Raw genomic sequence first — 64,123 nt, forward strand, 5'->3', positions numbered from 1 at the left:
GATCTGCACACAAGGTGCAGAGAGTAAAGTGAGTACTCCGACCCAGTGAGTAATAAAAGTAACTACAGTCCGAAGATAAGAAAACCCAGTAAATACACAAAGTAAGCTAAAATCCAAATATACAGCAACATATGGAACCGAGCAGCTAAACAACAGTATAGATACAAATACATGAATACAATGCAATGCATATGATGGTACATTCCAGTACCCATTGCGGCGTGCAGCCCGAGCCATCCATATTTATTTATCGTCGACGACGCTCACTGGGGGTGTGTACAGACTCCGGAGGGGCTCCTACAGCCCAAGCGCAATATCTTGGTCAGTCATTGTTACCTGACCGGTCAGCCATTGTTACCTGACCAATTTATATCATACAGTGCCATTGTGTCACGACCCAAACTGAAGGGTCATGACTAGCACCCGACCACACTTGCCGAGCACCAACGTACATTTCATCTAACCTTCATTATTATCTTTTAAGGCTAAAGAGATCAATATAAATGGTAGACCTAGATCATGGACAACCAGCAATAAAATATGATGGCATGAACATACATAGCAGGGGATGACCAGACAATCAAGAAACTACATATAAGGTATGAGCTACCACGCTACTATGAAAGACTATACAACAAAAACTAGCCGACAAGGCATACCAAACTATACATGAGCCGACACCTGTCTATGAGCCTCTAAAAGAACATAAGTGTTGCAACATAGCCGGAACAGGGCCCCGACATACCCATAATGTCTATAACAAAAATTGCATACCAAGACCAAGGCAAGTCCGGAGAAGGGATCTCGCCAATCACCGCTGAACTGGACAGTCTACTGTGGTGGGGGAGCTGCACCTGCCTGTCTATCAGGACCTGCAGCACGACATGCAGCGTCCACAAATAAAAGGACGTCAGTACGAATAAAGTACTGAGTATGTAAGGCAAGGAACCATAAATACGATCAGTAATGTAAGCAAGGATAGAGAATATACAACCTGTAACATCTTAGTACCTCTGAGGGATACTTACATGAAATGCATGATACATATGTATAAATACATAAACCTTTAAAGCATTCGCCTCTGTGGGCATCATCATCATCATATCGTACCCGGCCATAATAGGCTCGGTAGAATCGTACCCGACCACGTGGAGCTCGGTAAAACCCAACTGATCAGTGGTTGCACAATAGGTGTCGTACCCGGCCAACTATAGCGTGGCTCGGTAGAGTAAAATAGATACATATATATAATGCATGCTCGACTCATGGAATCACATTCTAAACCTTTCGGAGTGACGTAAGGTCGGTATCCTCTATACACGTTATTAGGACTAACTCTTCACTATGAACCTTATAAGATTTAGGAAGTACGAACAACATTGATAACATAAGAATAAGAGAAGTAACATTAACATCAATCGTTCCATAAGAGGGAAAACAATGTAAGTACTGCTAGCTTCTAAGAGTAGAGTATCTTGGAAGCTCGTTCATTACATTATGTACAATCGGAGTCGTGCAAAAGAAGGAAAGGGATAGCCTCACATACCTTGTATATACTGCCCCAATCTCAAGCTATGCAATTGTCAAAACTCCTTAGTCTACAATAAGAGAAACGATACTATCGTTATCATTTAAGCGTCATAACTATTATGTATCGACCACAACCTATTTTACGATGAAACGGACAGCACCTCCCCTATATATATGACCTCACACCATTCAAAACAGTCACCAAACAGCCCAAACAACATCAATAATAAACATATTGAGCCTCCCAAAATAGTCCACACACAGCCTAATCACTCCATACATACGACGACCACCGTAGTCGTGTCAAACAACCTGGAAATGTTACGAATAACTATCAGCCCATAACCCTACATATATATGGTGTTTCTCCACACCCTTCCTCCTCCAAAACTCCACAAGATAGTAGTAAAATACGCAGCCCAACAACAACGCAAAACAGTCCACAAAACAATAACATTACTTCCAAGCCTTTCGATATATATTTCACAAGTTCTAGCTTCAATGGCTTAGCTGCAACTTGGATAATCTTAAATACATATAGAGTAAGAGGTTCCTTACCTTTATACAGAAAGAACAACTCCAATTTGACCTTAAATTTCCATGAAATATCCCTCCAATGCTGCCACAACAACAAAAAAGCGAAACTAGCGATCAATTAGTGTTTTTCGGCACTAGAATCACTTTAGAAGGCTTGAAATCACCTAGGATTGATATTAAGAACATGAGGGAGTATTTACAGAACATAAACCCTTTAAAACAACCTCCCACACGAGCTGGAACGACACAAAAATGAGCAACAACAAGAAGAACAAGAGACTTACTAGCGCCACGGAATTCCCGACACTTGATTTGTGTTGTTTGCCCTTTTTTTGGGTCTTAAATCTTGAGAGAACCTTGATAGGATGTTCCTAGGGTTCTAAGGTCTGAAAATAGTGAAAAGAAATGACTTAAAACGGGTTGGAGGCATCCTATATAGGTCCAAATATCTTAAACCGACTTAGTGGGCCCCATAGAGAGGTGCTTGGCGCGGTCTTGCGAAAATGCGAATATCTCTCTACTCCGAGATCGTATCGATGAACGGTTTAATGATTTGGAAACTAGACTCATAGATCTTTAATTTGGTTGGTAGATCACCCCATAATTCCTTGTAAATTATGAGAAAAGATTAGAAACATTTGACCCAATGTTTAAGTAAAATTATGAACCTAAGTTGCGACAACTTTTGTCGACTTTTGTTTCATAACTCGTTTGACTTCAAGACTTATGATACGGATATTATATGATTAAAATACCTTAATAAATGACCTCTTGAGTGTATTAAGCACCGCTAGATTACCTGAAAATACGAGTTACAACATCCTTGATTCGTTTAACTTCTAATATTGGTTAATCACCCTTATACACTCTTGTATCACTTAAGACCAATAGGATTGACTTCTTATCATCTCAAAGATAATTCCTTCTTGGATTTATGTTAACTAATATATGGCATGAACTAACACATGTGGATATGGGTTGTAACACATTGTTACCACTGTTCAAGTATATCATCCAGTGTCATTGTTACCACTATTTCAAGTATATCACACAGTGTCATTGTTACCACTATTTCAAGTATATCACACAGTGTCATTGTTACCACTGTTTCAAGTCACTTTATAATCAGTCCAGAAAATAATATAATAAGCCCCTTGGGCATTTACAAAACAGAAGTTCCCAGCCCGGAATACATTTAAAAATATCATTTAAGTTTTCAACACTTAGAATTATGGCTGAGTTTGCAAAACAGCATTTAAAACCTTGGACTGAAATTAAATGATATGCAAATCATGCTAAGCAGTAATATCAATCCTCGAAGAATTTACAAATCGGCACAAGGCCCCAAACATGGCATCAAGCCCAGTAATATCAATGAAGTATGTGTACCAATCACCAGTATAGTATAAACATCACACGGGATGGACCAAGTCACAATCCCCAATAGTATCAGACCTCGCACTCGCCATGGAGTGCGTGTCACGCCTCAATATAGCGTTACGATGTGAAAGTCCGGGGTTTCAAACCCTCAGAACAACATTTACATCTATTACTCACCTCTAACCGGCCGTAGACTAGTCTGCAATGCCCTTTCCTCTTGAATCGACCTCTTCGCGCGTCGAATCTAGTCAAAATCACAACGAATACGTTACAATAGTCTAAGGGAATATAACCCAATCGAAAAGACTTGAAAAATGTCAAAAATTCCGAAATTAGCAAAACCCGAGCCCACGTCTCAAAATTCAGAAATTTTTACATCAATACGACCTTTATCTCGCCACGAGTCTATACATACCACATTCACAAAAATCAGAGTTCATTTGACTCCTCAAATCACCATTTAATTCTCTTAAGTTTCAAGCCCTAAACCACCATTTTTGTCCATAATTTACTTGAGTTTTCAGCTCTAATCCATGTATTTAACTTGGAAATAAGTAGAAACAACTCACCTTTGATGCTGGATGAAATCCCCCTTGAAATTCTCTCCAAAATAATCCAAGCCAAATGAAAGAAATGAAAGAAATAAGCCAAAACCGTGTTTAAAAGAATCTGCACGTGCTTCGTCGAGTTGTACCTTGCACTTGTGTTATACAAGTTGTACATCGTATTAAATATTTTCCTTGTCGGACACCTTCTGTTTAAACACCCATAACGTCTTGTATAAGTATCCAAATGACAAACGGATAGAATATTTAGAAACTATACTCGAAGATCTTTAATTTGATAGGTTGTACACTATATAACTCTTTATATATCCCGAGATATGAGCTTCTAAAGTAGGCTCCCCGAATCAGAAAATTCTGGAGAACGAGCTCCACCAGTCATATTCAATCGACTGTAACATTCTCTACAGATGTCCAAATTACGATTTCTTTAGCTTTCTGGAAACTAGACATAAAGGGATACAACCTTTGTTTTTAAACTATCTCAAAATTTCTTGTAGATCAAAAGATATAGGCCTCCGAAGTACGCTCCACGATTGCAGTACAAAGACCTTCTGCAGAAAATTGCAGCAGAAATTTCTGCAGCTTTTTCTTTTCTTTTTGGTCCGAATTTCATTCCGTTAACCTTCCGAAATCCACCCGAGGCCCTCGGGACCTTAACCAATTATATCAACATGTCCCACAATATCATTCAAACTTGTCCCAACCTTCGAAATACCCAAAATAACATCGAAACATCAAATCCTCATCGGATTCAAGCCTATGAATCTCAGGAACTTCCAAATTCCATTTTTGATCAAAAACCCAACCAAACCACGTCCGAATGATCTCAAATTTTGCAGACAAGTCCAAAATGACATAACGAAGCTACAACAACTCTCGGAATTCCATTCCGACCCTCTGATAAAAATCTCACCTATCAACCGGAATTCGCCAAAATACTAACTTTGTCAATTCAAGCTTAATTCTACACCGGTCATCACAAAAATATTCCGGACATACTCCTAAGTCCCAAATCACCTAACGAAGCTATCCGAACCATAAAATTCGTATTTCGAGCTCTCTAACACATAAATCAATATTCGGTTGACTTTTCTAACTTAAGCTTCCTTAAAAGAGACTAAGTGTCTCAAACCTTACCAAAATCATTCCGGAATGACTTCAAATTTTGCACACAAGTCACATTCGACATTACGGACTTGCCCCAACTTTCGGATTCGCATTCCGACTCCGATATCAAAATTTCCCCTTCCGGTCGAATTTTTCTCAAAAACCTTCAAATTTCTATACTTAGCCAAATGACTTCAAAATGACCTCCGGACATCCGAATTCACTTCCGATCGCGCTACCAATCCTTAAATCATCCCCCGAAACTAACCGAATTATCGGAAATAAATTCCGAGACCTCTAACCCACAAGTCAACTTCCGGTTGACTTTTCCAAACTAATTCTTCATTAAAAAGACTATTTGTCCCAATTTCTACCAAACTCGATCCGAATTGACTCAAATTCACCAAGTACACATATTGAAGCATGAATAAGCATAGAACGGGGAATACGGGACGGAATTACAGGAGACGACGGGTCGGGTCGTCACAATATATATATATTAGTTTTATTTTTAATTGTATGTCAACATAACTTTTTATGCAGTATAATAAAGGTATTAAATAGTTTATAAATTACAATGGTATTTTTGGTGTATTAATATACAGAGTATAGTGAATACTTCAGCCATTGTATGTATATATATTGTGTTTTAATGTAATAGTAGTAGATAATTAAATATATACATAGAATTGTTATAAATATATTATATTATGGATGTTCATTTAGTACTCCGTTGTAAATAATCTTCCTGAAGAAGCTTATCCATATGGGACTCCACCGTAAATATATTTATCTAGTTAGTACTCTATTGGAAATAAGCTTCCTGAAGAAGCTTATCACTTCGGTACCCGGTTATGGATAAACATTACCCTAGGTAGAAGATTATTCATATCGGGTATAATAAGCTTATCCATTCAGTACTCCGTTATGGATAAATATTGCTCTCAGTAGAAGATTATCCATATCTGGTACAGCAGCAGCTTACACAGCAGCTTGTAGTAGCAGCTTACACGGCAGCTTGTAGTAGCAGCTTACACAGCAGCTTGTAGTAGCAGCTTACACAGCAGCTTGTAGTAGCTTACACAGCAGCTTGTAGTAGCAGCTTACACAGCAGCTTCCTTTCTTCTATAAATAGAAGAGATTTCAGTTCATTATGTACATCAGTTTGAGTTCGAATAATATATCAGTTTCTCTCTATACTTGTCTTTACTTTACAGTCTTTATTTTATAACACGTTATCAGCACGAGACTCTGACATCTCGAGCAAATACTTTGAAAGTATTAGAGGTAAGAACTTTCTTTTCCTAAATAATGTCAAATCTTTCTAAACTTGAATTTGTAGCCCTGGATATATCGGGCAAAAGCTACATGTCTTGGGTGCTTGATGCTGAAATTCATCTTGATGCGATGGGTCTGGCAGACACCATCAAGGATAAAAATCAGGCATCAAACCAAGACCGTGCCAAAGCAATGATATTCCTACGCCATCACCTTGATGAGGGCCTGAAAATGGAATATCTCACTATTAAAGATCCAGTCATACTGTGGAATAATTTGAAAGATAGATATGACCACCTGAAGATGGTCGTTCTTCCACAGGCACGTTATGATTGGACTCATCTAAGGCTACAAGATTTTAAATCTATCAGTGAGTATAATTCTGCTATGTTCAGAATTATTTCCCAATTAAAATTATGTGGTGATAATATTACTGATCATGATATGTTGGAGAAAACTTTCACCACTTTTCATGCCTCGAATATGCTCCTGCAGCAGCAATATCGAGAGATGGGATTTAAAAAGTATTCTGAACTTATCTCACATCTTCTTATAGCAGAGCAACATAATGGGCTATTAATGAAAAATCATGAAAGCCGACCTATTGGTTCTTGTCCATTCCCTGAAGTGAATGAGACAAACTTCCACCAAGCTAAATGTGGAAGAGGTCGTGGTCATGGTCGTGGTCGGGGAATAAACCCCAATCACGGTAATAATAATGCACCAAAGAAGCCTCCTCACCACTAGCAGTGGAAAAGGAAGAAACAAAAGCATGAAGCGGTGCAAGCGCCAAATGCAGAAAATGCATGTTATAGATGTGGAGGAAAAGGGCACTGGTCACGTACTTGTCGTACGCCAAAGCACCTGGTTGAGCTTTATCAAGCCTCCCTGAAGAAGACAGAGAAAAATGCTGAAGCAAATTTTATTTCTGAAGATAATTTAGACTTCATGCATTTGGATGTAGCTGATTACTTTGCACTCCCAGAAGGAGAAACAAGTCATGTAATCGGTAGTGAATCTGTAGAAATGTAAATATTTTAATTTTTGTTGTTTGTAATAGATAGTATGGTTATGTAATTGTTGTACATAAATAAAAGTTATGCTTTGATAATGATGTTTACTATAATATATTTTATTTATGTTATTTTGAAGAATATGGATAACCCTCAAATTATGTTTGGATCAAAGACAAATCATGAAGATATGTGTGTTATTGATAGTGGAACAACTCATGCCATATTCAACGATCAGAAATACTTTTCTTATTTGCATAAGGAAAAAGCAAATGTTTCAACAATTTCTGGTAATATAAGTTTGATTGAAGGCTCCGGAAGAGCCATAATATTTCTGTCTAAGGGAACAAAACTTATTATAGACAATGCATTGTTCTCCTCCAAGTCCCGAAGAAACTTGTTGAGTTTTATAGATATCCGCCGAAATGGGTATCATGTAGAGACAATAGATGAAATGAACAGGGAATATCTTTGTATTACAAAGAATATTTCTGGCCAGAAATGCATTGTAGAAAAGTTACCAACTTTATCTTCTGGCTTATACTATTCAAAAATTAGTACAATTGAAGCACACTCTATCGTAAACCAGAAGTTTACGGATTCAAATACTTTTGTGCTTTGGCATGGCCGTTTGGGCCATCCCGGATCAATAATGATGAGACGAATTACTGAAAATTCGAGTGGGCATCCATTAAAGAACTTGAAGATTCTTACAAATGACGAATTTTCTTGTGATGCTTGTTATCAAGGAAAAATGATCACTAGACCATCACCAATGAAGGTTGGTATTGAATCCCCTGCCTTTTTAGAGCGTATACATGGGGATATATGTGGACCTATTCACCCACCAAGTGGGTTGTTTAGATATTTTATGGTCCTAATAGATGCATCTTCAAGATGGTCTCATGTGTGCCTACTATCATCTCGCAACCTGGCGTTTGCAAAGCTATTAGCCCAAATAATTCGATTAAGGGCACAATTCCCAGATTATCCTATAAAGGCTATTCGCCTTGATAATGCTGGAGAATTCTCATCTCAAGCTTTTGATGATTATTGTCTATCCGTTGGGATAAAAGTTGAACATCCTGTAGCTTATGTTCATACTCAAAATGGCCTTGCAGAGTCATTTATTAAACGCCTGCAATTGATAGCAAGACCACTACTTATGAAAACAAAATTGCCCACTACTGCTTGGGGCCATGCTATCTTGCATGCAACATCACTTATCCGTCTCAGACCGACACATTATAATAAATATTCTCCGTCACAATTAGTTTTTGGTCATGAACCAAATATTGCCCATCTACGAATTTTCGGATGTGCTGTATATGTGCCAGTAGCACCACCACAACGTAGTAAGATGGGACCACAAAGAAGGATTGGAATATATGTTGGGTTTGAATCACCCTCTATTATTTGCTATCTTGAACCATTAACAGGAGATTTATTTACTGCTCGATTTGCAGATTGTCAGTTTGATGAAACAAATTTTCCACAATTAGGGGGAGAGAAAAAGGAAATCAAAAGAGAAATTATGTGGAAAATTTCATCATTATCTCACTTTGATCCCTGTACCCCTATATGTAATCAGGAGGTCCAGAAGATCGTCCATTTACAGAATATAGCAAATCAAATGCCAGACGCATTTACTGATTTGAAAAGAATAACTAAGTCACATATCCCAGCAGAGAATGTGCCTATCCGAATTGATGTCCCAGTAGGACCATCTACTAGCATGAGAGATAGTGAACCTAAAGCACGCCTGAAGCGTGGTAGGCCTTTGGGTTCTAAGGATCGAAATCCTCGAAAAAGAAAATCGACAAATGATCAAAACGATAATATGAAGGGATCTCCTGAAGAGACCCAAAATTTGATTAGTTCTGAGATTCCTGAAGAAATTAATGAACCCGAAGCTCATGTGAGTGAGGAACTTTTAATAAGTTCGATCGGTGATGGGATTAATTTAAATCGATTTGAAATAGTGGTGGATAATATTTTTGCATATAATGTTGCACTTAATATTATGCAAGATAGTGAGGATCTTGAACCTCGATCTGTCGAAGAATGTCGACAAAGATCTGATTGGCCAAAATGGCAAGAGGCAATTCAATCGGAATTGAAGTCACTTGCTAAAAGAGAGGTCTTTGGACCAGTAGTCCAAACACCTGCTGGTATAAAACCAGTTGGTCATAAATGGGTTTTTGTGCGAAAAAGGAATGATAAAAATGAAGTTGAAAGATACAAAGCTCGCCTTGTTGCACAAGGATTCTCACAACGACCTGGAGTCGATTTTGATGAAACATATTCACCTGTTATGGATGCCATAACATTTCGATATCTCATCAGTTTAGCACTACATGAAAAGCTTGAAATACATCTAATGGATGTAGTTACAGCTTATCTGTACGGTTCACTTGATAATGAAATTTATATGAAAATCCCTGAAGGATTTAAAATGCCTGAAGCAAAATCTCAGGAAATGTATTCAATCAGATTACAAAGATCTTTGTACGGTTTAAAGCAATCTGGGCGCATGTGGTATAATCGCCTTAGTGAATATTTGCTGAAAGAAGGTTACATAAATGATGTTATTTGTCCATGTATTTTTATAAAGAAAATGGCATCAGAATTTGTTATACTTGCTGTTTATGTTGATGACATAAATCTTGTTGGAACTCCAGAAGAGCTTCAAAAGGCAATTGAATATCTTAAGAAAGAATTTGAGATGAAAGATCTTGGAAAGACAAAACTTTGTCTTGGTCTGCAAATTGAATATTTAGAAGATGGGATCTTTATCCATCAATTTGCCTATACAGAAAGGGTCTTAAAATGCTTTTACATAGACAAAGCGCACCCATTGAGTACACCAATGGTTGTTCGATCACTTGAAGTGAATAAGGATTTGTTCCGACCTCCAAAAGAGGACGAGGAACTCCTTGGTCCCGAAATACCCTATCCCAGTGCAATTGGTGCACTAATGTATCTTGCTAATGCTACAAGGCCTGACATAGCATTTTCTGTTAATTTACTAGCAAGATATAGTTCTTCTCCTACACTGAGACATTGGAACGGGATTAAGCATATATTGCGATATTTAAAGGGAACTCTTGATATGAGTTTGTTTTATGCTAACAAAGATAGTGCAGACCTTGTTGGTTATGCAGATGCAGGTTATTTATCTGATCCCCATAAAGCTCGATCTCAAACCGGCTACGTATTTACATATGGAGGTACTATCATATCATGGCGCTCCACAAAGCAATCTATTGTTGCTACTTCTTCAAATCACGCTGAGATAATAGCTATTCATGAAGCAAGTAGGGAATGCGTATGGTTGAGATCAATAATTCATTTTATTCGAGAAAAATGTGGTTTGGAATGTGAGAAAAGACCCACAATTTTATACGAAGACAATGCTGCATGCATAGCCCAATTGAAGGGAGGATTTATAAAAGGAGATAGAACGAAGCACATTTCACCAAAATTATTCTACACACACGATCTTCAGAAAAGTGGTGACATTGATGTGCAACAAATCCGTTCAAGTAATAATCCAGCAGATTTATTCACTAAATCTTTGCCAACTTCAACTTTTGAGAAGATGGTATACAAGATTGGAATGCGGAGACTCAAATATTTGAAACAAGGTTTTCATCAGGGGGAGTAAAATACGCGATGCACTCTTTTTCCCTTACTAAGGTTTTTTCCCATGGGGTTTTCCTTATAAGGTTTTTAATGAGGCACCTAGCAATGCGTCTTACTAAATATGTGTACTCTTTTTCCTTCACTGGGATTTTTTCCCACGTGGTTTTTCCTAGTAAGGTTTTAATGAGGCATATTATCTTTTAATGAACATCCAAGGGGGAGTGTTATAAATATATTATATTATGGATGTTCATTTAGTACTCCGTTGTAAATAATTTTCCTGAAGAAGCTTATCCATATGGGACTCCACCGTAAATATATTTATCTATTTAGTACTCTATTGGAAATAAGCTTCCTGAAGAAGCTTATCACTTCGGTACCCGGTTATGGATAAATATTACCCTAGGTAGGAGATTATCCATACCGGGTATAATAAGCTTATCCATTCAGTACTTCGTTATGGATAAATATTGCTCTCAGTAGAAGATTATCCATATCTGGTACAGTAGCAGCTTACACAGCAGCTTGTAGCAGCTTACACAGCAGCTTGTAGTAGCAGCTTACACAGCAGCTTGTAATAGCAGCTTACACAGAAGCTTGTAGCAGCTTACACAGCAGCTTGTAGTAGCAGCTTACACATCAGCTTCCTTTCTTCTATAAATAGAAGAGATTTCAGTTCATTATGTACATCAGTTTGAGTTCGAATAATATATCAGTTTCTCTCTATACTTGTCTTTACTTTACAGTCTTTATTTTGTAACAACAATAAGAATATACATGGTATTGTAATAGTATATATATATAATATACAAGTAGTATAATGGTGGTATTTAATATATGTATATATTAGGTATAATTTATGTATAAATAATATATATGACATATTTTATTTATACTATTCATATAATATTCAGAGTACTGAAAATATTGGAGAATATTTGAATGCTAGATTTTAAAAAATTAGAATATAAAAGGACAGAGAGATTTGATTGCTAAATTAAGCAAGTATAAAATTTAGAATGGAAAATATGAGGAGAGAGAACATAAAAAGATAAATAACAATAAAAGTGATTCCATAATCTGTGTTGCTCATTAATTGTGCACATAATTTTTTACACTGTGCTAATATTGTAAAAGAATGTGCTATATTTGAAATAAATAATAAATCGTACCATTTTCTTAAATACTTTTTAAAAGAAGCTCAATAGTGTATTTTTCTCAAATATTTTAGTGCCACAAAGTATTGTGTCTGATTTGGTATCCTCTTTTCTATGTCACATGATTTGAGTAAAAATAGGATGTGCTGGACAATGGTCTTATTAGACTACTCAGTTGGTTCAGGACACTGGTATGATATCTAGTTAAGCTAAAAAGAAACATACGACAAACTTCTCAAAAAGAACAAAAATAAAATACAATTTTGATTTTGTAAATCTATTCAATGTCTACTGTGGATCATTTGCTATAACATTCTGGTAACAATCAGATCCATAGTTAACAACAGAAACTTCCCAGGTATATGTTGTATATCACATTGATGCAAATGTCATTCTTCTATGACATCAATTATGAAATGTAGCTACGCTATTTCATATTCCCGTGGTCTGGTGATGGGGGAGGGGACGAATATATTATTCTCGGTTAATGGTGATTGGTGATGGATCAAAGGTTGGGGCAGCACGCAGAGTGACTCCCTTCTGGCTAGTGTTATGAACTTATATGTTCAGTATTGTCCCTAATAGTGGGAATGACGGTTGGATAGCTACGTGATAAGTATGTTAGTATTGTGAAATGTATCTATATGACTGGACGTGACGAGGAATGTCTGCTGGATGATAGATGAACTATTAAGTGTATGGTTTCCATTATGATTGGATGTGTAACTCCGAGTTATGAGCATGTGAAGAATCTTTTCAAACCTCCGAGTTGGGAGTGAGGTAGATTGCATGTTGCGGTATGAGTTCAGACTCAGGAAGACTAGTTGACTGAGTAAGGTGTATGACGGTGGAAGGTATATGGAAATGTTATGTTGAGGCAAAGCAGGTGGGTTATCGCCTGCGGAGTGTCCTGAAGCAGTGTAATCCTTATGTGTATGTTTGAAGATCTCTTGTGTAAGTGAAAAGATACGTGTAGAAATTTGAGATTTCGGGTCGCTTAGGAGAGTGGGCATAACTGTTGCGGGAATGAATGCGAGATTTGTAGAAGATTTATAGTACTAGATGATCTGTGGTTTCACAACTTATAAATGATTTGAGCTTAATCTCACCATGGTATTGTGGCATCAATAGAGAAAAGTGTTATGAGTTAATGAGTGTATCTTGATCTATGGCTCCGAGCCAAGTGGGGAAGCCTATTATGAGCAATTGGTTGCACGATTAGGTGCAATGTTGGTTCCAGTTTGAGGCGTGCGAGTGAACTAGCTATGGCTAGAGTAAAGGAAAATAGCGGAATTATGCTTCATAGGATATGAGAATAGCGGAAGGCCCTGAGTTGATGTTGGTAATAGATGCTCGGTGCATAGAGCAGAAAATGACTTGGTTGTTCTAAGATGAGGTTACATTCTGCAGCGTCAGAGTGCTCTGAGGCACGGGTTGTTCTGTTCGTTTGATCAGGCAAATTGCAGTTTGAATAAGAGTGAATGACTTGCGAGGATGTTTCTAAGGTGTTCAAGAGTCTGCATACGTCAATTGAGTGTTCTAAAGTTGCATATGTGGTTAGAAACTGAGCTTCATTGGAGGATATTGATATCCAATTTTTCTCTATGTATTTTTCGTACCCAAAATACTTCCAAAATATCATATAAATGCATGTATAAGCACACCCACGAGTTTTGGTATTTTTTAATGATCTTTAAAACCAGTTTATTGCCTATTTTATTGTCACGACCCTAGTTCACCATCCGTGAACACGTCATGACGACACCCAGTCACGATGACTAGGTAAGCCTAACAGTACGAAAGTAACAACTGATATAAAAATATTAAATTAAAAGCTAAATAACATAAGGAAATGTATATAACTTGCCGCTTGGCACATACACTTCAACACTACAAATTTCTGAAACAGAAATCCCAAAACTCAGAATCTCACAGGAAACACAGGCTACAAAAAGTATATGATACGACTCTAATCTCCGGAATGTCTACACAACCGAAAGAAAGGAAAAATCAAATACTAAAGCTGGAATAAGATAGAGACTCCTGGTCTGCGGACGTGGCAGAAATACCTCAAAGTCTCTTCTAAATGTCTCCGCCGCGAGGATAGTGCGCCTGAGTGGAGGTACCTGGATCTGCACATGAAAAACATGCACAGAAAAGGCGTGAGTACACCACATCGGTACTCGATAAGTACAGAGCCTAACCTCGGTTGGGTAGTGACGAGGAAGGTCAGGTCCCTACTGAGATAAAACATAATAATCAATATGATAATGAGAAGACAATATGAGTATAATCACAGCGAGAATCTAGCAAGAAAATAAGTAAAACAGTAACAGAGAACAAACACAATCAATGAATAGAGGTCCAAACCACAACCGGTTATTTATCATCGAGGATCTCCTGGTATCCCGAGGATCTCCTGGTATCCTCATCATAACACGAGGGATCTCTTAGTATCCCGAGGATCTCCTAATATCCTCCATTTTATACACAGGGATCTCTTAGTATCCCGAGGATCTCCTGGTATCCTCCATATATAATCATTTCTATGCCAGGGATCTCTTGGTATCTCGCACTCTCAGTCTTAGAACATAACACGTGCAGGGGAAGCTCCCGGGATGCCGTCCCGTAGTCCCAAATTGTAAACACACCACAACAATTCAAATATTGCATAATGCTAAGTGAGAACAATTAATAGGATTTCTATTCTAGCATGCTTCACGAGTACAAATAATACAGTTTAGATAATTAAGAAATTAAGTCCACTAAACATGCTTTTCTATACTAGCACAGGCTATAATAGCAAGTAGGATAAAGCAAATACGAAAGAAACTCAGTTCAAGTATTTTAAGTAAAATTCGGGTTTTCAACAATTAGCTCAAGCACGCGCTCGTTACCTGGCATTCAATTACCAAATTTCATATCTTAAGGGACAAAGTCCCCCACACAAGGTTAGACAAGCCACTTACCTCGAACAAGTGCAAGTCAACCCAAAACCACGCTTTTGCCACGAGTATCCGACTCCAAATGGCTCAAATCTATTCAATTAAATTGCATATCATCAATAATAATTCAAATAATTTATTCTACAATTAAATTCCAAGCTAATACGCGAAATTATGCAAAATGACCAAAATGCCCCTCGGGCCCCACATCTCGGAACCGGGTAAAATTTATATTTCCAGACCTCGCACTCTCACGAGTCTAACCATACAAAATTTATACAATTCCCATAGCATTTCGACCCTCAAATCAGCGATTCTATTCAAGAGGGTTTTCTACACTTTTCCATCAATATTCTCAGATTAAACGCCAAAACTTGTAATAGATTCGAGTTATACAACCAAAATTGAGTTAAGAACACTTACCCCGTTGTTCTCTAAGAAAATCTGTCCAAAAATCGCCCTATCCGAGCTCCAAATCGCTAAAAATGGGAAATGGAAACGAAGTCCTATTTCTAGTACTTAACATTCTGCCCAGGTCCATTTTCGCTTCTGCGGTTAGTTAACCGCTTAAGCGGTTCCGCTTCTGCGGAAAAAAAAGCCGCAGAAAGGGACGAATTTCCGCTTCTAAGGATCAAATATCGCTTCTGCGATTCCGCTTTCGCGGAAAATTGGAGGAAGCCCATCTTCCGCTTCTGCGACTCCCAAGCCGCAGAAGCGAAAATACCAGAAGCCTGCTGCTGCAACATTTTTTTTTTCAACACGAAAATGTCCCGTTAAGCATCCGAAATACACCCGAGGCCCCCGGGACCTCAACCAAAAATACCAACACACCCTATAATGTTATTCAAACTTGTTCCAATTATTAAAACACCTCGACTAACACTAAAATCATCGAATTACATCAAATTCAAGCCTAAGTTCCTTTAAAACTTCCAAAACATGCATCCGATAAAAAAACCCGACCAAAACACGTCCGAATGACCTGAAAATTTGTACGCATATCCCAAATCACCTAACGAAGCTACAGAAACTCTCGAAATTCCGTTCCGACCCTCGGATCAAAATCTCACCTATCAACCGGAAATCGCCAAAATACTAACTTTCGGCATTTCTAGTCTAAATGAGCTACAGACTTCCAAAACACATTCCGGACACGCTACCAGCCCCGAAATCACCTAATGGAGCTAACAGAACCATCGAATTTCCGTTCTGAAGCCTTCTTCATACAGTTCCGATTACAGATCACTTTCCAACACTTAAGCTCTCATTTGGGGACTAAGTGTCCCAAAACAATCCGAATCCCAACACCGAACGTCCCGGCAAACCAAAATAGTAGAAATGGACTTAGGGGAAGCAGTTAATAGGGAAACGGGGTGTAAATTCTAAAAACGACCGGCCGGGTCGTTACATCTATACCATAAAATCCAATAATGATTCCCAAAATTATTATTTTTGGTAAATAACTTATTTTATCCTTATATTTACACCAAAATATAATTTTTGCATAATTTTACAAATTTATTTGGCATTTTAAAAGTTAAATTGCATATAATTGCAACTATAGCCTACTTTGCGATTAACAATATTTTACAATTACAAAATTGCTTTCAATATTTTTAAATTAATATTTATATAAAAGTTACCTACTCAGTACTTTTAATTTGTTTTTAAAATTGTTATTACTATTTTTTATAAATCAAATAAGGAAAATTGGCAATTTAAATGCAAGCCCCTATTTTATTTAAATTCTAGCCAATTTCCCACCCCAACTCAGCCCCAAATTGAACCCAATTGCCCAACCCAATTTCCTAATTAACCCGACTTAGCACCCAATTACCCGAACCGGCCCGTGTCTCTTTAAAATCTGAGTCGTTGATCATTTTGATCAACGACCCAGATCTCTCCCTTCCTTAATTAATCCTAAACGACCCCAAAACTCTCCCCATTCTCTCAAAGACCCACCGCCTCTAATCCTCTCGTCTCTCTCAAACGCTCTCAAACACCCTCACAAACCCTAATCGCCGTCTACCTTTTTCGACCTCAAATCTACCAGAATTCACGGCTTCCTTAGCCATGGACGACCCACACTCACCACCTACTGCTCTCATACGCCTGCCTCTTGAAGATTTCGAGGCCAATCCTCGAGGGTCTTCACCCAGACCTTTGTCGATACGAGGTTTTCAGCCATTTCCGGCCTTGCTCCGGCGTATTGTAGCCTACTGAGTCTGGTTCCGACCCTATCGACCCAGATCTGATCTCATGACTTCCAAGCCTTTCTCGTCCTTTAGGGTTCTCAGAAACCCTAGCCTATTCGAGGTTCTTTTCATTTTATTCGTTTAGATCTATGCTAGATCGATGTTGTGTGTGACATTTTAGAGCTTTTCCCCTAATTTCCCTTTTCAAAACTGTTCAAATCCGATTTCTAGGGTTTCTGAAAATGGCTCCTAAATGTTTTCTGACTCTTTTACTCTCTCTTATGTGTTTATGCTCGTTTGTTTTATTTCTGATTATGTTCATGTCTGTTATCTTATTTCTTACCTGATTTTTTACAGAGATTCCTTTCTATTCTTTGTTCATATGCTAACTTATGTTGTTGATCCTCACTCTTTGCTATATGTGTTTAAGTTCATGCTTTGATTTTGTTTCTAAGTTTCGTTGATCATTTTTATTGCCTACCTTTATCTTAAAACTCGTAGTTTCTCTTGCTTCTGTTTGTGTATGTCTACCTATCTCCGTGACTTTGAACGATTTTCTCATCTCTGATTCTATGTGAAACCCTAAAATTTGGGGGTTTTCATTTGGGTAGATGGCACTAGGGTTTCACTCTGAAACCCTAGGTTTACAGAGTCACGATGAGCCTGTAATCGAACTCAAAATCCTATTCGCCTATGGGCCTAAAACTCTCAGTGTTAGGTTCTTCTTTTGTTTGAACTGTATGCTTTATATATGAGGAAAAACTTCCCTTTCAAAGGATTTCACCAAGGCTTGATTTTTGAAATCCCATTAACCATGCTAGTGATTCATCACTGATTTCTTTTGATTGAATCTCTTTTACCCTACTGGTTGTTTTGATCCTTTTGTGTAAAAATCCTAGGCTTGTGATATTTTTCTTAAATACATGGTCTTGTGTATCTCCTTTGTGATTCTGTACCAATGTTTGATTTATTTCCATATCTATATGACTCTGTCCTTAATTATTTTAGGTCCTTTGTGATTACAATTGGATCCGGGATCCTTTTTGATTGATTTTCAAACTGATACCTTATTTTCACAGTACTATTCAATTTTTCCATAACTATCAACTATGTATTTGACCTTATTTGTGCACTATATGGTTTCCTTACCTTAATCAGCCTTAGTAAATTGATTTTTTCTTCCTTATTCCATATTGACTAGCCGTTTGAACTAGACCCCTTAATTAAAGGAGTCTGGTTGTCTTAATTGATACTAATTGATTGGTTTCCATGTCTGTGCACTCTTTGCCTACCTTACTTGTTTTCAAAAAAACTATATAAGGGCTTAGTCCTCCCCTTTTCTATCATCAGTCAACAATAAGTTAACTCTCTCATAAACACATGAACACAGAGACAAGTTCTGAAAATACACTACTTATCTTCCTCTTTCTCAAAATATTTCTAAGTTCTCTAAAGGCAATTTGAGTTTTCTGCTGAAGTCTTGAGTTGATCTTTCTTTTCTTGTTTGTGGCTGCGAGTGTTCTGCTCTTCTCTTTCTGTTTACTTTACAATTGGTATGTCTATCCTATTTTAAATATTGCTCCTCCCCTATGTGTTTTTATATTTCAGTTTTGTTGTACTTCTTACTGCTTTTCTGCAATTTTTATCATTCTTGTTCTTATGTGAATCTCCTTACCCCTACCCCCTTTATCTGTGAGTATGGTTCATTGGGCATGACAACATTCCAACATTGTTGTTCATGTGTCTGAACATGATTCTTTGAATCCCAAACTCAATCAATTCCTACTCCCTTTGCCCCTTATGTGTGCTCTAAGCCTAAGACCTTGGCCTGGCAATGTCCTAATCATTGTCCAGGCCTGGTCTGACCTTTAATGGGTCTGCTCTTAATTTGTTTGACCAAATAGGTGGTCAGGGGTGTGCCAGCCTATTTTGTGGCTTGGCATGACCACCACCTGTTATGGCTCCCCAATCCCTTTGCACTTACACTTACTCTTAGCTATTATGTCCTGCCCCTCGCTTGCAAGCCATGCTTTGGGACCCTTGAGCTCCCACTGAACTTGGATTCCTGAGAGTTGGCCCTTCTATACTGCACTGTTTCTATTCTAATGGTATCTTGGGTGTAAGCAATGCCGGGAATCCCTGAGATTCCTTGGAACTTTGAAACATCCTAGATAAAGAGAAGGCTTTCGAAATCTGGATCCCGGAAATGATTCAATCGCATGTTATTAGACATTAAGGTTGAATTAGGCTGCTCGGATCTAGCTGTTAGCTTCTGATGTATTTTCTCTATTTTTCTAGTTTGTAATAACCTGTATAAACTCGGGGAATATAGTGAAAAGGGTGGGGGTGGTCTTTACTTTCCTGCATTAAAAGGGTAGAAATCATGATCTTAGGATTTTATTGTTAATCACATAGAAATCATGCCTATAGGACCTAACGCTTATTTTCTGCAATCACGCATATAGAAATACTGCCTATAGGAGTTAATTTCTGCAATTTGTGCATATAGAAGCCATGCCTATAGGGACCTACATAACATTAGGCAAACTCTTAGGGTTAATCAAATAAGCATCTGTTCATAAGTTATTAACAACGTCTTAAATCAGTGACTCGTAGAAATCATGCCTATAGGGGTTTTTGAACCGAACTCGCCCGTCTAAAAGCAGTAACAATCGATTAACTGGTCCCTACACGCCTAAATCAGTATATATTTTCCAAAACGTAATCTTTAGTAAAACCTGTCTCAAATCAGTGTATACTTTTTCCTAAAATCTATTTCTTTAACTTGCATATCTTTTCTGAAATCGCTTTTCTACTACTCTGACTAAACGTGTTTTCCAATTCAATTCCTTTCTTTTGAACTTGTCGTTTTAAATCAGTTCTGCAACTCACTCATTTTCTTTAAATAAATCTGCCTCTTCTGGAATTTTTCAAACCGCTCTTTCTGTGCTTAATTATAACTGGGCAGTCCGCTTCTTCTTTTTTTTACTCGTTTCTAAACGTTTTCCTCAGTCTGCAGCATACCATTTTCTTCAAAAATTGTTATGTATAGTTATTTTCTAAAGATCAGTACTTCTTAATCAATTCACACTAATTCATTGCCTTAATCTCTGACAACAATATCCGAGTGTGCCTAATGCAGACTTTCTATCTAAATATATGTGTTGAACCAGTCCGCTCACCGCTTAATTTTAATCTAAGACCAAATCAGTATTTTCCAAGGCATGCTAAACTATATGACTATCTGATTTCAGGGGTTTATTTGAGCCTTATTTACTTGCTTGCTCTTCCCTTTATTTGATACATGTTTTGAATGTCGAACTAGAATTTTATCCTTTAAACTCCATAAAGGCCCCCATACCTTTCTTCCCTTTTAGGATTAGAAGTCCTAATACCCCGGGACTGATAGGATTGAGACGGGTACTAGCATGCAATAAGTAAACGAGACTAAACGCGCTTTAATACCTTAAGGAGGTGGGAAGGGTAGAATATGGATATGATGACCGATGCGTTAATATCACGTGCGACCCCATCTTTAGAGGAGTGTACGTCGGGTATTGCATTGATGTGATCCATATTATGTATAAACCTTGGACCCCCTTCCCCTTTACTTATAATGTTTCTTTTAATTTTGTTTCTTTTAATTAAACTTTCTAAAATCTCTCGTCTCCTTTTCTCTTTTAAAACTTTGAAATTGTTTGCAATAATTATGTGAAAACCTTATTTGTTTCTTTTACCTTCTAAAGTCACAATTGTAGTATGGTCGGGAACCACACTAGTGGATCTTGAGGGGTGCCTAACACCTTCCCCTTGAGATAATCTCAAGCCCTTACCCAAACTCTGGTTCTTAATCTCAAATTCTTTCTTTAAAAGTGTCCTAATGCATTATAATCATTAGATGGCGACTCTCCAAATTCCAAAACCCAATTCTCGCAAGGGAATAAGAGTTGTCCTCCCATAATGTCGTATACCCGATTTTGGACTTCCGTCCACGTGGAAAAGGGGGCGTCGACAGCATGGCAACTCTACTGTGGATTTCTTTAGGCTTTTACCATTACATGCTATTTATGACTTCATTATTTCATTAATTTCCTTTATTTATTGCCTTTTAATTATTTCATCGTGAAAACTAACTTGGTTTTTCATGTCTTTCCTTTTCTTTAACTGCTTTCCTTTATTGCTTTAATATTTCAATACCGTTGTAATTTCGAGCAATTATTGTAATCATTTATCTTATGTACGTGAAAATACATGTCAACTTGTTTCATTCTTGTAAACTGCATCTTCAACATCATACTCCACTCGTGCCAAAACAAATCCTATAGCAACGCTTATAATGAGTGGTTGCACTCTTCCGATATAATCACACCCTAAATTTGGCAAAAGCATATTTGCGGTAAAACCAGTCGATCAACTGTGTAGTCGAAGGTTCCGTTCCTTTCCCTCTTGAGTTGTCCGCTCAAGGGTACCAGTCTAATACCTCAAGTAGAAACCTTACTCTGTTAAATTGTACATGCATCATGGTCGAACCTAGCCGAGTCAGTTATGTTGTCCACATAATGACTCATTAAGATAGCCTAGTCCAAAGTCCATCGGGTTCCCTTGAAACCCAAACGGACACCTCCATGTTCTGTGCATTTATTTGGAGAACTAAATGCCTATCATGCTAATTGTTGATTTAAATAGTCGAGTCTGGTGCGGTAAGGGTCTAACGCTTTGTTTTGCAGAAAATGAGGCACGAAGTCTCCAAATTCGGTATGGTAACCAACATCCACTCAAGGCTGCTAAGCTGGTGGGAGGACCTTCATGCCAGTGATCGGACCCTTATCCGCAAATACTTAGGGAATTTACCTTCACTTTGTTCTGGAAATCCAGCCTGACAACAAAATCCTAGAGGCTGTAACTTTGTTCTGGGATAGTGATCAGTTAGTGTTTCGCTTCGGGGACCTTGAAATGACCTCTTTACTTGAGGAAATAGAGGGTCTAGATGGTATTCCTTGGGAAACTCCGGGTCTGCTTATGCCGGAAAATCGCAAAGGCAGGGGCTTCCTCAAAATGATGGGACTCAAGAAAAACCCGGACTTGACTTGCTTGAAGGATTCCTACATCCCATTCGACTACTTGTACGAAATGTACGGCCATAGCAAGTTATACCGTACCTACCCCGACGAATTTGCCCTTACCTCTTTAGGGCATATCTACAGAAGGGTTTTCGTCTTCATGTTCTGTTTTCTGGGGATGATAATCTTTCCTATGAAGAAGGCTAGGATCCACACCAAACTAGCCATGGTAACCAAGACCCTGATGGAAGGGATTGACGGACAGTCTTTCAGTATAGTGCCTATGATTATCGCTGAGATATATCGAGCCCTGGAAAAGTGCCAACAAGGGGCCAAACACTTCGAAGGTTATAACTTGTTACTTCAACTTTGCTTATAGAACATCTTCAGAAAGGTGATTACTAACAAGATATCATACGTAGAGATTGGGATGATCATATCGTTTTTCACCACCCAAAGCGAATGAATTTCATGCCTAACATGTTCGCCCAACCAGAGGACGCTAGAGGATGGGTAGAGCTATTTGAGAATCTGAAGGAAGATCAAGTGCAGTGGATGTTCGAGTGGTTCCCAACATGGGAGTTCATTATTCGTTCTCGGGATGCACCATTCCTCATACTCATCGGTCTGAGGGGAACTTATCCCTGTGTCCCTCTCCGAGACATGAGGCAGGCATGAAGAAAGCAAATCATACCAAGGATAGACAAAATGAGTCACTCCAGGGCTGACTTCTAGGACGATGATAGCCCTCACAGATGTCAAGTTCAGCACATGTGGCATTGCAAACTCATCTTGGAAAAAGAATCTATTGAGCCAGACTGGTATCACGCCGGGTGTGCCACACTACTCGGGTTGGTTGGAAGATAATTACACTGGTTTGGGTCATCCTAGGTTTATCTGAGGTCACAGGCTTATCGACGAAAAGGCTGAAGCGCAAGTTAAGTACAATCAATTGCGCAAAATAATTTGGGAATGCGAAAATGAGCATCGAGAAATATAAGAAGCTCACCAGAAGCTGATTGACGAGTGGAAGGATATGGCTGTTAAAGCCAACAAACGGTTAGGGTATCTAGAACAAGGTCTAGTAGAGCTGGAAGGAAAATTCTTGAAAAGGATTAAAGACTGCCAGAATGCTGAGGGAAATACAGGCGGACATCTGGCCCGAGCCTATTTGCTGTTAGGACTGCGCGAGTTGGTGCAGTTGTACGAGGGAGGCAAGAATACCGAATCTGGAGAAGGTCCTTCTGGGACCAAGTAGTTAGGATCTTTCATTTCCTGCTCTCATAATGTAATAAGGCCACTGGCCATTAGTGATATTTTCATTTCCCGTTATTTAGTTGTTTAAGGCTCATATTATTTTTATCAATAAAATGAGGTATTTGGCATTATAAGTTCTCCAGAGTTAATTTGTCGCTAGGCCTACCTCGGGCGCAACGAGGCACCCAAATTAGGACACGGCTTATATTCCTGCACAACGTGTTTAAATATTGCAATATTCTCTTTCTCAGAATCCACACTAACTTTTTTGCCTTTTGTTTTTCTTTTATTTTTAATTCCCCTCCCCAAAGGTTACTTCGTGCATTCTGGCACCATCAACATACTCTACAAGATCCAAGGGCCCTCCACCTCCTCCTCCTCCGAGTCCTATCCGAAACAAAAATAAAGGTAGAATGGGAGACTCAAGTGATAGAAAGGAGATTGAAAGGGAGGAAACTTCTCAGGGTACCCCAATTGCTAAGGGAATTGCTTCTCAGTTGGAACAGAAACTGTTGAAATTCCAGGAAGAATTGGACCAAGTTCGGAACTTGGCAAGCCTATCATTCTCTCTTGTTGCTCCTGATATCAACACCCAAAACCCCGTACCTCCACAAAACACCCCGCAACCACAAATACAACCCACTCATACCCAGACTTGCTACACATGCAACAACACTCCATTGCTCATTCCCGAACCGCCGAACACTACAACCGACACCTCCACAACACTCCTATCTTTGTGGACACTATACCCCACTACACCCATCCGATCTTAAGTGCATCTAGATCATACGATAAAGACTCCCTTATTAGGAACTTGGCCACGGAACTCAAGAAGTTAACTAGCCGGGTCCGGGGTGTCGAAGGTAGCAAAGGCATTGAGGGGCTGAACTATGAAGATCTTTGCATTCAGCCGGATGTTGAACTCCCGGAGGGGTACAAACCTCCTAAGTTCGAGATGTTCGATGGTACAGGTGATCCTAGGGTCCATCTAAGGACATATTGTGATAAGCTGGTCGGAGTTGGAAGGGATGAGAAAATCTGTATGAAGTTGTTCATGAGGAGTCTGAAAGGAGACGCCTTATCTTGGTATATCAGCCAGGACGCAAAGAAATGGATAAGCTGGGTAGGTATGGTATCCCACTTTATGGACCGGTTCAGGTTTAACACAGAGAACGCACCAGATGTGTTTTATATCCAGAATCTAAAGAAGAAACCCGCCGAAACGTTCCGCGAGTATGCTACTCATTGGAGGTCAGAGGCTGCTAAGGTCAGACCGGCCTTAGAAGAAGAGCAGATGAACAGGTTCTTTGTTCGGGTTCAGGACCCACAATATTACGAAAGATTGATGCTGATAGAAGGCCAGAAGTTCTCTGACATCATCAAGTTAGGAGAAAAAATTGAAGAAGGTATAAAAAATGGTATGGTCACTAATCTTGAAGCATTACAGACCACCAACAAGGCTTTACAGTCTGGTGGCACATCAAAGAAGAAGGACGTGAACTCCGTAATGGCTGCGCAGAGAACCAAATCTCCAATGAAATACCAAACATACCCCTTAACTCCACTTACATATCAGCCTTCCTTGAATTACCAATCACCCTCACCCACATACCAAATTCCACCACCCACCTACCAATCATCTCCACCTCCCACATATTAACCCACTTCACCAAGATATTCTCAAACCACACTCGTGTACCAAGCTTACAATGCCCAACCTTCTCACTATCAATCACCACCCACTCGCCAAAACTTTCCTAGACCTAGACAAAATTTCGACCCCAGACCTCCCAGACAATATACAGCCATTGCGAACCAATTGACCATCTGTGCGAAAGACTCAAAGCAGCCGGTTACATTACTCTTATCCCAGCCATAACTCCAAAAAATTCCTCCCAATGGATCAATCCGAACAAAACCTGTGCATACCATTCCGGAATGAAATGCCATACCATCGACGAGTGTTGCTCGTTGAAAGACAAGATTCAGACCTTGATTGATAATAAGGTCATCATAGCAAAGGAGCCCACTCCCAATGTCCGCAACAATCCTCTGCCTGACCACAAGGGTGGAGGCATTCACATGATCGAGATTGAGGATGATTGGGACCCCAAAGGGTCAATTGGATTGATTACCGAAGGAGATGAACCAAAGAAGTCGACAGTCACCCTCAACCCTATTGTTTTCCAAATCCATCTCTCTGAGGGTGATGAGGTGAACATGTCTATACCGCTCGAGTTTGAAGCACCTCCTGCAAAAGCACCAGGACCAATTGAGGTCGAGTTTGGAATTCCAAAGGCACCTGCGCCGTTTGAAGTTGATGTGTTACCTCCGAGGGTGCCTATTCCAGTTACAATGACAGATTTTACCCCGTTCAACTCAAGCGCCATACCATGGGATTACACAGCTGAAGCTAGGAGAAAAGGGAAAATAAAATCCGGAGAAGCAATCGCCGCACAGGGTATGACCAGAATAAGCAGGGCATATACTCTAGAATATTTAGCTGAGTCCAACAGACAGGCCTCTGGACGGCCTGTTGAAACTGGACCCGATGATCTTTGGAGAAAGATATAGGCTAAAGAATACTCTGTCATTGAGCAGTTGAACAAAACACCAGCGCAGATCTCCATCCTGGCTCTTCTGCAAAGCTCTGAGGCACACAAAAATGCTTTAATGAAGATACTGAGCGAAGCTTATGTTCCCAGCAACATAACTGGAGGCGAGATCGCAAATATGGTAGGACAAATGTTGGAGAGTCACAAGATTACTTTCCATGAGGATGAACTGTCACCAGAAGGACTAAGCCACAACAAGGCATTGCACATCACCGTGCAATGTGAAGATTACTTCATCACTAGAATCTTGGTCGACGGGGGATCCAGCTTCAACATCTGTCCACTGGTAATTCTCAGGACATTGGGGAAAGGTTTGCACGAGATCAAAGATGGGGCTATCAATGTTAAAGCCTTCGATGGGTCCCAAAGATCCACTATTGGGGAAATCAGCCTGTGCCTGCAAATGGGACCAACCTGGTTCGATGTTGACTTTCAAGTGATAGACGTCCCAGCATCATACAACTTGTTGTTAGGACGACCCTGGATCCACGCCGCTGGCGTTGTGGCATCAACCCAGCATCAGGCAGTAAAGTTCGAATGGAATCACCTAGAGGTGATCATTTATGGCGACAGTAGCAACCCCATATACAGTCGCCAAACCATCCCAATGATTGGAGGCAGAAGGAGAATAGGCGGAGAAACATACCACCATATCGAGCGGGTCAACGCTGTGGACAAAGATAAATGGTGGGATAACAAGATTGAGCGTATTCTGAACTGGTGCGGGTATGATCCCGGAAAGGGACTTGGGAAAAACCTCCAGGGTATCACCAAGCCCATCAAGCAGAAGAAACATGGTACTACTTTTGGCCTGGGGTATGAGTATACATGGAAGGAGTTTGATGATTGGTCGCCACCCTGGCGCAGCCCATACTATCCACTGGAGTACCCTATACCTCGTCTAGAGTAGACCTTCCAACCAGCAGACGTCATATATGGATCAGAGGAGGATGAGGCATTGGTAGAGATGAAGAACCTATTTTTGGAAGATGATATGGACTATTGTGTTATCTTCGAGGAGGAAGGGGAGGAAGGCCCTTCCATACAAGCTGTGAATCGAGGGGAACGCCTCACTAATTGGTCGATCAGAACCACCAGGGCCCAGAAAGCTTTGGGGTAGCAAGGCTAAATAATGCACCATGCATCTCATTTTTACCTTTTGCTAGTTGATTTTTCTTTCCGCATTGTCTTTACTTTTGAAAAGAGCTCCGACGTTCCAAACAAATTATGAATTTAACCAAAGCATTTTCAGTTTATTATATATCTCGCTCTTATTATTTTTCTCTATCACTTACTTTATTTACACAACATTACTATTACCTATCTTGATGATGAACCAACAACTGTGACTTGCAACGAGACAACACAACAAATGGATATAGATTCAGAAGAGGATGACATACCAGAAGAGGTTATCTGAGAGGTAGAGAACTTTGAGAATAGGCCTAAATCCAATTTGGACGAAACTGAGATTGTTAATTTGTGGGATACAGAGAATGTCAAGGAAACGCGTATCGGTGTGCACTTGTTGCCGTTAGAAAAAGAGAAGTACATAGAGTTCTTGAAAGAGTGTGAGGACATCTTTGCCTGGTCTTATGATGATATGACTGGTCTCAGCACATCCATTGTAGCTCACAAGTTACCAACAGATCCAACATATCCACCGGTAAAACAGAAGCTCAGAAAATTCAAACCCGATATGAGTTTAAAAATCAAAGAAGAGGTTACTAAGCAAGTCAAAGCCAGGGTTCTCAGGGTAGTAGAGTATCCGACATGGTTAGCCAACATCGTGTTGGTACCGAAGAAAGATGGGAAGGTCAGAGTCTGTGTCGACTACCGGGATCTCAACCGAGCCAGTCCCAAGGACGACTTACCCTTGCCAAACATACACATCCTAATCGACAACTACGCCAAATATGAGTTGCAGTCATTCGTCGAATCTTTTGCCGGATACCATCAAATATTGATGGATGAAGAAAATGCAGAGAAAATGGCTTTTATCACGCCATGGGGGATGTATTGTTACAGAATGATGCCCTTTGGTTTGAAGAATGTTGGTTCCACCTACATGAGGGCCATGACTACCATTTTTCATGACATGACACATAAAGAAATCGAGGTGTATGTGGACGACGTCATCATCAAATCCAAGAGGGCCATAGATCATATGGAAGACTTGAGGAAATTCTTCAACAGGTTGAGAAGATACAACTTGAAACTGAATCCCGCCAAGTGTGCATTCGGGGTTCCTGCTGGAAAGTTACTGGGTTTCATTGTGAGCCGTCGAGGGATAGAATTGGATCCGTCAAAGGTAAAGGCCATTCAAGAGTTGCCACCGCCAAAGAACAAGAAAGATGTGATGAGCTTTCTGGGAAGACTCAACTATATCAGCCGGTTCATAGCCCAGTCCACTGTCATTTGTGAACCTATCTTCAAGATGCTGAAGAAGGATGCTGCCACCAAATGGACTGATGATTGTCAGAAAGCTTTTGACAGAATTAAGGAATACGTGTTAACTCTACCGGCCTTAGTTCTGCCTGAACCAGGAAGACCTCTATTGCTTTACCTCGCAGTATTGGATGGAGCGTTTGGTTGTGTTTTGGGAGAACATGATGAAACAGGGAGAAAGGAGCAAGCCATCTATTATCTCAACAAGAAGTTTACCCCGTACGAGTCCCGGTATTCCCTATTAGAACGCACCTGTTGTGCTTTGACTTGGGTAGCTTGAAGTTGAGGCATTATTTTTGTGCTTACACTACTTATCTTATCTCTAGAATGGACCCTCTAAAGTATATCTTCCAGAAGCCCATGCCTACTGGAAAGCTCTCCAAGTGGAAAATCCTGCTAAGTGAATTCGACATTGTCTACATAACTCAAAAGGCAGTCAAAGGACAAGCTTTGGCGGATTAGCTCGCCGAGAATCCCGTGGGAGGAGAATATGAGCCTCTAAAAATGTATTTTCCTGATGAGGAGGTATCTTTCGTAGGAGAAGACATTGTAGAATCCTATGATGGTTGGAGGATGTTTTTTGACGGAGCCGCAAATTTCAAAGGAGTTGTCATAGGAGCGGTCTTAGTATCAGAAACCAATTAGCATTACCCGGTATCTGCCAAGCTCAGATTCCCATGCACTAACAACATGGCCGAGTACGAAGCCTGCATCTTAGGACTCAAACTGGCCATCGATATGAACATTCAGGAGTTACTAGTAATCGGAGACTCGGACCTACTCATACAGCAGGTTCGAGAAGAGTGGGCAACCAAGAACTCCAAGATACTCCCTTATCTGCATCACATACAGGAGTTGAGGAAGAGATTCACAAAGACTGAATTCAGCATGTCCCTAGAATACAGAATGAGTTCGTTGATGCACTAGCTACTTTGTCATCTATGATCCAGCATCCAGATACAAATTTCATTGATCCCATCCCAGTAAAGATTTATGATCAGCCAGCTTATTGTGTTCACGTTGAGGAAGAAGCAGACGGAAAACCATGGTTTCATGACATCAAAGAGTATTTGACAACAGGGGAATACCCGGATCTTGCCAATGCTACTCAGAAGCGCACACTTTGGAGTTTATCTAAAAACTTCTTTCACAGCGGAGGAATCCTGTATAGAAGGACTCCTGATTTGGGATTATTGCGATGTGTCGAAGCAAAAGAAGCATCCAGACTATTGGACGAAGTGCATGCAGACACCTGCGGACCACACATGAATGGTTTCATTTTAGCAAAGAAGATACTCCGAGCAGGATACTTTTGGATGACTATGGAAATGGACTGCATCCAGTACGTACGGAAGTGCCATCGCTGTCAGATACAGGCAGACATGATAAAGGTGCCGCCAAATGATCTTACTACAACAAGGTCACCATGGCCATTCGTAGCTTGGGGAATGGATGTTATCGGACCAATCGAGCCTGCTGCATCAAATGGACACAGGTTTATCTTAGTGGCAATTGATTACTTTACCAAATGGGTCGAAGCAGCGTCATACAAAGCAGTGACCAAGAAAGTTGTGGCAGATTTCGTCCGCGACCGTATCATTTGTCGGTTCGGAATTCCGGAGTCAATCATCACTGATAATAGTTCCAATCTTAATAGCGACCTAATGAAAGCAATGTGTGAAACATTCAAGATCAAACACAAGAACTCTACAGCCTACAGGCCTCAGATGAACGGAGCTGTAGAGGCATCCAATAAAAACATCAAGAAGATACTGAGAAAGATTATCGAAAGGCATAATCAATGGCACGAGAAGTTATCATTCGCCTTATTGGGATACCGCACTACAGTCCGCACATCAACTGGGGCAACTCCCTACATGCTGGTTTATGGTACAAAGGCGGTCATTCCCGTCGAGGTAGAAATTCCCTCATTAAGGATCATGCAAGAAGCAGAGTTGGATGACGCAGAATGGGTGAAGGGTCGCTACGAACAGTTAGCCCTTATAGATGGAAAAAGGATGAATGCAGTTTGTCATGGTCAATTGTATCAGAATAGAATGTCCAAAGCTTTTAACAAAAGAGTCAAGCCGAGGAAGTTTACACCGGGGCAGCTGGTGTTGAAGAAAATATTCCCACATCAAGATGAAGCCAAGGGGAAGTTCTCTCCTAATTGGTAGGGTCCGTACATGGTTCACCGGGTTCTAATCGGAGGAGCCCTTATTCTTGCTGTGACACCTCCTTTTTGCGCGCCCGCCCCCAAAGGTTTAGATGCACAAGGGAGTTTTTCCAATTTAAGTGATAATATTCGAAATGGGATTATTTATTTAATTCAGAGTCGCCACTTGGGAAAGGTTTGGCTTTTGGTGTCCCAAGTCACCGGTTTATCTTGAATCCCAAATCGAGGAAATTTTCGACTTTCCAAATGAAGTCTGCGAACCAGAAATTCTAAGTAAGGAATTCTGTTGACCCGAGGGAAGGTGTTAGGCACCCACGGATCCCGTGGTTCTAGCACGGTCGCTTAAATTGTTATAATGGCTAAATATTTGATTTTAATACATGTTATAACTTGTGTGCTTTTATTAAGTTTAAACCGCTTTTATTATTATTTTTAATAGAATTGCAACGTCGTGAAAATGCATCTCGAACCACGTCGCAATCAATGCACCCGTGGTTGTTAATACATTCTGACTCCATTGAGATTTGGATTTGGGTCACATAAATGCGCACCCGAATTTAAGAATGTAATTTAATTAAAATCGCGCCTAAAGAGTCTAACGCGTTATTATCTTTGAGGAAGGCTGCGAAATTCGCTGAACAGCCCATCCCAAATTCTGAGTATTTTTAGTATATACATTTATGAGGGCCCCGCAGTTTGTGCATTTTATTGGGCGAGGCTCGACTCATTTTATTTTTAAAAGGGCAAGCCTAAAAGCAACTATGATTTTTATTTTTTTTGTTTTGTCTCTATCAAAAAAAATAATCCTAATTTATTCACTAAGATTATCTAGAGCCATTATAATCGGGTTACATGAGATGCACCCCCGAAATTTAGAAATTAAGCATCACAACTACGTCACGGGAACCGTACCCGTAATCACAATGATTTATTAATTGCACCTAATCAACGAAACTTGATTAATAACATCTACCAATTCAAACGAATCTAGCTTTCATTTAGTGACTTGAGAAAATAATTCTAATCAAACACACATAAATCAAAACAGAAACAAAAGAAACAATAGTAAAACATTTAGACAGATCTAAATCAAAACTGAAACATTCATCTAATGCAAACAAGAAATTAGAGGAAATGAACCTTTGATATGAATATTCTATCAATAGACTGAGAAGACAACCTTCTTCATGAAATGGATACAGCTCAACAATCGTTACTCCAAAACGAAATAAAGCCAAGCAAAACCATACGGACTAGAAGGAGACTCAAACGGAAACCTGGACTAGCGACTTTGACCGGCGACGAAAATCCAAACGCATCTGTTCCATTTTCTTTTAGCCGATTTCAGCAGATCTTTTGGCTCATTTTTTGGTGGTGTTAGGGGTGGATTTTATGGCTGTTTGCAACAGGTTTTTGCTGCTATTTTAGAGGTCGTTTTGACTGAAGAAACGGAGCTATTTTCAAGCTTGTTTTGATATGTTTTAAACTGATTTTGATGGCTGAAATACTGGAGCTTCAAGGCTGGTTTTGATGGTGAAAAGTTAGTTGTTTTCTGGTTTGAGAAGAAAGAAAGAAGGAGATACGTTAGGGAGGGGGTGTTCTGCCCGTGTATATCCGCGGTATATTGAGTGAATATCGAAGGTATATCGTGTCCGCATTTTTGGGAGGGGGGAGTTCTTTTGCCAGAAAAATGGGTAGTGGTTGGGTGGTTTGAAGAAGATGAAGAGAGGAGAGGGGGCTGGTGTCTAAGGTCCTCTCTCGTGTGTGTTTTTGTTTGGGTTTTAATGGAGAATATTGAAGACCATGTGTGAGTTGTGTGTTGTGTGCATGTGCTAGCATGTGTGAGTTGTGTGTTGTGTTCATGTGCTAGCATGTGTGAGTTGTGTGTTGTGTTAATGTGCTAGCATGTGTGAGTTATGTGTTGTGTTCATGTGCTAGCACGTGTGAGTTATGTGTTGTCATGTGCGTCTCGGCTGAAAATATTTTGGGCTAGGTCCGAAAATTAGGCCTAAAATGAGTCGTTTGAACCCAAATATTATTCTTTCCTCACTGCCGATAATAAAAACACGACCTTATTTAATTAATCATACGTAAGCAGAATAATTATTAAAACAAACTGACAATTAAAACAAAAATATATATATATATATTTTGTATTTTTAAATTTATATAAAAATAAAAATTAAGTACTATTTTTGTATTTTTTCAAAATTTATGAGAAATAAATAAACTAAAATTTATATATCTTTTTTTTGTAATTTTCATTTTTGTGACGAAAATAAAGTAAAAAGAGTCAAAATAAGCAGAAATAGCTACATTAAGGCTAAATTAAATATTTACGTGCTAAAAATGTGAAAGATTTGGGGAGGGACAAAAATCACATGTCAACAGTTGCCCCTCTTTGACTGGAAATGTGAAGAGTTTTCAGACAAAGAATGACTAGACAGGTTTTGACCCGACCCTTATTTAAGGAGACCAAAAGAAAGAAGAAAAGAGAATGTGACCGAGCTCTGGTATCTGAGCTGCCTACATATCCTTGGCTATAAAGGAATCAGGCCATATGTAGTTCAGAAGTGAATGGGGCGATGGAGTGCCGAGGTTGAGAGTCGCGCGAGGTTCCGTCGAAGGTCCGGTCTGATGTCCTATTTATTACATAGAAATCAAAATTAAAAAGACTAACTAAGCCTATCAGCTACGAGTTACAAGATTCCTATCTATAATTCTTTTGCAACTTGATCTTGGGTCTTAGCTGATTCTGCTTGTAGACTTCGATCCGAATCTTGATGCTTGCAAGTTGTAGGCGCTTGTTTATTTTTGCAGTATTGAATGAAATGGGATTGGCGGAGCTCGGGAATTTGATCCAATTTTTGAGCGACTTGCCATTTGTTTGTTCCAATATGTGGGAACATCTTCCTTTTTTCTTTTGCTCTTTTTTCTTCTTTTTCTTCTTTTCTTTATTCTGGGTTGAGACTCATCTCGTGGGTCGTCTCGATCCATGCGCCTCGAGGTTAGACCTGCGGGGAAAAACAAACGAACGAAATTTTCTGCCCCAGTTTCACTAGGAAAATTTCGGGAGTTAATTGCCGGGAAGTTTATAGAATTGATGAAGGGATTGGAAAATTTCAGTTTACAAAATGCCAAACCCGGGATTGGATCACTAATATTGCCACAAGGTAAGAATGCTCAGTTTAGGGTTGGAGCCCTAATGCTGGCTAAATGGAAAAGGTTCAGTTCAGGGTTGGAGCCCTAATGCTGACTGAATGGAAAAAGTTTAGTTCAGGGTTGGAGCCCTGATGTTGACTGAATGGAAAGAGTTCAGTTCAGGGTTGGAGCCCTGATGCTGACTGAAAGGAAAAGTTCAGTTCAGGGTTGGAACCCCAATGCTGACTAACAGACAATGCTTAGTTCAGGGTTGAAAACCCTAATGCTGGCTAAATGGAAAGAAGTTCAGTTTAGGGTTGGAGCCCTAATGCTGACTAACTGGAAAAAGTTCAGTTTAGGGTTGGAGCCCTAATGCTGACTAAATGGAAAGAGTTCAGTTCAGGGTTGAAGCCCTGATGTTGACTGAATGGAAAAAGTTCAGTTCAGGGTTGAAGCCCTGATGCTGACTGAATGGAAAGAGTTCAGTTCAGGGTTGGAGCCCTGATGCTGACTGAAAAGAAAAGTTCAGTTCAGGGTTGGACCCCCAATGCTGACTAATAGACAATGCTCAGTTCAGGGTTGAAAACCCTAATGCTAGCTAAATGGAAAGAAGTTCACTTTAGGGTTGGAGCCCTAATGCTGACTAACTGGAAAAAGTTCAGTTTAGTGTTGGAGCCCTAATGCTGACTAAAGGGAAAAAGGTCAGTTTAGGGTTGGAGACCTAATGCTGACTAGCTGGGGACAAAGTTCAGTTTAGGGTTGGATCCCTAATGCTGACTAAATGGAAAGAGTTCAGTTCAGGGTTGAAGCCCTGATGCTGACTGAAAGGAAAAGTTCAGTTAAGGGTTTAAAACCCTAATGCTGACTGAATGGAAAAGAGTTCAGTTTAGGGTTTAAAACCCTAATGCTGACTGAAAGGAAAAGTTCAGTTTAGGGTTTAAAACCCTAATGTTGACTGAATGGAAAAGTTCAGTTTAGGGTTTAAAACCCTAATGCTGACTGAAGGAAAGAGTTCAGTTTAGGGTTTAAAACCCTAATGCTGACTAAATGGGAAAAGTTCAGTGTAGGGTTTAAAACCCTAACGCTGACTAAAGGGAAAGTTCAGTTTAGGGTTTAAAACCCTAATGCTGACTGAAGGAAAGAGTTCAATTTAGGGTTTAAAACCCTAATGCTGACTAAATGGGAAAAGTTCAGTGTAGGGTTTAAAACCCTAACGCTGACTAAAGGGAAAGTTCAGTTTAGGGTTTAAAACCCTAATGCTGACTGAAGGAAAGAGTTCAGTTTAGGGTTTAAAACCCTAATGCTGACTAAATGGGAAAAGTTCAGTTTAGGGTTTAAAACCCTAATGCTGACTGAAGGAAAGAGTTCAGTTTAGGGTTTAAAACCCTAATGCTGACTAAATGGGAAAAGTTCAGTTTAGGGTTTAAAACCCTAACGCTGACTAAAGGGAAAGTTCAGTTTAGGGTTTAAAACCCTAATGCTGACTGAAGGAAAGAGTTCAGTTTAGGGTTTAAAACCCTAATGCTGACTAAATGGGAAAAGTTCAGTTTAGGGTTTATAACCCTAATACTGACTGAAGGAAAGAGTTTAGTTTAGGGTTTAAAACCCTAATGCTGACTAAATGGGAAAGAGTTCAGTTTAGGGTTTAAAACCCTAATGCTGACTAAAGGGAAAGTTCAGTTTAGGGTTTAAAACCCTAATGCTGACTGAAGGAAAGAGTTCAGTTTAGGGTTTAAAACCCTAATGCTGACTAAATGGGAAAAGTTCAGTTTAGGGTTTAAAACCCTAATGCTGACTAAAGGGAAAAAGTTCAGTTTAGGGTTGGAGCCCTAATGCTGACTAGCTGGGGAAAAATTCAGTTTAGGGTTGGAGCCCTAATGCTGACTAACAGACAATGCTCAGTTCAGGGTTGGAGCCCTAATGCTGGCTAAATGGAAAAGTTCAACTTAGGGATCGGAGTCCTAAATTGGGAGGATTGCCAGGTTATGCTGGAAAGGGTCTACGGGTTATGCCGGGAAGATTTATCGGGTTAGGCCGGAAAAGGAAAAGAGTCCTCGGGTTATGCCGGGGAAGTCATCGGGTTATGCCGGGAAAGGGAAAGAGGTCCCTGGGTTATGCAAGGGAGGTCCACGGGTTATGCCGGGAAAGGGAAAGAGCCCTCGGGTTATGCCGGGGAAATCATCGGGTTATGCCGGAAAAGGGAAAGCGGTCCTTAGGTTATGCCAGGGAGGTCCACGGGTTATGCCGGGAAAGGGAAAGAGTCCTCGGGTTATGCCGGGGAAATCATCGGGTTATGCCGGAAAAGGAAAAAAGTCCTCGGGTTATGCCGAGGATTTGGATAAAAAAAGCTCCTTGGGTTATGCCAGGGAGATCAATGGTTTATACCGGGATAGTTGAGGAAAGAGGTCCTAAGCTACCATGATTTGTTTTTCTTTTGGGTTTTTCATTTTTATTTCTTGTCTTCTTTCTTTTCTTTGGTTTTCCTTTATATATATATATATATATATATATATATATATATATATATATATATATATTTTGTTTTTTATTTATCAAAAATGCATGAAAGAATTCCGGGGAAACTTACTTTTGGTCGTTTTCCCGCTGCAAAGCTGTTTCAACGCTCGCGCGCTTCATTTCTTTTGGGTTATACCTGCCTCTTGCATGGTTGCTTTGGATTGCACCTGTTTTCAGTTGTTCTCCCATCGCACAGCTGGTTCAATGCTCGCGCATTTCACGTCTTTCGGGCTGTACCTGCCTCTTGCATGGTTGCTTTGGATTGCACCTGTCTAAACAAAGACAAATTGTCAGTTTGAAAACGGTGGTTGATTCGGTGGCCTTGATCGTTCCAATTGCTTGGTCTTGGGCTAATTCCTGTTTGAGAACTTCGCCATTGATTGGATTCACAAGCGACTTGTTTTAGACTGATCAGACTCGCATTTCCGGATTTATGTAAGGCTTTGGTTCTTCCATCTCATTCTCCTCGGGGAATCTTTACGAGGCCAACTCAGTGGGGATTTTTTTTTTTTTTTTATTGGGGAGACTCTGTGGGGGATTGTCCAAGGGGAGACTATGTGGGGATTTGTACAGAATGGACTTGCTGGGGATTTGTTGGGGCAAGCTTGCTGGGGAATTTTTAACAAAGCGGACTTGCTAGGGATTTGTTGGGGCAAGCTCGCTGGGGAATTTTTACAAGGGGAGGCTTTGTGGGGATTGTTTTTTTTTTTTTTTGTGTCCGGGATTTTTTATCCTCAAACCTAAACTGTAGTGGCTAATCGCGTGGGACTTAACCTCTCCAACTTTATCCTTACCTTTGTAGGACTTCTTTGGGGAATCGCGTGGGAATCGCGTTGGTTTTTTAAACTTCGTGGAGGCTATTAACCATGTGAAACTCAAACCTTTCAACTTCAATTGCCTTTATAGGCTGCCATGACCAGTCGAGGTCGTCTTGATGCCCCCTGCTGAGGCTGGGTCCCCTTTGCACATTAGCGTGTATCCAACGAAAGCCCTGTAAATCAGTCTTGCCATCCTTTCTTTGTCTTGGTTTTGGAACAGTGTTAGACCAAAAGGGATTCAAAGAGAAACAAATAATTGAATGGAGAATGAGTTTAAAACTAGAAGTGTCCCTTTCGGGGAAAGGAGAGAAGGACTTATCCGGAGTACATGCGGACTTCAATGAACATGACATGCCTTTTGGACTGGATGCCTGATCTATGTAAACCGTCTAACTCCCAAAAATTTATCACAACTTTGCCTTGAATACCGAGGAACCTTGCTAGGACTCTGTTGATGACGGTGGTTGTGAGGATCTCATTTTCGATCATGGGCGCCCTTTGTGGGTTTTCACGAGCTGGCATTTTCATTTCATTTCTTACCATCTCCTTATAGTGCTCGTGTGGGTGTTCACTAACAAGACTTCTCATTTTGATTTTCTCTGCTTAGCGTCGCCTTACGGTGCCCGTGTGGGTTTTCACCAGCAATACTCTCTCATTTTATTTCCTCTGCTTACCGTCGCCTTATAGTGCACGTGTGGGTTTTCACCAATAAGGCTCTCTCATTTTATTCCTCTCATTTTATTGTATCAGACCCAAATAAATCCATCCTCCCATTTTGAACCGCTTTGCCGATTGATCAGAAGGACTTGAACAAGGTTTGGGGTGAAAATAATTTGGATTGAACTACAACTTTGGAACCTTTTGGGCGGGATTATTGCTGAATCGTTATAACTTCTGCCCCAGTTTCACTTTTGGGGGGACTTCTTGGATTTTTGTTTTTGTTTTTTCTGATTTGCTTTGTTTTTCACTTCCCTTCCTTTTTCATTTTCATTGTCTCCCTTTTTTTGTATATATATTTTCTTATTTTTCCAATTCTTTCTTCTTCTTTTTTTTCTTTTTCATTTCAATTTTTTTCATTTTATTTTCAATAATATTTTCAGGTTCCAAAGAGGGTAATCAAAGAAGAGTAACCAGCTCAAATGGGTTTGCAAAGGGTTGATAGTGTTTGGGTAGCGAGAATGAAAGCCTTCGTCATCTCAACCGGAAAAGATTTTATTATATAAAGGATCCAACATAGTACCTTTTGACTGCATTTGCATTGACAGTTATTTCAAGGACATTTCCTTCGATGTGTCCCAAGTACAACGCACTCTTTTTGGCAGTACTCTTGTTGTAATGTATGGACCTTTCCAATTTCGGGAATCAATTTTCCTTCAGTTGTTCCAACTCTTTGTCTTGTTTCCTTAAGCTATTCTTCATTGCGACCCAATTCTTGATTCATTATTTCGAGGTCTGACAGAGTTTTAAGATCCGGGCATGAAGTCCGCAAGCATGTCATATTATTGAAATCTGCATTTAACAGAACTAAAAGAGAATGAGAAAATTGACAAGATTTAAGAAAAGAGACATTCCGGGAAAATGAAATATCAATTTCATTTGATTTTTTTTTGTTTTTTTTTTGTTTTTTTTTTTAATTTTTGAAGATAGAAGGGTTTACATCGGAAAGTAAGACAATAAAGTAAAACATCTGGATCACACCCTGAGATAATCCAGATGCAGAAAGGATAGCAAGACAGGCTACCGAGACTCCCGTCTGATGGGGAACTTTCAGGCTTGACAATCATTTTTTGGCTTTTCTTCTGTCTCGGCAATGGCTGCAATAGCCTTCAGTGCCGGATCAAATTCCTCAGCTTCACAGATCATTCCGTCTATTGGCCCATTTGTGAGAGTAGGCAGGGGAATGTTCATCATATTAGGAACCTTTTCGTCCCGGGGAACGATTCTTTCAGCTTCAATCAAGTCTTCAACTGCCATTTTGAGGGTCCAATGACCAACAGTCCTTTGTACCGTGCCCCACTGCTCCAGAGTGGCATTCACATCTAGTATCAGCTCGATGCGGGGAGGGGGACTCGGTGTTTGGCCGATTTGGGGCCACTGGCTGCAGCAGACTTCGCCTAACTAGCTTTTGGAACAAGCCTGAGTATGATTCACCAACAAAGGTGAACTGATTCCTTTTGAAAGACTCTCTTGGGTGAGGATTGTACTGAGGAACATTTGATTGGGGACTATATGGAGCTTGGTAAGGATGGGCGTTTCTGGGAGGTGGAGCTCAGTTTTGTGTATAATATTGTGGCCGCGTGCAGGGCTGCATATTCATCACCGCATACCAACAAAACCAATCACCTGAACAGAACCTGGCTGATTACTCACACACACAACCTTGTTAGTTTTGAGGCATTTAATCATATAGGAAATCGCACGTTGGGATGCAATGCACCTAAACAGTTAAATGCTTCTACCATGTGTTTGAACGGGTTGCATGTTTCAACCCGGCCTTAAACTAGCCTTCTTCACTATGTACCTATTTTTTTTCTCTTTTTTTTATATTTATTTTGTCACTCTTTTTTCCTTTTTTTTTCTTGTTCACTCAATTTTCTTTCAGTTTTTTTTTACTTAATTTATTTTATAGCTATGATCGAATCCGATGGAGATTGCCTACGTATCATGACCCCGCATGAATCAGATCTTGCGTAGTTCGGGACAAACAAGTGCAAAATAAAGAAACAATGTTCATTTCGCATTGTGCTCATCCTGCACATTTATTAAGGTGATTTAAGCAAAAATGGTTGGACTCGAAAAATGATTTGACTATTTCTCAGAAAAGAGAGATCCGATTTTCGAACAAGGCCTTTCAGCACTTCGGGGATGAAGATTTTAAGGCTGTGAGGGTCAATCGATCCAGACTCTACAGGATGACCGAAAGTGGCCGTTTATGCAAAGTCAGCCTTCCGTCGTCCCTTTCGGGAATATTTGGCTATTTTTGACAAAAATAACATCACTTGATTTATTTATGACTCTTTTTTTTAGAATGGTGACCCGACATTGGGAACATGGTCTCGCAGAGCCTCGGGGACGAGGATCCTAAGGTCATTGGGCAATTTGGTCAAAAATTTTAAAAAATGACCAAAAATGGTTGTTTATGCAAAGTCAGCCTTCCGGCGTCCTTTTCGGGAACATTCGGCTATTCTTGACAAAACGGCATCACCTGACTCATTTATGACTCTTTTTATCGTTTTTTTTTTCAAATTAGAAAACTCAATATTGCAAACACAACCTTTCAACGCCTCGGGGACGAAGATTTTAAGGCTGTGTGGGTCAACTGGACCAAATCTTTAGAAATGACCCAAAGGTGGCTGTTTATGCAAAGTCAGCCTTCCGGCGTCCCTTTTGGGAACATTCGGCTATGTTTTGACAAAACAGCGTCACTTGACTTATTTATGACTCATTTTATTGTTTTTTTCTTCAAATTAGAAAACTCAATATTGCAAACACAACCTTTCAACGCCTCGGGAACGAAGATTTTAAGGCTGTGTGGGTCAACTGGACCAAATCTTTAAAAATGACCCAAAAGTGGCTGTTTATGCAAAGTCAACCTTCCGGCGTCCCTTTTGGGAACATTCGGCTATGTTTTGACAAAACAGCGTCACCCGACTCTTTTATGACAGAATTAAAATTTTGACATTTTTTTTATTATTATTTATTTATTTGTTTTTTTTTTTAGCTTTTTAGCAAAGGTGAGGTTGAACCCGATGAGGGTTGCCTACGTATCTCACATCCGGTGAGAATCAAACCGGCGTAGTTCGGGCATCGAAAATGGAGTAACTAGACTAACCCTTTTTTTGGAATTTTTGAAAGAAATGCTTTAAAAGAAGAAAGAAATTTTTGTTTATTTTGATTTTTGTTTTATTTTTTAAAGAAAGACTTCTAAAAAATGTATTTGCTTTTGACTTGAACTTTGGAAATGTTTTTTTTTATTTTTTAAACAAAAAAGAAAATGTGTTTGGTTGATTTTTTTTTTGTTTGTTTTACCTTTTCTACGGAAGAAAGAATGTATATTTTTTTTTATTTATGATGTTGCCTCTTAAATTTTGAAAGAGGGACTTTTAAGAAAATGATGTGGAATTCTGAGTTTTATTTATTTACAAAAGCACTTCTAAAGAAAAGTCCTAATATTTTGGAATTCAATTTTTCAAATATTTTTCTTTATGGACATTTACAAAAGAGAGACTAAAAAGCAAAGAGTACTTTTGGATTTTTGTTGCTGATTTTTAATTCTTATTTCATTTTTTTTTCGTATAAAGACTTCAGAAAGAAGGAAACTTTTTTTTTATTTGATGTTTTTTTAAAAAAACTTCTATATTATTTTTTATTTCTTTTTTTTTTGTATTTTCTAAAGAAAAATTTATAAAGAAAGAACTAAAGGAAATTTTTTTTTTTTTGGATTTTTGAAAATTGGGGTCGAAACTGATGAGGTTTGCCTACGTATCTCACATCCGGTGAGAATCAGACTCGCTTAGTTCGGTCGATCGGGCGTAGAGGTAATAAACTAACCCTTTTTTTTCTGAATAAAATACTTACAAAGAAAAGGAGAAAATATTTTTTTGATTTCGATTTTTTTTGTATATGTTTTTTTTTTATTTTTTGAAAAGAGACGATGACTAAAAAAAATATTTTTTTCTTTGAATTTTAACTTCTTTTCATTTTTTTTGAAAATTCGAAAATCTTTTAAGGAAGCACCTGGACTATTAGTCTGAACTTATAAAAGAGATACTACGAAAGAAACAACATTTTTTTTTTGAATTATGAATTTCCATTTTTTTTCTTTTTACTTTTAAATAAATACTTTTTTTGATTTTGAAAGTGATTAAAAGGAAATTTTTTTTATATGTTTTTTTTTAAATCAAACTAGAAGACAAATTTTGTTTTTATTCCATTTTTTTTTAGAAAAAATTCTGGCGAGGTTTAACACTACTTGGACATTGGTTTTATTTTTCCAAAAATAAGTAATTATCTCCCTACGCTGCTATTTTTCCCTTTTTTAGAAACCGATCAACATGCAGATCTGAAGCAAATAAATGCGCAAAACAAACAAGATGTAGCAGGATGGTCTTTTCATTTCAGGTTACCTGTCCTAGACGGACCCAACCCCTGTGTTGAGTCCCTTATGTCAAATGCAACATGATGCAAATAAACGTTCCTACTAGGGATCCGGCATGAGGTTTTGTTATACTATGTTTATAACCTGGGTATATGTTCTAGACTGTGTACCCGAGCGGACGACTCGAGTCGAGGAGGGGGCAACTTACCGGGAACCAAAAGTCCATCCGGCTTCGTAACTTGTCCGTCCTCTTTCTTATTTCAGGTATTGACACTAATAGAATAGGGAGTCTCAACCAGTAAACACATCCCCGGAGGTGAAGAGAGAAGGGTTTCGGCACAGTTTATATACAGTTCAGATAATATCAAAGCGGTAAAAGACAACATTTAGTATGTTATGTCAAAACAAGTAATATATATCAGATAATAAAGCCAAATATAACAATTATTCTAAGCTCGAATTCTTGAACCCTGAACCAGCGGTTCTGGGTTTAATTTCCCAGCAGCGGTTTTGTTATACTGGGTTTATAACCTGGGTATACGTCTAGATTGTGTACCCGAGCGGACAACTCGAGCCGATGAGGGGGCTACGTACCGGGGACCCGCGAGATCGTCCGGCTTTGTAACTTGTCCGACCTCTTTCTTATTTCAGGTATTGACACTAACAGAATAAGGAGTCTCGTCCAGCGAGCTTCTCCCCGGAGGTAAGAAGAGAAAGGTTTCGACACAGTTTATATGTACAGTCCAAATAATATCAAAGCGGTAAAAACAGCATTTAGCACATTAGGCTCAAACATGTAAAAATCAGATAAAACCAAATATAACAATTTATCTAAGCTCGAATTCTAACCCTGAACCAGTGGTTCTGGGTCTATTTCCCCAGCAGAGTCGCCAGAGCTGTGACACCTCTTTTTTGCGCGTCCGCCCCCAAAGGGTTAGATGCGCGAGGGAGTTTTTCCAATTTAAGTGATAATATTCGAAATGAGATTATTTATTTAATTCAGAGTCGCCACTTGGGAAAGGTTTGGCTTTTGGTGTCCCAAGTCACCGGTTTATCTTGAATCCCAAATCGAGGAAATTTTCGACTTTCCAAATGAAGTCTGCGAACCAGAAATTCTAAGTAAGGAATTCTGTTGACCCGAGGGAAGGTGTTAGGCACCCACGGATCCCGTGGTTCTAGCACGGTCGCTTAAATTGTTATAATGGCTAAATATTTGATTTTAATACATGTTATAACTTGTGTGCTTTTATTAAGTTTAAACCGCTTTTATTATTATTTTTAATAGAATTGCAACGTCGTGAAAATGCATCTCGAACCACGTCGCAATCAATGCACCCGTGGTTGTTAATACATTCTGACTCCATTGAGATTTGGATTTGGTTCACATAAATGCGCACCCGAATTTAAGAATGTAATTTAATTAAAATCGCGCCTAAAGAGTCTAACGCGTTATTATCTTTGAGGAAGGCTGTGAAATTCGCTGAACAACCCATCCCAAATTCTGAGTATTTTTAGTATATACATTTATGAGGGCCCCGCAGTTTGTGCATTTTATTGGGCGAGGCTCGATTCATTTTATTTTTAAAAGGGCAAGCCTAAAAGCAACTATGATTTTTATTTTTTTTGTTTTGTCTCTATCAAAAAAAATAATCCTAATTTATTCACTAAGATTATCTAGAGTCATTATAATCGGGTTACATGAGATGCACCCCCGAAATTTAGAAATTAAGCATCACAACTACGTCACGGGAACCGTACCCGTAATCACAATGATTTATTAATTGCACCTAATCAACGAAACTTGATTAATAACATCTACCAATTCAAACGAATCTAGCTTTCATTTAGTGACTTGAGAAAATAATTCTAATCAAACACACATAAATCAAAACAGAAACAAAAGAAACAATAGTAAAACATTTAGACAGATCTAAATCAAAACTGAAACATTCATCTAATGCAAACAAGAAATTAGAGGAAATGAACCTTTGATATGAATATTCTATCAATAGACTGAGAAGACAACCTTCTTCATGAAATGGATACAGCTCAACAATCGTTACTCCAAAACGAAATAAAGCCAAGCAAAACCATACGGACTAGAAGGAGACTCAAACGGAAACCTGGACTAGCGACTTTGACCGGCGACGAAAATCCAAACACATCTGTTCCGTTTTCTTTTAGCCGATTTCAGCAGATCTTTTGGCTCATTTTTTGGTGGTGTTAGGGGTGGATTTTATGGCTGTTTGCAACAGGTTTTTGCTGCTATTTTAGAGGTCGTTTTGACTGAAGAAACGGAGCTATTTTCAAGCTTGTTTTGATGTGTTTTGAACTGATTTTGATGGCTGAAATACTGGAGCTTCAAGGCTGGTTTTGATGGTGAAAAGTTAGTTGTTTTATGGTTTGAGAAGAAAGAAAGAAAGAAGGAGATACGTTAGGGAGGGGGTGTTCTGCCCGTGTATATCCGCGGTATATTGAGCGTATATCGAAGGTATATTCTGTCCGCGTTTTTGGGAGGGGGGGTGTTCTTTTGCCAGAAAAATGGGTAGTGGTTGGGTGGTTTGAAGAAGATGAAGAGAGGAGAGGGGGCTGGTGTCTAAGGTCCTCTCTCGTGTGTGTTTTTGTTTGGGTTTTAATGGAGAATATTGAAGACCATGTGTGAGTTGTGTGTTGTGTGCATGTACTAGCATGTGTGAGTTGTGTGTTGTGTTCATGTGCTAGCATGTGTGAGTTATGTGTTGTGTTCATGTGCTAGCATGTGTGAGTTATGTGTTGTCATGTGCGTCTCGGCTGAAAATATTTTGGGCTAAGTCCGAAAATTAGGCCTAAAATGAGTCGTTTGAACCCAAATATTATTCTTTCCACGCAGCCGAGAATAAAAACACGACCTTATTTAATTAATCATACGTAAGCAGAATAATTATTAAAACAAACTGACAATTAAAACAAATATATATATATATTTTTTGTATTTTTAAATTTATATAAAAATAAAAATTAAGTACTATTTTTGTATTTTTTCAAAATTTATGAGAAATAAATAAACTAAAATTTATATATCTTTTTTTATAATTTTCATTTTTGTGACGAAAATAAAGTAAAAAGAGTCAAAATAAGCTGAAATAGCTACATTAAGGCTAAATTAAATATTTACGTGCTAAAAATGTGAAAGATTTGGGGAGGGACAAAAATCACATGTCAACACTTGCAGAAATGGACGGAGAAGTCTGGCCGAAGCCAATCAATTCAGATGCAGTGAAACGATACTATGTGTAATCATACGTTTTCTCTTCATGATGTAATTTGAACTACGCCTGACCTGATTCTCGTTTAAGAGGGGATATGTAGGCAGCCCTATGGGTTCAGTCACAATTTAATAAAAATTCCATTTTTCCCCCGCTATCGGAACTGGGGCAGAATTTTGAGGAGGACCCTCAAAATTCCGAAGTTGATTTTCAGTCTTTTCATCGCCAGAAGTGCCAGCCCAGTAAACTGGGGCAGAATTTTGAGGAGGACCCTCAAAATTCTGAGGTTGATCGTTTTCAGTCATTCAGTGCAGCCGTCAGAAATGCCAGCCCAGTAAACTGGTGCAGAATTTTGAGGAGGACTCTCAAAATTCCGGAGCAAGCGAGGTTGCAATGTCTTGAACCACGTTGAAGTCGTTGGTTCATTCAAAAGAAATTATTATTTTTGATTATATACTTACGTTATCATGCATAACTATCATCTGAATCGCTATCGTTTAGCAAGGCTACCCCAATAATACGCGACATCAGGAGCCATAGGAAGATGAACTAACCTTTCCCCCACTACAGAACTCACGATTTTTCTTTGGATGCAGGCACCCAGGTCGCAAATCATCGAATACATTCATACACTCATACTTTTCGGGGTTGAAACTTTTAGAACGATCGTTTATTCACAAATTTCTATCCGCACCCAACATCCCCAGCAGTCACGATATCGTAATCGGCTACCAGCTAAGAAAATCTCACCACTATCCGCCCTTTACATTCTTGCATTGCATAAGGCTACTCATCTGCCTTTCGAGACTAAGCTCTGTCTCCATCTGCATTTCTGCATAAGGCTATCTCATCTGCCTTTTGAGACTAAGCCCTGTCTCCATCTGCATTTCTGCATAAGGCTACTTATCTGCCTTCCGAGACTAAGCTCTGTCTCCATCTGCATTTCTGCATAAGGATATCTTATCTGCCTTCCAAGGTTACGCTCTACCTCCATCTGCATAAGGCTACTTATCTGCCTTTAGAGACTAAGCTCTGTCTCCATCTGCATTCTGCATAAGGCTACCTATCTGTCTTCCGAGGATAAGCTCTACCTACATCCTGCATAAGGCTACTTATCTGCTTTCCGAGACTAAGCCCTGTCTCCATCTGCATTTCTGCATAAGGCTACTCATCTGCCTTTTGCGACTAAGTATTGTCTCCATCCTGCATGAGGCTACTTATCTGCCTTCCGAGGTTAAGCTCTACCTCCATCCTGCATAAGGCTTCTTATCTGCCTTTCGAGACTAAGCATTGTCTCTATCCTGCATAAGGCTACCTATCTACCTTTCGAGACTAAGCATTATCTCCATCCTGCATGGCTGAAATATCGCCACTTTATTTTTTCCGAACGGCTGCAATATTGCCACCTGCATTTAAATTCTCACTTTGGCTGAAAGATCGCCACCCTTTGCATTCATCGGCTGAAAGATTGCCACCTTCTCATGGGTTGAAAAATCGCAAACTTATTCAAAGGCGTCATAGTTCGGAGGCACCATCTGCATAGCCCGAGAACACCATTTCATGGCCTGCGAATCTTTATTTATGCTCTTCATGGCCCAGGACATCATAGTTTGAGGACGTCATCCTAACCGTTCAAAGACAACATTCATGGTCCAACGGGAACTTGCATCATGTTTAAATTATGCACAATATATGCCACATTGCTCACTTGCAGGTACATCGGCTAGCAAAACGGTCGTCTCAGCATGAGCGATCCCGCTCCGGTTCCCGCAGCCTATCAGATTTCAAGCACCTTTCCAAATCTAAGCATCGCGTCCATTCTTTTCGAGTCTCCATCGACACACTCCGTCAATGGTTCCTAAACTACATATGGCCTGATTCCTGTAAAACCAGGGATATATAGGCAGCTCAGAAACCAGAGCACGGCCAAAGTTTTTCTCAATCCCCGCTTCCGGCCAAAATTGGCCATCTTATCTTTACCCGACAACTCTTTCATCCTCCTCGGGTAAAGAGGGGCAGCTGTTGATATCCAATTTTTCCCTATGTATTTTTCGTACCCAAAATACTTCCAAAATATCATATAATTGCATGTATAAGCACACCCATGAGTTTTGGTATTTTTTAATGATTTTTAAAACCAATTTATTGCCTATTTTATACCATAAAATCCAATAATTATTCCCAAAATTATCATTTTTGGTGAATACCTTATTTTATACTCATATTTACACCAAAAAATAATTTTTGCATATTTTTACAAATTTATTTGGCATTTTTAAAGTTAAATTGCATATAATTACAACTATAGCCTACTTTGCGATTAACAATATTTTACAATTATAAAATTGCTTCCGATATTTTTAAATTAATATTAATATAAAAGTTACCTACTCAGTACTTTTAGTTTGTTTTTAAAATTGTTATTACTATTTTTTATAAATCAAATAAGGAAAATTGGCTATTTAAATGCAAGCCTTATTTTATTTAAATTCTAGCCAATTTCGCACCCCAACTCAGCCCGAAATTGAACCCAGTTGCCCAACCCAATTTCCTAATTAACCGACCCAGCACCCAATTACCCGAACCGACCCGTGTCTCTTTAAAATCTGAGCCGTTGATCATTTTGATCAACAACCCAGATCTCTACCTTCCTTAATTAATCCTAAACGACCCCCAAACTCTCACCATTCTCTCAAAGACCCATGTCTCTTTAACTCTTTTACTCTCTCTTATGTGTTTATGCTCGTTTGTTTTATTTCTGATTATGTTCATGTCTGCTCTCTTATTTCTTACTTGATTTTTTACAGAGATTCCTTTCTATTCTTTGTTCACATGCTAACTTATGTTGTTGATCCTCACTCTGTACTATATGTGTTTAAGTTCATGCTTTGATTTTGTTTCTAAGTTTCGTTGATCATTTTTCTTGCCTACCTTTGTCATAAAACTCGTACTTTCTCTTGCTTATGTTTGTGTATGTCTGCCTATCTCCATGACTTTGAACGATTTTCTCATCTCTGATTCTATGTGAAACCCTAATATTTGGGGGGTTTTCCTTTGGGTAGATGGCACTAGGGTTTCACTCTTAAACCCTAGGTTTACAGACTCACGATGAGCCTGTAATCGAACTCAAAATCCTATTCGCTTATGGCCCTGAAACTCTCAGTGTTAGGTTCTTCTTTTGTTTGAACTATATGCTTTATATATGAGGGAAAACTTCCCTTTCAAAGGATTTCACCAAGGCTTGATTTTTGAAATCCCGTTAACCATGCTAGTGATTCATCACTGATTTCTTTTGATTGAATCTCTTTTACCCTACTGGCTGTTTTGATCCTTTTGTGTAAAAATCCTAGGTTTGTGATGTTTTCCTTAAATACATGGTCTTGTGTATCTCCTTTGTGATTCTGTACCAATGTTTGATTTATTTCCATATCTATATGACTCTGTCATTAATTATTTTAGGTCCTTCGTGATTACAATTGGATCCGAGATCCTTTTTGATTGATTTTCAAACTGATACATTATTTTCACAGTACTATTCCATCTTTCCATAACTATCAACTATGTATTTGACCTTATTTGTACACTATATGGTTTCCTTACCTTAATCAACCTTAGTAAATTGATTTTTTCTTCCTTATTCTATATTGACTAGTTGTTTGAACTAGACCCCTTAATTAAAGGAGTCTGGTTGTCTTAATTGATACTAATTGATTGGTTTCCATGTTTGTGCACTCTTTGCCTACCTTACTTGTTTTCAAAAAAACTATATAAGGGCTTAGCCCTCCCCTTTTCTATCATCAGTCAACAATAAGTTAACTCTTTCATAAACACACGAACACAGAGACAAGTTCTGAAAATACACTACTTCTCTTCCTCTTTCTCAAAATATTTCTAAGTTCTCTAAAGGCAATTTGAGTTTTCTGCTGAAGTCTTGAGTTGATATTTCTTTGCTTGTTTGTGGCTGCGAGTGTTCTGCTCTTCTATTTCTATTTACTTTACAACTGGTATGTCTATCCTATTTTAAATACTGCTCCTCCCCTATGTATTTTTATATTTCAGTTTTGTTGTACTTCTTACTGCTTTTCTGCAATTTTTATCATTCTTGTTCTTATGTGAATCTCCTTACCCCTACCCCCTTTATCTGTGAGTATGGTTCATTGGGCATGACAACATTCCAACATTGTTGTTCATGTGTCTGAACTGGATTCTTTGAATCCCAAACTCAATCAATTCCTACTCCCTTTCCCCCTTATGTGTGCTCTGAGCCTAAGACCTTGGCCTGGCAATGTCCTAATCAATGTCCAAGCCTGGTCTGACCTTCAATGGGTCTGCTCTTAATTTGTTTGACCAAATAGGTGGTCAGGGGTGTGCCAGCCTATTTTGTGGCTTGGCATAACCACCACCTGTTATGGCTCCCCAATCCCTCTGCACTTACACTTACTCTTAGCTATTAAATTCTGCCCCTCGCCTGCAAGCCATGCTTTGGGACCCTTGAGCTCCCTCTGAACTTGGATGCCTGAGAGCTAGCTCTTCCATACTTCACTGTTTCTATTCTAATGGTATCTTGGGTGTAAGCAATGCCGGGAATCCCTGAGATTCCTTGGAACTTTGAAACATCCTAGATAAAGAGAAGGCTTTGGAAATCTGGATCCCCGAAATGGTTCAATCGCATGTTATTAGACATTAAGGTTGAATTAGACTGCTCGGATCTAGCTGTTAGCTTCTGATGTATTTTCTCTATTTTTCTAGTTTGTAATAACTTGTATAAACTCGGGGAATATAGTGAAAAGGGTGGGGGTCTTTACTTTCCTGCATTAAAAGGGTAGAAATCATGATCTTAGGATTTTATTGTTAATCACATAGAAATCATGTCTATAGGACCTAGCGCTTATTTTCAGCAATCACGCATATAGAAATACTGCCTATAGGAGTTAATTTCTGCAATCTGTTCATATAGAAGCCATGCCTATAGGGACCTACATAACATTAGGCAAACTCTTAGGGTTAATCAAATAAGCATCTGTTCATAAGTTATTAACAACGTCTTAAAATCAGTGACTCGTAGAAATCATGCCTATAGGGGCTTTTGAACCGAACTCGCCCATCTAAAAGCAGTAACAATCGATTAACTGGTTCCTACACGCCTAAATCAGTATATATTTTCCAAATCGTAATCTTTAGTAAAACCTGTCTCAAATCAGTGTATACTTTTTCCTAAAATCTATTTTTTTAACTTGCATATCTTTCTGAAATCGCTTTTCTACTACTCTGACTAAACGTGTTTTCCAATTCAATTCCTTTCTTTTGAACTTGTCATTTTAAATCAGTTCTGAAGCTCACTCATTTTCTTTAAACAAATCTGCCTCTTCTGGAATTTTTCAAACCGCTCTTTCTGTGCTTAATTATAACTGGGCAGTCCGCTTCTTCTTTTTTTTTTACTCGTTTCTAAATGTTTTCCTAAGTCTGCAGCATACCCTTTTCTTCAAAAATTGTTCTGTATAGTTATTTTCTAAAGATCAGTACTTCTTAATCAATTCGCGCTAATTCAATGCCTTAATCTCTGACAACAGTATCCGAGTGTGCCTAATGCAGACTTTCTGTCTAAATATATGTGTTGAACCAGTCCGCTCACCGCTTAATTTTAATCTAAGACCAAATCAGTATTTGCCAAGGCATGCTAAACTATATGACTATCTGATTTCAGGGGTTTATTTGAGCCTTATTTACTTGTTTGCTCTTTCCTTTATTTGATACATGTTTTGAATGTCGAACTAGAATTTTATCCTTTAAACTCCATAAAGGCCCCCATCCCTTTCTTCCCTTTTAGGATTAGAAGTCCTAATACCCCGGGACTGATAGGATTGGGACGGGTACTAGCATGCAATAAGTAAACGAGACTAAACGTGCTTTAATACCTTAACAGGGTGGGAAGGGTAGAATATTGATATGATGACCGATGCGCTAATATCACATGCGACCCCATCTTTAGAGGACTGTACACTGGGTATCGCATTGATGTGATCCATATTATGTATAAACCTTGGACCCCTTCCCCTTTACTTATAATGTTTCTTTTAATTAACCTTTCTAAAATCTCTCGTCTCCTTTTCTCTTTTAAAACTTTGAAATTGCTTGCAATAATTATGTGAAAACCTTATTTGTTTCTTTTACCTTCTAAAGTCACAATTGTAGTATGGCCGGGAACCACACTAGTGGATCTTGAGGGGTGCCTAACACCTTCCCCTTGAGATAATCTCAAGCCCTTACCCAAACTCTGGTTCTTCATCTCAAATTCTTTCTTTAAAAGTGTCCTAATGCACTATAATTATTAGGTGGCGACTCTCCAAATTTCTAAACACAATTCTCGCAAGGGAATAAGAGTTGTCCTCCCATAATGTCGTATTCCCGATTTTGGACTTCCGTCCACGTGGAAAAGGGGGCGTCGACAGAGGATGCCAAGACTTATGGTATTCCTATGTTAATTATGGGATTCTATGTATCAGTATCAGGAAAGTAAAGGAAACAACATTATATTCGCAGGAAGTTCTTCAAAGTAAGGTATTCCGGAATGTGGTGTCTCTGGGAATATTTGAGAGAGTGTTTAGTAGTTGATGGGTTTCAGACAGTATGGTTTTATGTTTGGGTCTCGTGTGGTAAGCATGGGTTGAAGGATTGTGGTACTACAGCAAAGGGAAATATCAAGTTGAAGATGAATCAGAAGAAATTTAGATAGATGGAGTAGCCTGATAGTAGACCGGATCGGCATGGTAAGGATATGATGAATTCCTTGGGTGTGTTCGAGGTAATGAGTTATTACAGGTATTTGTGGCAATGCTCTTGGGTTTGATGGCTTGCTTAGCCTAGTCTAGTTAGAAGGGTTCAGTCCTGACAACTTGGTTTGTGCAAATGGATTTGGGAGAGTCCTTGTTGGTTTTTACCGCGGTTTGGAGATGTATATTTCTATGGGCATGCGAAGCATGGGATGTATACTGATTTTCTTCTAGATGGGACCAATGGAAAGTTCTTGACTAGTTAAGTGCGTAGATGTCTGTGGCTCGGAAGGGAGATAAGTTCTCATGTTATCCTCGGATGGTATGGTATATGCGGTATGTTGTGGATGACCGAGACTTGCGTGTGTTAGGTTACAGTTCAGTTCATAAAGGAGGTTCATAAAATACTTAAGCAGTGGGTAGCCTCAGATAATCAAGGAAAACGGTATGACTATTTGAAAGTGATTTGATGAGGGTATATGTTTCAGAAAAGGGCAATGTGATTAAAATGATGGCACTTTGGTGGTATTGCGGCACCTTCTTATTAGATTGATTGGTGATATTCGGGTTGTCTTGATGGCACAGGGAGATTTTAGAGTATCTATCATGGAATTATTGGGTATTAAGGTGTGGTATGATTTCGGACGGCAAAATCGGGATTTGGTACTATGATTTGTGTGCTATATGGAGTTGGAGACTGGGAGTCCTTATCTGTTGGTATGTTAGATTTTGGATGTGATATTGGAATTCAGACTGGTTGTCTTAGTGTTGGGCGATTCTGAATTATTGCGCTATGGGCTATGCCGGAAATGCCACGGGTTGAGTGGCGAGGTGCATTGGATTATGTTCTTTCAGAGTGGTTTATATTTCAAAGACCCAACGGACAACTGGGAAGGATTACTTTTCTTATTTGGGCCTTCGGGGTGGATATCAGTGCAGAGGTTTCTACCATTGGTTCCGTTCCGGTGTTAAGGGACTTTTCGGATACGTTTTTTGTGGCCGAGCATGTCGCCGGGCGAGGTTGTGGATCTCAATATTGATTTGGTGTCGGGCACCGTATCGTATGGCTCCAGTGGGAGTTACAGTAGTGGAAGTAGCAGCTTCAGGCTTCCTTGGTAATGAGTTCGTTGGTAGGCCAATGTGGATACGTGTTTAGCCTGAGTTGACTTGGTTGGCCCCGAATTGTATTGTTGAGGGATAGGTTGATTCGACCATTATTGAACTTATCAGTGATCTGGAGAGATCTATGAGTTGTTTTTCTGTGCAAGGCATTATGATTTGGCCGTTATGGGCACATATGGTGCGGTCCCATTGGGTTCCATAGTGGGATTCGAGCGGGAAGAGTAAGTGGGTGTTGTTCGGTGAATGGCATATAGGTTGTGCCCTATTGGGTCTGTGTAGCGTATGTTATTTTTTTCACAGTGGGTGTGATGATTTGCTTTGGTTCCAGATATCAAATTGCGTGTGGTTGACGATTTCGAGCTTAGTGACTTGAGGTGTTTCATTTGGAGCAGTGTTTGGATATGTGTAGGTATGATCTTGTAGGTTAGATTCGTGTGTTCTGTCTCTATGATGTGGGAAGGGTTCTCGGCATTTTTGCTTGGTGGTACCGGCAAGCTTGAGGTACAACTCTTTCAATTGAATCATTTTCATGATTTGAGTATATTCGGATTGTTGCTTATTGGTGCTCGTAGTTGTGCAAGTTGAGGCTTAGGCCTGTATTGATGTATCATGTCACCAGGGTGGTGTGTTTGGTCAGAAGAGATCGTTGGGATCATTAATAAATATGATCGAATTCAATTTCATCATGTTGGAAGGTTAATATCGAAGCTCGGCTCGAAAATTGCTATGGTGATTGCCAGAGAAGAAATGCCTTCAGGAATGGTTGATTTGAGAAATGGTTATGGTTTACTACGTGTTTCATTATCATTGGTAGAATATGAAAGTTTTGGATTGAGACTTTAGCTAATAAGAGGGTTTTTATCGGTATTTGGTTGTTGTGGACAGCTGTTGTGAATGAAAGTTATCGCTGCATGTGTTTGGGATATGTGGTACATCATATAATAGCACCGAGGTTGCAGATATGGGTTATTACAGCTGGTGCGGGTTTATTCAGAGTATAAATGTGCGGTTGTGATCTTGTGGATGATTTCAGAGTGGAAATGAGGTTTCTATAGTTTATGAACTAGGATGGATTGTGAAATTTCAGTTATATTATGCTATCAGAACTATATGAGATAGGGTGACATGGGATCACCCCGGGTATGTGTTGGGTAAGGTTATTCAGCTATTGGCTTGCTTCTAGAACAACTCTGCGAAAGTTCGAGGACGAACGTGTGTTTAAGTGGGGGAAGATGTAACGACCCGACCGGTCGTTTTGAGCTTTTGGCACTTTGATCTTGCAAGGAGTCGAGTGAAAATCATAGTCGAGTTTGACAAGTAGCAAGAACTCCGAACAAAAAGAAATCACATAAAGGAACAGAGATGCTGAAGCAAAAGAATCAGATTGAGGAATTTCAAACAGATAAAGGATTTCAAGAACTCAAATAGACCCCCAAAGAACTAGGGTTTTCCAAATTAGTCAGTCTTAAAGAAGATAAGCAGATAAACACATAAATAATCTCAGAGTCTCAAATAAACCCTAAATATTAGGGTTTTCACCACTTAAGCAGTAAATCAAATGAACACCAACATGTAGACTTAGAAACTCAAACAAATCTCAAAATATTTTAACCACCAATTAGACCTAGAGATGATAAGTAGATGAATCAAACAAAACATTAAAAGACAGACTCAGAAACCCTAATTTAGAATCAAAGGGTTTTGAAAAAGAAATTTGGGGAAAATGCTTTAAACATCACACACAGCCTAGATCTAGCACAGATCTAAACGAATAAAACGAAAAAGAACCTCGAATAGGCTAGGGTTTCTGAGAACCCTAAAGGACGAGAAAGGCTTGGAAGATACGAGATCAGATCTGAGTCGATAAGGTCGGAACCAGGCTCAGGAAGCTAAGATACGCCAGAGCACGGCCGGCAATGGATGAAAACCCTGAATCGATGAAGGTCTGGGTGAAGACCCTCGAAGTCTGGCCTCGAATCTTCAGGAAGCAGGCATGTGAGTGTAGTAGGAGGTGAGTATAGGTCATCCATGGCTAGAGCAGCCATGGATTCTGGTGGATTTTAGGTCGAAAAGGGTAGGCTGCGATTAGGGTTTGTAAGGGTTTGAGAGACGAGAGTGTTTGAAGGCGGTGGGTTGGGAAAATGAGGTAGGGTTAGGGGTTGTTGGGAATTAATCAAGGAAAGGGTGAATCTGGACCGTTGATCAAAATGATCAATGACTCAGATTAACGGGAACACGGGCCGGTTTGGGAAATAGGGTACTGGATCGGGTTAAATCGGAAATTGGGTTGGGTATAATTGGGCTCGATTTGGTGGTTAGATTGGGGTGCCAATTTTGGCTAAAATTGAAATGAATTAGGGCCTGACTTTAAATAGACACTTTTTCTCATTTGATTTATAAAAAATAGTAACAACAATTTTAAAAGCAAATTAAAAGTACTGAGTAGATAAATATTATATAAAATATTAATTTAAAAATACTGAAAGCAATTTTATAATTGTAAAATGTTGTTAATCGCAAAGTAGGCTATAATTGCGATTATATGTAATTTATCTTTAAAAATACCAAATAAATTTGTAAAAAATATGCAAAAATCAACTTAATTATATTTTGGTGTAAATATGAGAATAAAATAAGTTATTCACCAAAAATGATAATTTTGAGAATAATTATTGGATTTTATGGTATAAAATAAGTAATAAACTGGTTTAAAAATCATTAAAAATGCCGAAACTCTTGGGTGTGCTTATATATTCACATGTGTGCTATTTTGGAAGTATTTTGGGTACAAAAATACATAGAGAAAAATTGGGTATCAACAACAGCGGTGTCTGGCGCCACCACGACCCTTAGTGGATTTTGGGTCTTGACAACATGGTATCAGAGCACTAGGCTCCCGTAGGTCTTAGGAGTCATGAACAGGTCTAGTAGAGTATCGCGGATTGGTACGGAGACGTCTATACTTATCTTCGGGAGGCTACAGGGCTATTAGGAGTACTTTCCTTCTTGATTCCCTATCGTGCGATTTGATTCCTGTGAGGCTTATGCCTTTGTTTCCTTCCTACTCATTCTTATGCGACGTGAGTCACTTGTTGTAAATCGAGAGATGAAGAATTGCAATGGCACCACATATGTGGTGCGGGATGTTTCTCCCGACATAGTTGATTGGACTATTATCGTCGCCTTGTGGAAGGATATTCTGTTGTTTCATCTCAGTAGCGGTACTTCTGAGAGCCTTGAGGCTAGGCACAGGTTGCCATGATGCTTATGAACGATTATTCCGCAATATGGTCATAATGGTAGGATGTTTGCCTACATGTTGGGGCAGTGAATGACTTGAAGGGGGGTTTACTTAGTGCATGATCTAGAGATTCGGTATCTTATTCCCGGAAGGGGAAAGGCAATCGGACAGAGAATGTTCAGGTTTGGGTCGATGATGTATCGAGATTCGGTATTTGCTAGCGTGGTGGAGTTTTCTTCTACAATGAGATGTCGTTGTCCTTATGGAATGTACGAAATTTGCCGGTGTTATGGTCATCTACAATTCGCCTCCGAAGAAGCGGCTGTTAGATATTGCGAGGTAAGGTGGTTCAGGATTGAATTGGCATTTCTAACATTGGCAGCTCAGGAAAGATGATCTTCAGAAAGGTTTAAAGTTAGTAGCGACTTGTGGGTTCAAGTGCTACGAAGGTAGATTTTATTTAAGGCAACAATTGAGCAGCAAAGTATGAGGAATGACAATTGGGAAGTGTCAGGCAGTGGTTAAACTTCTAGAAGGCCAGGTGTGAGAAACGCAGGTCGATTGTTTGATTAGAGAATCGAGATTTGCCCAGAGTAAGAGAGTGGCAGAGTTGCATATGGGCCTTGTGGTAAGACGACTGCGCACCTTAAGGAGGGTTTAGAATGATTTTGGATTTTAGTGACTAGCAATTGAAGTATGCGGATTTAATTCGAAGTATAGGCTATCATGCGGCATAATATTTGGTATAATGGAAAGAAGCTGCTTAAAATGAAGGAGGATGCAGCATAACTCTGAATTGGAAGGGTGTTGCCGCACATTTAACTGATGTCCACGAGCGGTGAATGGACTGGTGCAGCTGGAGAGTGAGCTCGGACCCAGGATGAGTTATTGGATGACAAGCCAGTTGTGGTGATCGGGAAAGGGTCATCCATTGTTGCAAAGAAATCAGAGTCGGTCAACGTAGTGGTGCAGGGGGTATCAAGCACACCTGCGGTAGTCGTGAAGGGGGCTCACATAGAACCGGTTGTCATAAAGCCAGTAACCCAGTTACTAGTAACTGACAGTAAAGTCGTTCCGTAGAAGTATGAACATGTAGTTGTGACCTACAAGGGGAAGGAAATCAAAGAAAAAGTCTGTGAAACACAAGGTTTAACTCGCTCGGGACGTTGTTTTGCCCCCGAAGAGTTGAGAAAAGCCAGGGCTCCCAAGGAAAATCCGGTGCTAGTTAAGAAAGCTGTTACGGAGGAAGAGGCAGAAGAGTTTTTGAAAAAGATGAAAGTATAAGACTATTCCATTGTTGAACAGTTAAGGAAAACACTAGCCCAAATCTCATTGCTTTCATTGCTTATTCACTCAGATGAGCACCGCAGGGCATTGATGAAGATACTGAACGAAGCTCATGTCCCCGACAAAATTTCAGTGAATCATCTAGAGAAGATTGCGAATAAGATCTTTGAAGTGAACATAGTGACGTTCTCCGATGATGAGTTGCCCGTGGAGGGTACGAAACACAACAGGGCTCTCTATCTGACAGTGAAATATGAGGATTCGGTGGTTACTCGGGTACTGGTTGATAATGGATCCAGTGCAAATATTTGTCCTTTGTCTATATTGAAGAAATTGAAGGTTGATGACGACAGAATTCACAAAAACAACATCTGTGTTCGAGGGTTTGATGGTGGAGGTAATGACCCAGTGGGTGACATAATCTTAGAACTGACGATCGGCCCGGTGGAATTTACTATGGAGTTTCAGGTATTGGATGTGGCAGTTTCCTATAATCTTCTGTTGGGGAGACCATGGATCCACGCTGCCAAAGCAGTGCCTTCTACACTACATCAGATGGTCAAATTCGAGTGGGATAGACAAGAGATCGTAGTACATGGGGAAGACAACATGAGCGATGTAAGTGATGCCATCGTACCCTTCATAGAGACTGATGATGATGAGGGGCCGTGGTTTTACTAGGTTTTCGACACGGTCTCGGTAGAAAAGGTTCCTGAAGGTAAAAGCGTCCCAGTCCCCAGAATAACGGCTGCAACTGTCATGGTAGCCTCTAAAATGTTGAAAAACGGGTTTGTACCAGGAAAAGGGTTGGGTGCTGATTTGCAAGGTATTGTTCAGCCGATTTATTTGCCCAAGAATCTGGATACCTTTGGGCTGGGGTTCAGGCCTACGACGGCGGATGTGAGACGGGCCCGCAAGATGAAAAAAAGAGTGTGGGCTCTTCCCAAACCAATTCCACATCTGTCCAGGTCCTTCGTCAGGCCAAGTATTGGGAAGCAATTATTGGCAAAGGTGTCTGGTCCACTGATTGGTGCACATAGGAACTTGGAGAAAGGGCTTGAGAGGGTATTTGCTGAGGTGAACATGGTTGAGGCCGGGGAAGGGTCGAGCAAAGCAGATATACAGTACATCGGGCCACATGCTAATGTCAACAACTAGGAAGCCACTCCTCTTCCAACTCGGAGGGAGTCGTGGTAGTGGGTTTTGTTTTCCTTTTGTTCACCTGGATTATTCCAGGGTTTGTAATTCAGTTGCTATGTTCCGGCCGTTTGGATGAGTTAAAACCCTGTTATCTTTACATTCAATGAAATACATTTTCTCTTCTTTCTTCATTCCTAATTTTGTTTCCATTTTTCTTTTCTTTTCTGTACAGTTCTTTTTATGTTGATATCAATGACATGACATGCATGAGGAATCTTTGGCCCAGTTTTAAAAGCCAATCTAACTCAGAAATAATAATACAAGAAATCGAGTGTGATGATGAGGTGGAATATGATGATGGCGAGGCCTATGAGGAAATTAGTAAAGAATTAAGTCACTTTGAAGAAAAACCCAAACCTAACCTAAATGACACAGAAGCAGTTAATCTAGGGAACCAAGACAATGTCCGTGAAACTAAAATAAGTGTTCATCTGGAGCCACAACTCAAAGAGGAGATAATCAAAGCATTGTTTGAGTACAAGGATATTTTTGCATGGTCGTATGATGATATGCTGGGTCTAAGTACTGATTTAGTGGTTCACAAATTGCCCACTGATCCGGCACTCCCTCCTGTCAAGCAGAAGCTGAGAAAGTTCAAAACGGACATAAATGTAAAGATCAAAAAAGAGATTACCAAGCAGTTTGATGTGAAGGTCATTTGGGTTACACGGTATCCCACTTGGTTAGCTAATGTTGTGCCCGTGCCGAAGAAAGATGGCAAGACCAAGGTGTGTGTCGATTATCGAGATCTTAATAAGGCGAGTCCAAAAGACAATTTTCCACTGCCGAACATCCACATATTAATTGATAATTGTGCCAAACATGAGATTGGTTCTTTTGTGGATTGTTACGCAGGTTATCATCAGATTTTAATGGACAAGGAAGATGCAGAAAAGACGGCATTCATTACGCCGTCGGGAACGTACTGTTATCGGGTCATGCCGTTTGGTTTGAAAAATGTTGGGGCAACCTATATGAGGGCACTGACAACAATATTCCATGATATGATCCATAAGGAAATCGAGGTGTACGTGAATGATGTGATCGTAAAGTCTAGACAGCAGTCTGACCATATCAGGGATCTGAGAAAGTTCTTTCAAAGGCTTCACAGGTACAATCTTAAGCTCAATCCTGCAAAATGTGCTTTTGGGGTGCCATCTGGGAAGTTGTTGGGATTTATAGTCAGCCATCGGGGTATTGAACTAGACCCGTCGAAGGTTAAGGCTATTCAGGAATTGCCACCTCCGAGGAACAAAACCGAGGTGATGAGTTTGTTGGGGAGATTGAATTATATCAGCAAGTTCATTGGTCAGCTCACAACAACTTGTGAGCCGATCTTTAAATTGTTAAAGAAAGATGTTGCAGTCAAGTGGACGGATGAATGTTAGGAGGCTTTTGATAAGATAAAGGGGTATTTGTCGAACCCACTCGTATTAGTCCCGCCAGAAACTGAAAGGCCTTTGATTCTGTATTTGACGGTTTTGGATAATTCATTTGGCTGTGTACTGGGGAAACATAATGTTACTGGAAGGAATGAACAAGCTATCTATTATCTCAGCAAGAAGTTCACATCTTACGAGGTCAAGTATACTCATCTTGAGAGGACATGTTGCGCCCTAACTTGGGTGGCACAGAAGTTGAAACATTATTTGTCATCTTATACTACTTACCTCATATCTCGTTTGGACATATTGAAGTATATTTTTCAGAAGCCTATGCCCACCGGAAGGCTCGCAAAGTGGCAGATCTTGCTTACGGAGTTCGACATTGTTTATGTGACACGGAATGCGATGAAAGCACAAGCGTTAGCTGATCATTTGGCTGAGAATCCAGTTAATGAAGATTATGAACCATTGAAGACTTACTTCCCTGATGAAGAGGTGATGCACATTGATGAGTTGGAACAAGTTGATAAGACGGGATGGAAACTTTTCTTTGATGGGGCTGCAAATATGAAAGGCATGAGAATAGGAGCGGTACTTATTTCGGAAACCGGGCAGCACTACCCTGTCACGGCTCAGCTTCATTTCTATTGTACTAACAACATGGCGGAATATGAGGCATGTATCTTGGGTCAAAGGTTAGCCGTATATATGGGTGTCCAGGAAGTCTTGGTCATTGGTGACTCGGACTTACTAGTACACCAAATTTAAGGTGAATGGGAAATATGGGATTTAAAGTTTATACCGTACCGACATTGTTTGCATGGGCTTTGTCAATGGTTCCAATCAATAGAGTTCAGGCACATTCCAAGGATTCACAATGAAGTTGCTGATGTGTTGGTTACTTTGGCGTCGATGTTACATCATCCGGATAAGGATTATTTGGACCCTTTGCAAATTCAGGTCCATGATCAGCATGCTTACTATAATGTGGAAGAGGAACTTGATGGCGAGCCGTGGTTTTATGACATCAAGGAATATATAAGGATGGGTGTGTATCCGGTACAGGCCACAGGTGATCAGAAATGAACAATTTGACGGCTGGCAAGCGGGTTTTTCCTTAGTGGAGGAGTGTTGTACAAAAGAACTCCAGACCTCGGGTTGTTAAGATGCATTGATGCGAGACAGGCCACATCTATCATGACTGAGGTACATACCAGAGTTTGTGGACCGCATATGAGCGGGTATGTTTTAGCAAAGAAGATTCTCCGAGCGGGATATTATTGGCTCACTATGGAGCGGGATTGCAACAGCTATGTACGCAAATGTCATCAGTGTCAGGTGCATGGAGATTTGATTCATTCTCCACCTTCGGAATTACACACGATGTCCGCACCGTGGCCTTTTGTTGCATGGGGCATGGATGTTATTGGGACAATTGAGCCAGCAGCGTCAAACGGGCATAGGTTCATTTTGGTAGCTATAGACTATTTTACCAAGTGGGTAGAGGCTAAAACGTTCAAATCTGTAACCAAGAAAGCTGTGGTGGATTTTGTACATACAAACATTATCTGTCGGTTTGGGATACCAAAAGTGATCATTATAGACAATGGAGAAAATATCAATAGTCATTTGATGAAGGAAACATGTGAGCAGTTCAAGATTACCCATCGTCATTCTACTCCATACCGCCCCCAGGCCAATGGTGCGGTTGAGGCAGCCAACAAGAATATAAAGAAAATACTGCGGAAGATGGTGGAAGGCTCGAGACAGTGGCATGAAAAGTTGCCTTTTGCATTGTTGGGGTACCGCACCACTGTTCATACTTCAGTAGGGGCGACTCCTTATTCATTGGTATATGGCACCGAGGCAGTGATACCTGCGGAAGTGGAAGTCCCATCCCTTCGAATTATCGCGAAAACTGAGATCGATGATGATGAATGGGTGAAAACCCGCCTTGAACAGTTGAGTTTTATATATGAGAAAAGGTTGGCATCAGTGTATCATGGACAATTGTACCAGCAAAGAATGGCAAAAGCATACAACAAGAAAGTGCGTCCGAGGAAGTTTGAAATCGGACAGTTAGTGCTGAGACGTATTTTGCCCCATTGGGCTGAAGCAAAAGGAAAGTTCACTCCAAACTAGAATGGACCATTTGTCATAACTAGAGTGTTTTCTAATGGTGCATTATATCTAACAGATGTGGAAGGAAAATGTGTAGAAATGACCATCAATTCCGATGCGGTCAAGAGATACTATGTATGATTTCCTTATTTTGATTGTATTTGTTTGTATTTGGCATATTTTAAAGATTGAAATGACGAAGGCGTTTTGTCCTGATATCTAAACACTTTTATCCCTTGTCATCCCCTTTGAGCCTTACTTATTTTCTTTCATAACCCTCTTTCGGAGTCAATGGCATAATTCAGAAACGCGTGTGTGGAAGAAAAGAAAATGAAGAGAAAACAAAAAAGAAAAGAAAAGAAAAGTGAAAAGAAAGAAAGAAAAGAAGAAGAAAAGTGAAAAGTGAAAAGAAAAAAGAAAAGAAAAGAAAAGAAAAGAAAAATGAAGAAAAGAAAGGAAAAGAAGAACAGAAAAGGAAAAAAAAAAAGAAACATAACAACGTATTTTCTATGACTGAACTACGTTTGACTTGATCCCGAAAGGGTACGTAGGCAGCCTTACTCTGAGGTTCAGTCATACCAAAATAAAAATCCAAAAGTCCCCAAGCAAGAAACTGGGGCAGAAGTTGTGGTTGTTTGAGAAATTGGATTCCGAAAGTTGTAATTTTAACCCATTTTGAAATTGTTTTTGAGCCTTTTATACCCTTCTTTTCTAACCTTGCCCAAAAGCCACATTACGGTCCAAAGAAAAACCTTCTGATCAGTCTTTGAGAAATGCCAAGTCATGCAGGTAAAAGTAATTCATGACAGGGGCAACACTCTGGTTCAAGCAGGGAAAGAAATAAAATGAGAGAGTCTTATTAGTGAAAACCCTCACGGGCACCGTAAGACGATGAGAGCTGAGAGAAAATTTAAAATGAGAGAGTTTTATTGGTGAAAATCCTCCAGGGCACCTTAAGGCGAAAGTGAGTTAAGAAGTGAACAAATGAGAAACGTCTGTTGGTGGAAAACTGTTTCGAGGCACCGCAGGAATGAACAAGGTCAAAGTTTGGGTAAGGTAATCCAGTGATGGAAATTCTGGGGCAACGAGGTATGGCGATTGAAAGCTGGTTAGTTGGACAGATTGGACTGGTTAGTCCGAAATGCATGTCATGACCATTGGTACCAGCTGTCCCTATCATATAAATTTCTTTTTCTTCTCTTTTAAACAATCATCCGGTTTTGGATTCTTCTTATCCTTAACTCATAAAATCATTGCATTTCATTT

At 39.6% G+C, this 64,123-nt stretch overlaps 1 protein-coding gene across 1 annotated transcript; it reads left to right on the plus strand.

Moving 5' to 3' along the window:
* The first annotated feature begins 29,240 nt into the window (after positions 1 to 29,240).
* On the plus strand, positions 29,241 to 60,739 carry LOC138870328 (uncharacterized). Its single transcript, XM_070148124.1, has 7 exons — positions 29,241 to 29,261; positions 29,687 to 29,938; positions 30,080 to 30,763; positions 58,170 to 58,709; positions 58,833 to 59,228; positions 59,933 to 60,079; positions 60,368 to 60,739. Exons 1-7 carry the CDS (start codon positions 29,241 to 29,243, stop codon positions 60,737 to 60,739), a joined length of 2,412 nt encoding a protein of 803 aa, XP_070004225.1.
* The last annotated feature ends 3,384 nt before the right edge of the window (positions 60,740 to 64,123 follow it).

Source organism: Nicotiana sylvestris, chromosome 6 (assembly GCF_000393655.2).
Source record: "Nicotiana sylvestris chromosome 6, ASM39365v2, whole genome shotgun sequence".
NCBI classification, from domain to species: Eukaryota; Viridiplantae; Streptophyta; class Magnoliopsida; order Solanales; family Solanaceae; genus Nicotiana; species Nicotiana sylvestris.

Coding starts and splice junctions, on each gene's coding strand:
- LOC138870328 (XM_070148124.1), top strand. CDS start 29,241: ATGTATTTTCCTGATGAGGAG. Junction 29,262..29,686: donor TGTATTTTCCTGATGAGGAG/GTATCTTTCGTA, acceptor TCTATGATCCAG/CATCCAGATACAAATTTCAT. Junction 58,710..58,832: donor CTTCTACACTACATCAGATG/GTCAAATTCGAG, acceptor TGGTTTTACTAG/GTTTTCGACACGGTCTCGGT.